Raw genomic sequence first — 72089 nt, 5'->3', positions numbered from 1 at the left:
TGGAGTATGGTTGAGCTAACTAGGCCAGATGCGACGCTTTGGAGGTGCCTTGTGGTCATGGATAGTTAGCCAACCCTCCATTCGTGACGCGTTGGAGGTGTCTTGGGTCAGATTACACTAACGGTTTGTTTGTTGAAACGGAATTGTTTCGGAAATGGGGAGTGACATATGCATAACATTGCACTTCATGGCATTTTAGTAAAACGGTGATTGGTTAACATTTGCTACATATTTATTGTTGTGGTTGAGAATATGTATTCCTCATGGTATGACTCCATTTCTTTTTACCTCTTCCTTATGTGAATTCACGGGGTCATAAAAAGTGTGTCTTAGACACTTCCTACTGAGTTTATGCTTACCCCATTATTTTTAACATCTTTCAGGACATGGAAAAGAGGTGGCGGATGACGATCCACTACGATTTTAGACGAGCACGGAGACCTATTTTATTTGTGCTATCTTTTGTATTAAAACTCTCTAATATCTTATAAATGTAATATTAACTACCTCGTAAAACTTTTGTTTAATTAGTATAATGTTGTAAGCTATGGACTTTTAATTTTAGCTACATTTTATGGACTGTAATTTGATGTAACTTAAGTGGGTTCCACGTTCGGATCAGATGGAGGAATAGGATTTTTGTATGTATGTAGTCATTTTAAAAATGTGATATAATATCTGTATTGTGCGTTGGGACACGATATGTCATTTTTGAGGCCCAGTGAGGCTATTGCATCTATTTATGTATTTCAACAGGTTGTAGAGGGACTTTTTCGGCGGAGGTCATACCGAAATTTTTATAGATTTTATTATTATTATTTTGGTATCTTTTCGGGTAGTTACAGAAGCCCACTATGAGTTCTTTTTTCTTGCTCCTATGTGAATTACTCCTCTTAAATTGTTGTAAAGCATTCTTGATTATGAATTAATTGTCTTGTGGATGATGTAGATGTTATATGAGAAGTTGTGATTAAATAGGCTATGTGAATTGTAGGTGAATGTGTTTATTTGGTTAATTTCTTGTCTAATAGTTGATATAACATGCCTATATTGTTGTAAAATTTGTTAGAAATGATATGTGATGGCATGTGTAATTTTTTCTCAATATTTGTAGAGTATGTTCAAATGTGAAATATAAAATCTCTTAATTCTAAGGCATTGTGAAAGCAAGACATACATGCATACCATGGGTCATGATTGGGAAGATTGTTTTGAAATGAAAAAGGGGGATTTTGGGAAAGTGTTTGATGAAAAGTGTTTTATGAAAACCCGGTTGCCGCGGTGGTACCAAAGGGCCGGAGTGTTAATATAGCCTAGAGGGAACTAGGGAGTCGCCCTAGCGTGGTTGAGCTAGCTGGGCCCCATAATGACGCCGCGAGGGTACCAAGGGTCAGGGACACTAGCCAATCCTTCTCTCGTGTCGTTGCGGGGTCACCAAAGGGCGGGTTATATTAACAGTTTAAAAGTGATGATTTTTTAGATGTGAAAATGGGGAGCGACATCGACATGCATTGCATTCCCATTACATTATATTGTTTATATTTGAGTTGATTGTTAAGTGATATGATCCCGGTATAGTATAACCCCCATTCCCATTGCTCTATTCTTTGGTTGAATTCACTGGGACACAAGAGACGTGTCTTAAGTGCTATCAACTAAGCTTTATGCTCACCCTATTATTTAATAAAAAAAATTCAAGAAACGGGAAAGAAATGGCGGATAACTTTCTACCACAGGCTTAATTTGGATTAGAAGACTTTTTTGCTATTTTTGTATTAAGACCCATATTTTTTGTAAAATCTTAGTTTGTTATATTTGGTATAGAGATTTGTGAACTCTTATTATTGTAATTATATTTATGGACATTTGATATTAATCTTGTATTTTGGGATTGTAATTATGGTATCTGGATAATATAGTATGTGGTTATACCACTATAGAATGAACTAAGCTAAAGCATGGTGAATGGATGAAAGGGATGTTGGAATGTATTATATGTTTTTTGTGCTGAGACAGGTTAAAAATGCATTTAAACAGGTTGTGGTAAAACCATTTTTAGGGGGGGTCATGCCGAATTTTTTTGTTAAAATGGTATTAGTTTAGGGTCGTTACACCTTTTTCAGAGTGAAGACAGTATATAGACGTCATATATATTTTAGGGTTAATTACAATGACATCCTTGAGATTTGTTGTATTGACAACCATATATAAGTTAGCCTATTTTTGAACAATAATACACCCTATAAGATTTGGCATCCAAACAAAACCTAAAAACTTGTAAAAAGTTTAATGGAATAATTTTACTTACCTCCCTTGAGGTTAGGCCTAATTACAGATAGTTACCTCAACGTTTCAAAAATTACACCAACCTCCTTCAAGGTTAGCTCTCTCGTAACACTTTACCTTTTTCGGTGACAGTCAACGCCGGTCAACAATGATATCAGCCATTTTTGAGTCTGAAATACCATATTTGCCCTCACTATAGTTGTAAAGACATTTTCACCCTTACTTTTGAACTGAAAATTACTCATGTAACCTTACAATCACACTTTATTTTTTTGCACGACACTCTATATTCATATATAGCCTATATATATATATATACATCCACTACAAATTGTCGCACCGATTTATTCATCGCCTTAAGAACAGCCTATCCGACCGCTTCGACGACTCCATCGAGCTCGTTGATCTCCGAAAAGAGCAAAACCAAGACAAAGCGACACCTTACTTGGTGGAACCTGATCTGGCTTGGCTTCTTGTAACGACCCGAACCCGTGGGTTTGAATCGTTAATTGGGTCCTTAACCGAACCCGAGGTTAACCGGACAACACCGCAATTTCCTACATTAATACGTGACATATGTAACGACCCAAAAGACACCAAAATAAATAAATAAAAAATCGGCATGACCTCCGCAGAAAATGTTCCTCTACAACCTGTTGAAATACATAAAAAAATGCAATAGCCTCACTGGGCCTTAAAAATAACAAATCATGTCTCAACGCATAATACAGATATTATATCACATTCCCAAGATGGTTATATACATATGAAATGTCCCCTTCCTCCATCTCATCCAAATAAGGTATACACTTTAGTTACATCAAGTTACAGTCCATAAAATGTAGCTAAAATTTAATAGTCCATAACTTACAACATTATACCAATTAAACTAAAGTTTCACAAGATAGTTAATATTACATTTCCAAAATATTAGAGTTCTAATACAAAAGATAGCAAAAATAAAATAGATCCCCAAGCTTGTCTAAACTTGTGGTGGATCGTCGTCCGCCACCTCTTTTCCGTATCCTGAAAAATGTTAAAAATAATGAGGTGAGCATAAACTCAGTAGGAAGTGTCTAAAACACACTTCTTATGTCTCCATGAATCCATACAATGAATAGATGAAAGGTGAATGGGATCATGCTATAGGGAAGCGCACATTCTCAACCATAATAACAAGTATGTAACAAATATCAACCAATCATAAGTTTACCACAATGTCTTGAAGTGCAATGTTATGCAAATGTCACTTCCCATTTTTGAAATAATTCCGTTTCAACAAATAAACCGTTAGTGTAATCTGACCCAAGGCACCTCCATAGCGTCACGAAAAGGAGGTTGGTTAACTATCCACGACCACAAGGCACCTCCAAGGCGTCGCATCTGGCCTAGTTAACTCAACTACATTCCCTTCTAGATTATACCAACATCACGGACCACTAGGCGTCTCCTAGGCGTCCAGTTTTTGCAAACACTTTTAGAAATACTTTCCCAAAAATTTATTTCCTTTGTTTTGAAAACATTTTTCCATTTTCTCTTCCCGATGGATGCATGAATGCTTCGTGCTTCTAATCATCAATTCAACTATAGGCTTTCACACATTCCATTTACATCATCATCACAATTTAATAAGAATTTCTAAATATTCATTTATTTTATTTATTTATTTATTTATAACCATAGCATCAATTTTTTTTTTTTCAAAGCAATAAATAAAAAAATAAATAATCATGGGGCATATAATATGTCAACACTAGGCATGCTCATCCACCGTAATGAATCTAGTTATATATATGAATTCAAATAACACATGGAACATACTTATCATTTTAATTAATCATACTTACAACAATCACAAACTAGGTAATCAAAATTAGCATGCTTATGATCAAATTTAAGGGGAAAATTCATATAAAAACCAAGAAGTTGTAGATTAGAACACCCCTACCTCAATGGAAGTGAAAACCCCCAAAATCCCCAAATCCAAGCCCTAATTTCGGAATCCCTAGGCTTGGCCAAATGATATTTGGTTCCTATCAAATTGAAGGCCTCGATGAGCTTTCCGACTTTGCTTCACAAGGTTCTACCAAAATCCAAAGGAGTAAAGCTAGATCAAGCTTTGAGATTGCAAAAAGAAAAAAAGAAAAGTGAGATGCCGAGAGGAGAAGGGATACAGCAGAGAGAGAAAAAACAATTGAGTGTGTAATAGCCTTATGGCCTTTTTGCGTGTTTAATATATTGGTGGGGCCCACCAACTTTTGAAAAACGAAATGTCTTTATAACTTTAATATATATATAATCATATCCATTACAACATATGAGTCAGTCCAAGTTCTAAAATAATCTAAGAACACAGTGTTAAAGAGTAAACAAGTGTATAGGTCCAAAAGGAAAGAGTCAGCCGGCTGATGGCCCTTGGTCAGCCGGCTGACGAGGCAATTTCGGTCGGCTGACCTACATGGTCGGCCAGCTGAAACAATTGTGAAAAATGGTTGCTCTCGGGATTTTCCAAAATAGCCTGTCGGTCGGCCAAACCTGGGGTTTCGGTCGGCTGATGGTGATGTTCAGCCGGCCGAAATGATAAGCGCCGAATATTATATATTCAAGCGCCCTAAATTGCATTAGTTAAGTCCATCTTTTGATTATTTATGTAGATTATCTCCATTTCCATGTTTTTATGCATTTTTAGGTTCATTGGCTAAAAAGAAGCAAGGTTGAAGTTTTGTTGTAATTTTGGATAAGAAAGGCACAATGCTGAAGCTTGGCAGCAGTGGAACCTGACTTTTGTCGCCATTTTCGACCTAGCAAACCCAAGAACTGGACTTCCATCATAACATGAAAGATTTAGATCTCTGAATCAGCTTTCCAAATCTTCAAGCAGTTTGTCATTCGGAGTTCGGAGCAGAGAGTTATGATCTTCTTATTAGAGGTGCTCAGAACTGCCTGGCAGCAATGAAAGTCTGCCTTGTTCTTCAATTTCGACCAACCGGACTTGAGAATTGGATCTCCTCCAAAACATAAAGTTTTTAGACCTCTGAATTAGGTTTCCAAATATTCAAACAGTTCATCATTTGGAGTTTGGAGTACAAAGTTATAGCCGTTTTACCAAAATAGGTCCGGGCGAATCAATGCAAGCATGGAGCAATCTGCTCCATTTTCGAGTGCTCGAGGCCCTATTTCGAGCACTCGAAATTGGGGCAGAATTGCCTTTGGGAATCCTCATTTTGGCAGCCACTTGTGCATTGGTTTCCTCATTTCTACTTACTTCTTTATGAGGTGGTTGGGGATGTTTTTGGAGGAGAGAGAGAGCTTTGTTGGAGGAGATAAGGCAAGGGAGGCCACACATTTACATTAACCTTCATTTTTACAAGATAGAGGAGAGAGAAGAGAGCAAAAAAAAAGGTGTGTTCTTGAAGCCTAAAGAAGGGAGCTCGAAAATGGCTTGTTTATCCATGCTTCTTCCTTCTTCTAGCTCACCAATGGGCAACTAAACCTCATCTAGGGAGGTGATGAAACCCCTCCTTTGTAAGCATGTGTTAGTATAGTTTATTTTTGGGGATTACAATGTATTTTTGATAGTCTTTCCATGATCAAGAGCCTCATTTTTGTTGTAATGAATGTTGAATGTTTATAAATAATTATTGTGAGTTATTCATCTTGTCTTGGATGGTTACTTTTCTTAATCATATTGCTTGCACTTCCATGGTGACAATGGAAGTTAGATCATGGAATGGTTTTAATGGCATGGAGTTGGAGAACCTAGATAGTTCATGGCTTAGGGTTTCCCTTTGATGGTCTATACTTGATTCTTAGCTTTATGTGCATTCACCATTTAAATTAGGGCTTGATAATCCTTGACTTAGTAAGCATGTTCTAAGCTACATTTTAGTTTAGGTAGTTGATCATGTGAACCTTTGATGGTTTATTCTTGCCTTCCTATTTAAATGAACTTCTTGAGGATATTATAGCAACCTAGTATTGTTATGTATCATGACTATCATATATGTTGTTTTTCCCTTAAATTAATCTTAACCTAGCATGTGTATAGGGATGGAGGTGGATTCATTTTCCTAGCCTTCTTTACTTGTACTTCACTCCCTTGAATTCTTGCAATTTATTGTTTTATGCACTTTTAATTTCCTAGCTTAAGTGACATCCAACAAAACCTTTATAAACCCTTCATCATTCTAAGAATGATTCTAGACATTTAGGTTGTATTAGACTAGCGCAGTCCCAGTGGTTCGACTTACCCGACCAATAGCCATATTTTACAATGATTCGTGCTATTGCGAAGGTTGATGTATAGTTGATCAACCGATCAATTTTTGGCGCCGTTGCCGGGGACTTGCAAACGGTTTAGCAACCAAAGTTTAGGGTTAAATTTAGTTTGATTGTGCATATTGTGTTTTGTGCAAATTTTTCGTGTGGTTTAACCATTTTCGTGTTGTAAGATTCTAGGGACTCGACTCTCGCCGTGGGAACGCTAGCAAAGTGTAAGTCTAGAGGACCCTAGGTAAGCTTCTTGACCTTTTAGTTTCGCATTGTTATATATTGTGCATGTGTTAAGCTTAGAAGTAGTTAATTTATTTGCAAGCCCTTGTTGAGGCTATATCATTGTTTTAATTTCATGTTCAAGCATCGGTCCTTGTCGTGGCCATTTATTTTCTGTCTTGATAATTGAGGAGAAAGGGAACATCGTATGTGGAGTTGTGGTTGATGAATTGCTTTATTGAGTATATGCTTTGTTGTTGATGTTCAGTCGTAGGTCACTTTCCTTACCCACAATCGATTCTCCCATTGATATTAACTCTCTTGAAAGAACTCTTAGACGGAACCCTAGGGAACCTACTCTTACACGGGATCTTGAAACTGAATTTAATACAATGGGGGATAATATAGGAAATCCGGGGAATGAAAGGGCTGAAATTCCTAATATCGAGCCAATGACTCTTAGAGATCATTTCATCCCTACCACCTATGCTTCTCCATCTTGCATAGTGATGCCAAACATCGATGCAGCTCAATATGAGATCAAATCTAGTACCATCCAAATGCTTCCATCTTTTCATGGTTTTGATAATGAAGATCCATATAAGCATCTCGATGAGTTCCTTGAAATCTGTTCGACCATCCGGTTGAGAGGATTTCCTGAAAATGCACTCCACTTACATCTTTTCCCATTCCCCCTAAAGGATAGGGCAAAATATTGGTTGAACTCCCTCGCTCCCAACTCTATTACTTCTTGGGCTCAATTGCAACAAGAATTTCTTAAGAAGTATTATCCGATGAGTAAAACCAACCAAATGAGGCGTTCCAGTCTAAGCTTTTCTCAAGTTGATGGAGAACAACTCCACGAGACTTGGGAAAGGTTACAAGATCTTCTTCGGAAGTGTCCTCATCATTTGATCCCAAAATGGCAATTAGTGCAAGCTTTCTATGCTAGCTTGACCGACACCCATAGATTCATGGTTGACTCTTCTTGTGGTGGGATGTTCATGTCCAAGAATGCGGATGAGGCTTGGACCTTACTTGAGAATTTGAGTGAAAATTCACTTCAACACAATTCTCGTAGGGCTCCGACCTCAACCACTCCAAAGAACACCAATCCTTGTCAACAAAAATCAATAAGGGAGGAATCATCTCAAGTGGATGCCATTGCTCATAAATTCTACCAATTGATGGCACCACATCTTCCCCCTTCATTGTCTCAAAATTCGGCAAGTTCGGTTTGTGCTTCATATACTAGTCCATTCCATCTCTCGGAAGATTGCCCTACACCGGAGCAATTTCCCAATCCCAACCAAGAACAAGCTAATGCCATGTTCTCAAGGCCCGGGTATAACCCGTATTCCAATACATATAATCCAGGTTGGAGGGACCATCCGAATTTTTCGTGGAGGCAACAAGCCCCACAAAATTCCCAACTTCAAAATCAAGGGCCTCAAAATCAGGCCTCTTCTCAATATCAAGGTAGGCCTTTCCAAGCCTCTTCAAGCTACCAACCTCCATACAATCCAAATGTCTCCACTCAACCTCTTGTGAATCCAATTGATGAGATAGTGGCTGCAAACAAGCAAATGATGGAATCATTAAATGTGCAAATGATGGAATCATTAACAAGCAAATCATGGATTCCAACAAGCATCTCTTGACATCCTTGCAACCTACTCTCCAAATGGTTCACTCCCATACTCAATCCATAGCTAGGCTCGAAAATCAAATGGGACAAATAGCTAACCAAGTGAACCAACTTCTTCAAAAAGACAAGGGTAAGCTTCCCGCTCAACCATTTGAAAATCCTAGAGGGATACATGCAATTGATGAAACCCCTCTTCCGAGTGGGCCAAGTCTTGAGCATGTTCAAGCTATCACCACCCTTCGGAGTGGTAAAGTGGTTGACAACAAGGTCGATGGAGACAAAAGTGAACAAAATCCTCCTTTGAAAAATCCAAATTCAAGCTCTTCCAATCCAAATCCAAGTTCTTCTTGTCCAAATACCATTCACGAAAATCCCACGCATGTCACCCCAAATGTGGAAACTACTTATGAGCCAAAAGCTCCGTTCCCTCAACGTCTTCAAGAGTCGACACATTCTGGGAATAAGAATTGCAAAATTCAAGACATGTGGGAGGTCTTTAGGCAAGTAAAGATCAATCTTCCTCTCTTGGATGCTATCAAGCAAGTTCCTCCCTATGCAAAATTCCTTAAGGATTTGTGCACTCAAAAGCGCACTTCCAGAAGTCATTTACCAAAGAAAGTGAGGTTAACCGAAAATGTTAGTGCGATCATTCAGCACAGCACTCCTCCGAAGTATAAGGATCCGGGTGCCCCCACAATCTCTTGTGTCATTGGTGACAACAAAATCGAGAGGGCCCTCCTTGACTTAGGAACTAGTGTGAATTTGATTCCATATCCGGTTTACCTACAACTTGGTTTGGGAGATCTTAAACAAACTCCGATAGTATTGCAACTTGCTGATAGATCTATTAAGCAACCACGGGGAATCATTGAAGATGTTATCATAAAGGTGGATAGGTTCCACTTCCCGGCAAACTTCGTGGTTCTTGATACGGAACCAGTCCACGACCCAAGAAAACACATTCCCATAATTCTCGGACGTCCTTTTCTAGCTACAGCTAATGCTTCTATTAACTGTAGAATCGGATTGATGGATATCTCTTTTGGGAATATGAATGTTAAGCTCAATATTTTCAATGCTGTGCATCTTTCTCTGGATGAGAGTGAGTGTTCTGCAATCACTATTGCTGATGAACTCATTGAAAATCTAATTCCACCTCCTTCAACGGAGGATCCCCTACAAGCTTGCTTGGTCCACTCTAATTTTGAGGATTTTGATGAGGAAAAATCCATTCGGAAAGTCAACTCCTTACTTGATATTCCATCACCATTTTCCTCTCCTTTATGGGTAGCACCAAACCCATCTCTATCTTGGGAATGTCCATCTCCTTCCATTTCTTCACCGGAGTTACCTTAACATTTTGAGGGTGAACCACCGGACAAAGGTAAGGAGAATGTTGACAAGTTGCTGGAAATTCTTCCAATCATTCCGGCCCAATCTAGAATCATTGTCCATGATACTCAACCTGTGAACAAACCATTTGAGTACAATGAGGTATATGACTTGGAGATTGCAAATATGAAAAGTCATGAACCTCCCATTGTTAGTCAAGACAATGACATTCAACGAGCCTCCATAATCTCGAACAAGCAACACCTTTGCTTAAATCTGAAAATAAAAGAAGTAAGATTAAAAGCGATGCTCAAATCCTCTAAGGCCAAACTTGTTTCTCTTCGGAAGGATCAATATCCCTCACCATTCATTGATCCAAGTTTGAGACCATATGAAGGAGGCAAGTTGCATACGGAGCGTTAAGGATCCATCTCTCCAATGGATCCCGATCCTGGTTCGTCTAGCTATTGACATTAAATTTAGCAAAGTAAGGGAAGAAATTCTTTCGATGTTCCAAGCTTCCCTACCTTCTCAAATTGCTCGTGCCTTGAAATTTTCTGGGAAATGGTTTAGAAAAGCCAAAAATTTGATTTTTTTTGGAATGCTCTTCAGTTGTGTTCCACAATTTTAGACCAGCTTCTTAGACCTTCTCAGCTCTAATTTTCATTCCCGAAAATTTCCATTGCTTTCTAGCAATTTCATAGGATCTTTGGCATGCAACTCATGTACACAACCTCTCCTTTTCAGTGCATTGTTGGATCATGGTTCCCCAAAATTTTCCATGCATTGGAGATGAAATGCAAAGTTTGACAATTTTTTATCCAGGCCTTAGAAATGTTGAGCAATTTGACATTTTTTTCCAAAAATATTCCATCCATGCATTACATTGGAATGAATTTACAAAGTTTTAAAATTTTTCTCCAGATATTTCATTCATCCATGCTATGTGTGATGTTGTGCAAGTTGGAAATTTTTCCATGCAATTGAAATTCATGCATGCATCATTAAAGAAAAAAATTTCCATGAAAAATTTTAATTTTTCCATCCATGCAACATTTCAACTTTCAAGCTAATGCATTCAGGCAAATTGCAAATTGCATCATGTATACACAGTCTATCTATGCATAGGAATTTTGCATGCATTCACAATGCATAAGAATAAAAAAATTCATGCATGCATCCATGATGAAAAATTTTGCATTCAATGCATAAGAATGGATTCATGCATGCATAAGAATGAAAATTTTTTGGATGCAACCATGCATCCATGTCGGATGAAGAATTCAACTTCCATGATGCTCAAAACCCCTCACCTTTATGTGCTCATTTCGAGCAATCCAAAGACCCTTTGGAGTGCTCGCAGCTGCATACCAATGTCAGCACATCATCCTGAGGCTACTGTCTCCATTTCGCGCACTCGAAGTCCATTTTCGAGTGCTCGAACACTTCATGCATCAGAACCCGAGACACTACCTTCAATTCGAGTGCTCGCAGGCTCAGTTCAAGCACTCGAATCTGCAACCCTCTCCTCTCGGCAAGCTCTCCATCCAAACCCTCCCTCACAAACCCAAATCATCCTCAACCATGCACCATGCCGAGTGCATCTCAGCATCTCTCATACCAACCAAACCAACTTCTCACCCCAAACTAACTCACCCCTAAACTCCATCTCTCTCGGCAACATACACCACCACCCATCAAACCATCCTGCATGCCATCCCTCACATTCTCTCCCTCTCGGCTCCAACACCCTAACCCTCCTTACCACCATCTCTCTCTCTTCAACCAAGCTCATCTCTCACCTCAAAACCAACCATCTCTCATCAACCCACAAACCACACCCAACCTAAACCACCACACCTCATCCTCACCCTTCCCTGCAAACCCACTTCCATGCAACCCAACTCGCCAATCCCTTCACCATCACCTCACCACCACCCCCCCCCCCCCCACACTCTCGGCCACCACTCAACTTCAGCATCACCAACCCAACACAAACCCAACGCCGAGCCCTCTGCCAAAGCTTCGCGCACTCGCCGAGCCCATTCGAGTGCTCGAAGCTAACCCATCTCCTTCACCTTCCTCTAGAACCTAAACCCATCTCTGCAACACCCCATGCACGACCAACCTCTCTCTCTCATTAACCCACAACCTTCCAACCATTTCTCCCTCTCGGCACCAGCCAAATACCTTGCATGCCAACCATGCAACCATTCACCACAACCTAAACCAACCAACCCAACTCTCGGCTTCTCCTTCTCCTTCAACCAACATCCCACCCCAAACCAACCTCTCATGCATACTATTTACAAAAAAAAAAAAAAAAAAAAAAAAAAACATAATACTATCTATATATATATATATAAATAATAATAATAATAATAATATTCCTATATATATATAGATATAATACTAATAATAATAATATTACATCAATAAATAAATACATAAATTTTTGGGTTTTGTTTAGATTTTTATCTTGCCATATAATTCCTGTGACTGTTTTTATTTCTGTTTTGATTTTTCTTAAAAGCCTATGCTTTTACTTGTGTATAGTAGTTATGTTCTGACAGGTCTTCCTGTCCAAGTTTGGGGGACACCTTTGCGCATTCACATCGATGGATATTTTTGCATTCGTCACTCCACTTGGTAATATTGTTCTTTTACCTTCTTTGCTCTTATTTTGTTTCACTTGTCTTCACACATTGAGGACAATGTGACATTCAAGTTTGGGGGTGCAATAGGACATTTTTGGTTTCACATTTTTGCTAAGCAATGATAGTATGATTTGAACTTGTCAGGGATGAAGCATATGTTTAATACCTTGTGTATAGAAGTTATTGACATTTTTGAAAATAAAGAAAAATTTGAGTTAAAATGATTATGTGAATTCAAATTAGTCTGTATAAATGTCTCAATTAGATTCTCGCTGGATTTGACACTCTTTTAAGCTTCACAATGCACATATGCACATTGGAAACTAAACTGTGAGGCATGCAACTTGATCGACCTTAACCTTGGCCTAGTTAATTTGATTTGATGAACCTGATAAATGAATATCTTTCGCATGATTTAAGTTGTCTAAAAAAAAAAAAAAAAACTGAGAAAGAAATAAAATAATGACCAGTTGACGTTCGTAGCCTTCCAACTCGAGCTATTAAGCCCTAGGAGTGTCTCTACACTTAGCACCCTAAAGCCGTCTGGTTTGGGAGTTGTTGGCCTAACGCTTGCTACAAGGGTTGGTTAGCAAGCTTAAAGGACTTAAACATTGCACGGTCATTCAAAAAATTTGTAATAAACATGGTTCGTTGGAGTTCGTAGCCTTTCCAACTTGAACTATTAAGCCCTTTGGAGTGTCTCTACACTTAACACCCTAAAGCCATCTGGTTTGGGAGTTGTTGGCCTAACGCTTGCTACATAGGTTGGTTAGAAAGCTTAAGAGACTTCAGCATTGCACAACCATCTTATGTTTCACTTCTGAGTTACAATAAATTGTCAACAAGCAACAAAAGTTGTCTTGTAAATAAAATCATGCCTTAGGGACCTCATGTAAAGGGGAATTCAATGATTTGAAAACTTATGCTTTGGAATTGGAAAAGAAAGTAAAAGCCGCATGTTGAGAATCCAATTCACTTTCACTGAAGTTAGAGTTGATTTCCATTCAAGAGATGATAATTGAGTTATTTATATAGTCTATGATGTTGATACATACATGTTGAAATGTGTTTAGTATCAATGCTTCATATATGCAAGGTAGTCTTCCCAATGACCCCATCTCCAGCTCTTCTTCTGTTTCAAGTTATTTTTGAGCTATATATATATATCTCATTTTACCATAGATGATATTGTTGTAGTAGCATGCCCATGGTTGTCTTTTCATTGAGTTTTTCATTGTAGTTTTGCTAAGAGACTAGCAAAATGTAAGTTTGGGGGTGTGATAAGCGCCGAATATTATATATTCAAGCGCCCTAAATTGCATTAGTTAAGTCCATCTTTTGATTATTTATGTAGATTATCTCCATTTCCATGTTTTTATGCATTTTTAGGTTCATTGGCCAAAAAGAAGCAAGGTTGAAGTTTTGTTGTAATTTTGGATAAGAAAGGCACAATGCTGAAGCTTGGCAGCAGTGGAACCTGACTTTTGTCGCCATTTTCGACCTAGCAAACCCAAGAACTGGACTTCCATCATAACATGAAAGATTTAGATCTCTGAATCAGCTTTCCAAATCTTCAAGCAGTTTGTCATTCGGAGTTCGGAGCAGAGAGTTATGATCTTCTTATTAGAGGTGCTCAGAACTGCCTGGCAGCAATGAAAGTCTGCCTTGTTCTTCAATTTCGACCAACCGGACTTGAGAATTGGATCTCCTCCAAAACATAAAGTTTTTAGACCTCTGAATTAGGTTTCCAAATATTCAAACAGTTCATCATTTGGAGTTTGGAGTACAAAGTTATAGCCGTTTTACCAAAATAGGTCCGGGCGAATCAATGCAAGCATGGAGCAATCTGCTCCATTTTCGAGTGCTCGAGGCCCTATTTCGAGCACTCGAAATTGGGGCAGAATTGCCTTCGGGAATCCTCATTTTGGCAGCCACTTGTGCATTGGTTTCCTCATTTCTACTTACTTCTTTATGAAGTGGTTGGGGATGTTTTTGGAGGAGAGAGAGAGCTTTGTTGGAGGAGATAAGGCAAGGGAGGCCACACATTTACATTAACCTTCATTTTTACAAGATAGAGGAGAGAGAAGAGAGCAAAAAAAAAAGGTATGTTCTTGAAGCCTAAAGAAGAGAGCTCGAAAATGGCTTGTTCATCCATGCTTCTTCCTTCTTCTAGCTCACCAATGGGCAACTAAACCTCATCTAGGGAGGTGATGAAACCCCTCCCTTGTAAGCATGTGTTAGTATAGTTTATTTTTGGGGATTACAATGTATTTTTGATAGTCTTTCCATGATCAAGAGCCTCATTTTTGTTGTAATGAATGCTGAATGTTTATAAATAATTATTGTGAGTTATTCATCTTGTCTTGGATGGTTACTTTTCTTAATCATATTGCTTGCACTTTCATGGTGACAATGGAAGTTAGATCATGGAATGGTTTTAATGGCATGGAGTTGGAGAACCTAGATAGTTCATGGCTTAGGGTTGCCCTTTGATGGTCTATACTTGATTCTTAGCTTTATGTGCATTCACCATTTAAATTAGGGCTTAATAATCCTTTGACTTAGTAAGCATGTTCTAAGCTACATTTTAGTTTAGGTAGTTGATCATGTGAACCTTTGATGGTTTATTCTTGCCTTCCTATTTAAATGAACTTCTTGAGGATATTATAGCAACCTAGTATTGTTATGTATCATGACTATCATATATATTGTTTTTCCCTTAAATTAATCTTAACCTAGCATGTGTATAGGGATGGAGGTGGATTCATTTTCCTAGCCTTCTTTACTTGTACTTCACTCCCTTGAATTCTTGCAATTTATTGTTTTATGCACTTTTAATTTCCTAGCTTAAGTGACATCCAACAAAACCTCTATAAACCCTTCATCATTCTAAGTATGATTCTAGACATTTAGGTTGTATTAGACTAGCGCAGTCCCAGTGGTTCGACTTACCCGACCAATAGCCATATTTTACAATGATTCGTGCTATTGCGAAGGTTGATGTATAGTTGATCAACCGATCACGAAACAAGGCTCCGCACTTGCTCGTTATGAACCAAACCTATGCTAGACCTGTTATGCAATCAAATTCCGAATTCACGGCAATAGAACATGATATAATATAGTTGAAAGGTATCTATAATTGGTCGGAATATAACTTCATTACCCATTCATCATGAAATAATTACATAGTCTCATTTTACTTCAGAATACCATCAAGTGTTATAGTTACAATACATGACTACGGTTCACAAAATGAATACATTTTTCTATGGATTAAGACGTACAAAAGAATGGAACCAAATATACAAAAGATAACAAAAAAAAAAAAAAAAAAAGGATTTCTAGTCCTTCTTAGCCTTATGAAGGGTCTGCATCTACTATTTCCTTTTTGAGCCCTGAAAAATGTTAAATATAAGGGGTGAGCAAAGTTTTCTCAGTAGGTGGTGCCTAAGACACACCTCTTGTGACCCCTTGAATCCAAACAATGATTAGAACAATAGGGAACGGGATCATGCTATGCCGAGAAAAGTACAAGATCCATTTCAAGTTCAAAACAAACAATATCGTGCCATAAATGCAACGCCATGTATGTCGCTCCTCATTTTCAAAACCATCCATCACTTCACAAACTGTTAATATAACCCGTCCATTGGTGACTCCGCAGCAACATGAAAGAAGGATTGGCTACTGTCCCTGACCCTTGGTACCTCCGCAGCGTCATTTGGGGCCCAGATAGCTCAACCACGCTAGGGTGATTCCCCTAGTTTCCTCTACGTTACATTAACACCACGGCCCTTTGGTGACTCCGTGGCGACCGGGTTTTTCATAAAATCACTTTAGTCAAAACTTTACCCCAAAAATTCTTTTTTCATTCACTTCAAATCATTTTGCCTTTTTTCCTAACCCAATGTTATAAATGCATGTCACATACTTTGACCTTACAATGAAAATAAAAGAATTTCTACTACACAATTTAACATGCTTCCACATAGTAATTTCTAGCTAGATAATTAACACCATGGCATGGGAATTAACATTTAGGCATGCTTTTCATACAATTTAATTAATACACATAATCATAGATTTCATCTACAACAATAATATCATTTTCAAGGCAATCAACTCCAATTAAGCATAATTGTCAACAAATATTAAAAGAAAATTCACAAAGGAACAAGAAATTAGGAATTAGAAACCCCTACCTCAAAATAAGCAAAAACCCCCAATTTTGTGCCCTAGATTTCAAATTTTCAAAATGCACTAAACGAAGAATTGCTCCGATCAAATCGTAGATCTTGATGAGCTCTTTAATTTACCGCAAATGGCATCTAAAAATTCCAAAAGGTGAGAAAGAAATTTGAGATTGAAGTTTGCTTCCAAAAAGAAAAGAAAAATGAGAGAGGGATAGAGTGCCAGGTGAGGGAGAAGAGAATGAGGTCAACCAATGCCTCTTGATCACTAAATATGGTAGTGGTGGGGTCTACCACTTTCTATAAAATTTTCCTTTTTCTTTTTTTTTTTATTAATTCTCACCACAAATATATATATATATATATGCACCAACTATAATATAGTCACATATAACACATTAAATAAAAAATGAAAATGATGCAAATGGACCCAACCATAACCCTCATACACAACAATTCCGGTAATGGGTCCCACCCGGAACCGTCCGGCCCAAAAAATCGAGAAATGCAAAAATGACAAACCTTGCATTTCAAAGAGTCATGAACTCAATAAAATGCCTCAATCAACTCTCAGACACAACCAGCACACTCCATAATGTCCGGTACACAAAACGGCAAAAAACGAAAATGCCCTTCCAACGATAAAAATTCCAGAAAAATGAAAAATGGTGAAAAAATGGAAACATCACACTTTTTCTCCATCGTCGGCTTTGGCATCTTTCCCCTAGCCAGAAAAGAAGCTCATAACGCTGCCAGACCCCTCCATCGTGCTCTCGTACGTCGCCTCTGCTATTTGTATTTTGCTACACAGAAGCCCCAAATGCCTAAATTGAGAAGATAAACCCTAGTTTTTGCCTATAATAAAGCAGTCCAAAATATTAGTGTTTGGCGTTGGCTGGCCGATGGTTGTGTTTCAATCGAGATCGATCATCCATTTTGAAGCCAAAGAAATGGACCAGAGAAGAGAAACACGAAATATATACACATATATAGCGTGTATATGTGTACACATATAATGAAATTACCATAAAAATTAAAAAAAAAATCATAAATACAATCTGCTGCCTTAAATATTTTGTTTTTGCTTTATTTTTTTTTAGTACTTGCAGCTTTAAGGATGATTTTCAAATCTTCAACTCAATGGCACTGATGAAATTGAAAGAATTTATGTTTGGTTGCCAAGAAAATGCAAGAAAAAGGAAATATACACACATGCAGACATATATGTATATAAGATATAGAAGGTTTTGGAAATCTGACCATCCGGTAATTATGGTTCACAAAAGGAAGAAGATAAGATGAAGATATGAAATGGAGTGAAAATATAATTGAATGTGGAAGGTAAAGGGTAAGAGTGTCTTTTGGAAAAAAAAATGGTATTAATATTATAATAGAGGATATATTAGTATTTTCGCAATGATTTCTATCAGAACTTAACATTGGTCAGGTTAGAGGGAGATCGGTGTAATTTTTGAAACGTAAAGGGTACCGCCCGTAATTACGCCTAACCTCAGGGGAGGTAAGTGAAATTATCTCAAGTTTAATTTACCCTTCATTATTTTATTAAATTTTTAATATAAAATATCATAACACTCGAATGACTAAGTTGCTCTTCTGCTATTCATCCACGTCTCTCTCCGTACACAAATCTCATTTATCTCTCTTCTCTAACCCTAACCATGTTTTCACCAGTCAGATTATCTTTCTAGTTAACCTTTGATCATGACAAACCCTCAGAAAATTTCACTGATGACGACGACGACCACCACCACCAACAATCGGCAGCGACAATCAAATCGGTTGCGATGATCTTGGTGTCTAGGCCGAAGAGTACATTTTTCTCACGCTATACTTGCCTTTGCTCCTTTATGTATCTGTATATACTATTACAATCAACATCAGTGTGCGGTTATATAGGCAAGGGTGGTCTCTGTAATTGCTGCGCTGCTAATCTTTGATAAGCGGGATACTTTTTGGAGATCCATCTTCGTCCTCACAGATTCATTCGTCTTCTCTTGTTTGTTCTACCACGAGGCCCCTTCAAAAGGGGATTCCGCATCCACAGAGATCGATTCCTCTTTTACCCCATATAACCTGATTGTTGTTAATCATCTCTATCAATGAAGTGAGAAGTAAGTTCATCCATTTTCTTTTCTCTGTTGATCGTGTAGACACGGTCATTTGGCTTCTTCTTTAGGAAATTAAAGATTAAGAGCCAGTGGTCCTTGGTTGGTGACTGATTCTTTGCTTAGTAGCTCATATATATATATATATATATATATATATATATATATATATATATATATATATATATTTGTATGTATGTATGTTTGTGTATACAATTGAATTGAAAAAAAGAGAGTTTCAATTCGTACTATGTGTGTGTGTGTGTGTGTGTGTGTGTACATATATACATGTAAATGCAATTAAAATTTTTTTTTCTTCCAAAAACTGACTAAGCAGACTCGTAAGTTGATTACAAGTGGATTGTGGGAGTATATAACACTGTAAGAGTAAAAGAATGGATAGGCAAAGAAGAAAGTAGTGATTTTCAAATCACCCCCTTCCCTTTTTCTTTGACCATTAAGAACAGAAATTTCACAAAAGTTGATTGGGCACATTCCATCAAGAATTAGGAAAAAAAACAGAGCTTCAATATTTATTGTGTGTGGTTACATGTGTGTGTGTGTATAGATATATATATATATATACAATTAAAATGAAAAAACAGAGAACCCCAATCGACGCTGCACAGGATGCTCGTGGCATGCGTGTAATGACCCGGTCATTTTCCTTTAATTCCTTTTTTCTGAAATTTCACGGATAAATTTTTTCCATTGAATTTTCTTTCCTGAGTTCGGTTACTCATTACTTAGTGTCGTCTTAAATGCTCGGAAATGAATTTTCTTTCCTGAGTTCGGTTACTCTTTACTTAGTGTCGTCTTAAATGCTCGGAAATGGTTTCCGAGACTTGTGACGACCCGAACCCGGAGGTCTGAACCGTCAGCCGGGTTTACTCGAACTCGAGGTCATCTACGTCACACTTATCATTTCAAGTGTCAAAACATCACCCTTATGAATATTCCTAAGTTATCACTAGGCTTTCACGAAGTTCAAAACAAATTCTTAAGGTTCGAGAGACGGATACATTGACGAGAAGAGCAAATTGGACCAAACAGACTCCCTTCGGTCGATCAAAGTAGAGCTTCGGTCGGCCGAAGCAAGCCCTTCCAAATTGGTCGACTGAAACCCTCCTTCGGTCGACCGAAGCAGAGATCCTGAGAGCATGGGAAAGGTTCGGTCGACCGAACCCTATTTTGGTCAACCGAAACAGGAGATCCCAAGAGTCAACAAAGGGGTTCGGTCGACCGATGCACCATTTCGGTCGACCGAAGTGGCTTCTTCGAGCCCTGAAGCTGGAACTGACATACTGGACTTTAGAAATGAAAGGAAAACTATGATGGGGACTTTAGAGTGATTCATACTTAAACTAAACCATCAAAATGAGATATTCTACGATCATGAACATGAGTATCATCATATAATTATCTTACAACATCACTTACTACGATTACATGAAGATATACACATTAATTACATTAGTTTATTTACACCAAATAAGGGATATAATTCATCATTTAAGTTACAAGGCCATGACTGCTAACTTAGTTACATTTCCAAAACAATAGACATACAAAAGAATGGTCTAAGTACAAAATAGCAAAATGGTCTTCTAACAACTCTCAAACTTGCGTTGGATTATCATCCGCCAATTCCTTTCCATGACCTGAAAAATGGTTAATATAGTGGGGTGAGCAAAAGCTCAGCAGGTGGCACTTAAGACACGCTTCTTGTGTCCCGATGAATCCAAACATAGAATAGAGCAATGGGAATGAGGATCATACAATGTTAGGACAATATCACATAACAATCAATCGCAAGTATACATAATATAATGTAATGGGAGTGCAGTGCATGTCGATGTTGCTCCCCATTTTTACATTCGAAATCATCGTTTTCAAACTGTTAATATAACCCGCCCTTTGGTAACCCCACAGCGACACGAAAGAAGGATTGGCTAGTGTCCTTGACCCTTGGTACCCCCGCGGCGTCATTTAGGCCCAGTTAGCTCAACCACACTAAGGTAATCTCCCTAGTTCCCTCTAGGCTATATTAACCTTCCGCCCTTTGGTAGCCCCGCGGTGACCGAGTTTGTATGAAACACTTTAATCAAACTTCTTCCCCAAAATCCCCTTTTATCCATATCAGAACAATATTTCCTTTTTTTTTCATGCCCAATGTTGATGCATGAATGCATTGATACCATGTCTATGCCCATCATTCTACAACCAACTCAAATTTAATTAACAAAGCATGGTTCATAAGGATTTCCAAAGAATTTACAACATATGGTCATACAATAAAAATCTAGCATGATCGACATATGAAAATCAACACTTAAACATGCTCTTCACATAGATCATTCAACACACATAATTACACAATTGACCAATATACACAACAACTAAGCAATTGACTAGATACTATACAAATTAAGCATGCTAAACAACCATTTATGAGAAGATAACTCACAAAAGCACAAGATTTCATGGATTAAGAACCCCTACCTCAAGTTGATACAAAACCCTTAAAATGGGTTTCCAAATTCGAAAACCCAATAAGGCACAAAATCTAAAATTGTTGCTACCCACGCGTAGAGCTCGTCGTGCTCTCCGTTTTGCCTCAAACGGCACTTAAAATCACCAAGTATTAAAGATAAAATCAAGGATCAAGGTTTTGGTTGATGAAGAGAAGAAAAATGAAATGAAAATAAATTGAGAGAAGGAGAAGATTACGGGGAAAGAGAAAATGTATGAATCAAATGTGGTCTCTAGACCACTTATGGGGTTAGTGGTGGGGCCCACAAATTTTCTTTTCTTTTCTCTTTTTCTTTATTTGCAATTCTACACCACATAATGCACCACCACACAATTACTACACGGCTCACATAATTTAAAATGAAGGAAATGCAAATGGACCCAACTAGAATTCTGCATGCAAGACGTGAAAAGACATAAATACCCTTGCATCCACGAAATTCTAGGAAAAAAATAAAAAATGTTGAAAATCAGAAATATCACAAGACTCTTTCCTTTGGATTGACAACTTCTTTTAAGGACCGAGTCATTTCTACATTTTCATTTTTTGGACACTATTCACTTTTCGTCCTTTTCCCATTTGTCACTTTATTGGCACAACCTCACTTTCCGTGTTCGGAGTTGAGTTTTGGCTTCACGAATTTTCATTCCAGTTGATTTCCTCGAAACACGTAACTTTACTTTTGGAGAAAAGCTCGCTAGTTGTTTCTTTCTCCCGCAGGGGCGTGGATGAAAGGATTTTTCAGAAATATTGATGTTTCTTGAGGTGTTTTTCATAAATATCTTTTAAAGATATTTATTTTAGGGATTTTTAAGAAAATATCTTTTTCATTCTGGGCAATTTTACAGTTATCCTTTCTTAGAGGGGTCATTGTGCAATTAACATAAGTTATTGCAAAGTGCCTCATTTTGAGCCTGGATCCTCATATGGGATTCATTTTTATATTTTATCGAGTTGGGAACTCTTAGATTTTCCTTTCGGTCGTTTTTCCCAGTTTTAGGGTTTTCGGCCCCGAACTGCCACCAAACTTGTTCGGGGCATATCTTCTTGCATGGGACTCGATTTTCGACACCGTTTCTTCCATTGTTCATTTTTTTTTCATTTAAGTTCTTTTTCATTTACGGTATTTTACCGTTTAAGCGCGTCTGCGCAAATTTCACTTTTTCGGACCCGTCGGGACACTTTTAGGGTTTTACTATAAATAGGGGGTTATAAAATTAAAACATGGGATTCTCCTTCTTCTCACACTGCTGCAAATCAGCCATGGCAGCCTTGCCACACATTTTCTCTCAAATTGACCTTCTTCCCCTCTGTAAAATGCCGTAGTGCCTTAACGTTTATCGTAGGCCTTAACGAGGCGATCCTTTCCCCCTTATTAGAAGCCAATTCCAACCATTTTTGAGTTCGGGTTTGGATTTTCATGGTGCCTCAAGGGTTAAAGTTGCTTCCCTCGTAGTCTCTGATATAACCTAGAAGTATCGTCGGATTCAGAACGATTTCGATCCGATGGGGATTTGAGATTTCATCTCAAAATGAGGTAAGGGATGTTTTAGGTTTATATAATTGTTGTATTGATTATTTTATAAGCTTATACAACATGTATGCATGCCTTTGTAATTAATTTAGAATTTAATTTAATTATTTTTTTGTATAAGATTTAATTCTCATGGTTGTATATAACTTGGAATTAAATTGTGGTATGCTATTAAATTAAGCATTGATATGTTCATTAACATATATTAAATTGGGAGGATCTGAATAAGTATTGTAACTTTTATTTAATCTTTCATTTGTATGAAAATTTAATTCACATTAGTGTAGCTAACATAGAATTAACTTGTAATGTGATATTAAATTAGGCCTTAGTCTGTTCTTTAACATATGTGAATTTGAGAATACTCGGAATTGTTTTAAAATCTAGAGAAAATTAATTAATTAGGTTAATTAATTTTATTTTAAGTGTTCTACTCACTTTATTTGATTTTTAACTTGATATTGTTGATAAGTTTGGCTTGTTTATCATATACATTAATTTGAGAATAATTGAATAGGTTTTGAGACTTTATTTAATTATTTTCTTTGTATGGAATTTAATTCACATGATTGTACCTAGCTTGGAATGAACTTACAATATGATATTAAATTAGGCCTTAATATGTTCGTTAACATATATGAAAATGAAAATATTTGAATGAGTGTGGAGGACTTTATTTAATTAGTTTCTTGTATGAAGTTTAATTTACCTAGTTGTGAGTTAGGTAGAAATAACTTGTAAAGTATCATTAAACTAAGTCTTGCCATGACCTTTAACTTGTATTAATTTTAGAATATTGGTATTACTATGTAATATTGAGAATTTAGTTATTTAATTTAATTAAATTCCATTATATGCTTCCATTGAAGTAGTTAGGTATTGAAGTTGTTTTCATACTTAACTTGTAGATTTAGAACTTGTTGTATGATTACATTATAGTATTCCATGAGTAGAAGTTATAGTTTAGCTTGATTATATACACGTTATTTATTTGACATGTTGTATGCCATTGTAGCTTGAAGACATAGGATGAATATTGTGTGTTTTACTTGACTTGTTTATGCATAGTAGTTGACTAATATATTGTGTATATGTATTATATCTTGATACATAATTTGATGATTTTAGGAAAGCTTACAAGGACATTGTAATATGTTACGGTTAGGGCATGGCTCTAGTACGGGGGATGAGAGCTCCCCCTACAACATATAGTGCGCACTGGATGGTTCCCTGAAGGCTAGTAACCCTAAAACACCAATATACGGTTTGATTCCTGGTTTAGTGCGCATTAGGTAGCACCTTGCGAGTTAGTAACTTGAGATCAGTTTGCTTAGTCATTGAGACCGTATGTTCTTGTCTTTCCGCCACTACTTGATTTCGTATTCAATTCCAAGTTGTTTCATATAAATCGATTTATAGCTTGTGATGTGATGTTTGACATTTTAATTAGGTGTAGTATACATGTGCTAAGTATACTTACATACCTTGCTTTTCAATACAAGTTAATATTTCAATATAAGTTAATAGCACTAAATTGTCATAACTTGTTGTTTCCGTATTTTAGATTTCAAATTGTTAACTTTGATAATCTATGCTTTGATGCGTTGTATTAGAAGTTCTATTGTTAGTTAAAATTGCATTGAAATTGTAATTTGTGTTTTAATTGTTCAATGTAGCCTAAAATAATTCCTTAGACTCTTTTGGAACATAGACGTTAGGGGGCATGAACCGTTTCGGTTGTTTTCCGTATTTTAGGTTCCAAGTTGATAACTTTGAATACCTATATGTCTTGTTGTGTTACACTATATGTTCATATGTTGTTAAATTGCATGAATGATATGATTTATACTATAAATGCTCTAAGGTAGCTCAGAATGCTCCCTGAGTCTCACCTTTGACATAGACGCTAGGTAGCCTGACCGTATGAATTGATTTATAGCAACTTAATAAGTTTGTAAAATGATAGGTCTATACATGCTCATCTCCTACGAGTAGCTCTATGTTACTCACCCACGTAGTGGGGACATTTTTAAGGTAGAGGATTCAAGATTTGGGGCTTTACATTTGTTTTGAGATGTCTTGTAGACTTGAAGTACTTATTTCATACAAATATTAGCATAAAATGCTATTTGTAGCTTTATATGTCAAAACTTGTATATTTGGTTCTAAATATGTAATATGTACCTGAGTACACCTTTTATGATGTATTTGACATGTATGAGATGTGGCCATAGGCCATGGACATTTATTTTTCATTCTAACTACTTTTACTTTCAAGGCTTTAACTCCATTACATTTGCATGGATGGTGAGAAGTGAGATTTAACACTTCCATAGGGTCTCTTCAATCTTGCATGAAGTTTGGCCAAGGGCCAAACGGTAATTTGAAACACTTTTGTATTTTCAAGTTTTAAATTTTTTTTTTGAAAGTCCATTTTTACGCATTTTTAGGTTCGGATAGGTCGTATTTTGCATTGGCCATTTTCGAGAGCCGCGGACCATTCCCGCGCACTCAAAATCACTAATTACGTTTGCGTGCATAATCGGTTTAGCACATAATGCCATTTAGGGTCAAATGAATTCTTGGTGCAAAGTTGCATTTTCCTCGTTTTTGGCCTAAACTGATCAGGGGTGTTCTGGGCATTACACAGTGCGTTTTAAATTTTTCATTTGACATGGTCGGGTAGAAAACGTGATTTTAAGAGGGGGTTTCTTCTTCGTATTTTTCTAAAAAATGTCATCTCGGACCTGAAAATCCCACATCAAATCTGTTTTTCTGGTGCGCGCATTTTTTTCCAGAAAAAGTATGGTTTAAGAGGCATTTTATTTATTTCACTTGAAGAATAAAAATTTCTCTTGACATGGTCATGTAGAAAACATGATTTTGGGGGGTTACTTCACAACTTTTTTCCAAAGAATGCCATATAGGCCTTCAAAATTGCATTTCAAACTCCAAAATCTGTGCAGGCTTATAACATGCCATGATGCCCATGAGGATGCTCGTGGGGACGCTCATTGGCGCGCGCGGTGTGCGCCGTGGGCGCCCATGGTGTCCCCGTCTCGACGTCCTGACGTCGATTTTTATTTTTGCTCGTTTTCCTTCTCCAAATGAGATTAAATTTTTTTTAAAATCTATTAATTTTTCTCTGTCTTTCCAACGATGTGCTCGATTGCACCCGGAACTTTCTGAAAAATTATCAGTTTGCCTTTTTATGCTTTATTTGTTCGTTTTTAGTCATTAGGCCATATATTCTTCGTTCGAAATCCGAATCAAGTGATTTTTGAGTCTAACTTGATTAATTTTTCGTTGTCAATCCATTGGTGTACTCAGTTACACTTGGATATTTCTAAAATATTACCAGTTTGCCCTTGGGCTAAACTTGTCCGGTTTTACTTTTTATATTGTTTCCGCTTGCTTTTTTTGGATTCCGTGACTTCCCAGATGAATCTTAGAAATGATATACATTTCTTGAGACGTTGCTTCCATGTAAAAAGGACCATTTTTCCCTTGGGGACTTCTTTTGGCCTTTTTCTGTTCTTTTATTCCGCGTCGGTTCTCGTGGAGTTCCATGGCCTCATGGAAGGTCACTTTGGCGTCCTAGGGATGTTGTATATCCCTAGATACCTTGTTTATGTTTTAGCTTCCACATTTCGGATCCGTTATCGGGTCAAACTTCGATTCATCACATGACATATTGGCTTGAAAAACTAGGGCCGTCACAACGCACATGGAGGAAGATGACGTCGTTGTCAAGGCAGAGGTAGTTCTTGACCACCCACTTGCGCTGTAGGGGCTCTCGTAGCTCAGATCAGCAATGATTGTAATCTTATGGGCATTAGTGGGGTCACTGATTATGCGAGTGGGAAGACTAGGATCACTGCCAATGGAGATAATTTTTTCAGTGATATATTCCAAAACATACGGCGATGATTTTTTGGTCTGCCGTATATTTTCAGTCCCAATATGCAGCAACGATTTTTTCAGTGATGCCATGATTTTTTTAACAATTTTTTCAATGATGCCATGGTTGTTCTAATGATTTTTTCCTCCCGCTGTGTAGATATATATATATATATATATATATATATATATATTTATATTTAACCTGGCAAACAAACTGCCAACATCCCATTACAAGAACCACCAACATCAACACATACAACAGTCATGAACCTTATAAGACCATATAAAAACCAAAAGCAAAACCACTCTAAAGAAACCTAAAACTAAGCTAAAACATGACCACTGTCAAGATGGAATATATTTATATCTATACATATATATATATATTGTCACGACCCAAAAATTTCACTAAAATTCTCGATTTATACAAATCCAAATACATTAATATACACCAAGATCATAAAAAAATGTCCTCTTTTATACAAAGTCAATTTCCTCAAATACACAAAAAAAAACTCCAAATAAATAAAATAAAATCCTGCAACGCCAACTATTCAGCTTAAGCCCGAATCTAGCAATCCCCATTCATCTTCGGTACCTGAAATTGGAGGGTGGTGAGACAAAAAATCCCAGTAGAAAAAACCATAACAAGAATTTTATGGAGGTTTAACAAAACAGCTTCACAAAATATATACATTCATATGAATATATAAACAAAATAAATATGTATTTAATCAAAACATTTGAAGCAAAACCACCCCATGCCATTCAAGGTATAGAGAACCCTACACTGAAAAAAGAGTAATTCTTCATTGGATCATCAGGTCCTGGCCTTCTCTACAACTCTCGGCTCACTCACTGTCTCTCAAAACTCTCTGTATCTTTAATTTTCCTTTTTCCTTTTGTATTTACTCACTGCACACGCTAAATTTATAGGCAAATGCACCGATTCCTCACACAAAAGCTCACCATAAAATAAGGCCACGTGAATAAAAATCAAGTCAAAAGAGTCTTGCCCAAGCCAAAGGATTTTGGCCACAAGGTCTCCTAATGGGCCCACATCAAATCATTACAATTTTTCTTTCTTCCCACTTTGGCCGACAAATCCCATTTCCTTTTCTTTATCACACTTTCTCCTTCACCCATCAAATGACACGCCACATAAATAAATCAAACTTCTGAAACAAGATATCTAATTGGCCCCGCCACCCATTTATTACATTTTTTTCCCTTCCTATCTTTTTCCTTCTTATCTTTCAATGTTGGCAACCCACCTTCCTTAACCATCTGATTACATAATATATATATATATATATATATATATATATATATATATAAACTACATATAAAATAACAAAACCAAACAACCCACAAGTGGGACCCGCGAAATCAACATCACCATTCTTTTTTTCTCTTTTCCTTCTCATTTCGCTACTTCACTTTAACCACCATATTATATATATATATATGATGGAGGTAGGAAATGGAAGGCAGCAGGTGGCGCAGGTGGCGAAATTGAGAGAGAAAATTGAGATGGTTGGTTTTTTATATTATATATATATATATATATATATAACAAAACTAAATTAAATTTTAAAACCCATTAACTTTAATAAATAATTAATTAATTTAAACAATCCAAAAATAATAAATTAATTAAATTAAAATCTAAAAAATTCGGGTCATCACATATATATATATATATATATATATATATATATATATATATATATCTTCTTGTTTCAAGGGTCTGGAGATGGCTTTCACACTGCCATTAATATTCTTCTCCAATGACTGGTGGATTTGGTAAACAGAGTTAGTTTTGTCCATTAAAAATTTAAAAAAGGTTAAAATAGTAATTTATTAATTAAAATAGGTTAATTTACAAGTCAAAGGGCAGTAGAGTCAATTTATCTCATGTCAGAAGGATCGGGGTGTCTTTGTCAATTTTATCAAACTTGAGGGGGTGTTATTGTTCGAAAATGTGCCAACTTGTATATCGTTATTGATAGGGCAAACCTCAAGGGATGTCATTGTAATTAATCATAATTTTTAACTGTTATATAAATTGTCCTATTAATTGAGGTTTGCATAGGTTTGCCCTATTAACAACCACATACAAGTTAGACCATTTTCGAATAATAACACCCCTCAAGTCTGATAAAGTTAACAAAGACAACCCAATCCCTCTGACACGAGATAAATTGACTCTATTGCCCTTTGACTTGTAAATTAACCTATTTCAATCATGAAATTACTATTTTAACCTTCTTTAAATCTTTTTAATGGACAAAACTAACCCTCATTGCCAAACCTACCAACCATTGAAGAAGAATAATAGCGGCAGTGTGAAAGCCATCTCCAAACCTTTAAAACAAGGAGATAAATTTATATAGATATATAGATATCCACACAGCGAGAGGAAAAAATCCTCAGAACAACCATCGCATCACTGAAAAAATGTAACAACCTAAAATGATACTAAAAAAAAAATTAGCATGGCATTTGCTAAAAAGTGGTCCTACAACAACTTGCTTAAATGTAAAAAAATGCAATAACCTCTCTTGGACCTTCAAGACTTATCCAACCTGTCCCAACACACAATATAAATATTATATTTCAACATCCCTTTCATCCATTCATTATGCCTCAACAAAGATCATCTCATGGTGGAACAACCACATACCATTTACATACCGTCTAATCCAAATATCGTAATTATAGTCCCAAAAATATATGGTTAAGATCAAAAGTCCATATCTTACAACGTTTAGACAACTTATATTAAAGTTACAGCCCATAAATATAATTACAACAATAAGAGTCCATAAGTCTCCGTACATAATATAATATTCTAAGTTTTACAAAATTAGTGAGACCTAAATACAAAAACAACAAAATAATCTTCTAATTCAAATTAGGCCTGTGGTGGAACATCATCAGCCACTTCTTTCCCATATCCTAAAAAATGTTAAATAATAGGGGTGAGCATATTTGTCACGACCAGACAATTCCAATAAAATTCTCGATTTATTAAAATCCAAATACATCAAAATACACCCAGGATCACAAATAAATGCCTTCTTTTATACAAAGTCAACTTCCTCAAATATACAAAAAAAATTCTCCAAATAAATAAAATAAATCCTGCAACGCCAACTCTTCATCCTAAGCCTGTCTCTAACAATCCCCGTTCATCTTCGATACCTGAAACTAGAGGGTGGTGAGACTGAAAGTTCCAGTAGGAAAAACCATAACAAGAATTTCATGGAGGTTTAATAAAACAGCTTCACAAAATAAACATATACAGGTGAGTATAAACAAAATACATATGCATTTAATAAAAACATTGAAGCAAAACATCCCTATGCCATTCAAGGTATAGAGTACCCTACACTGAAAAGAGATTAATTCTCCACTGGATCACCAAGTCTCTAAGCTTCCGCTGCGCCCTTTGCAACTTTTGGCTCCCTGTCTGTCTCTTTCTCTCTCTTTCCCTGTGAGCTCTCGGCTCACTTTCTCTCTTTTACTTTTTTATCTCTACATCTTTTTATCACTTACAAGACACTCACACTCAATATATAAGCATTTTACCGACCTAAAAAAACTCAGCCAACAAACCCCACACCACATAGTAAAGCCACATGATGGAAAACCAAAACAAGAAAAGTTGGCCAAAAATATCAATTGAGTCCCGTCATCATTTCTTCTTTTTTTATCCCACACTCTACTGCCTTCTCCAACTTTCCATTAATAAAGTAATAATTAATATTATCAAATCACACCATAAAACAAGTTAAAGTGGGACCCGCAATACATCATTCCATTTCCAATTCCTTACCCACTTCGGCTGAACTTGTCTTTCCTTTTTCCACTTCCCAGCCTATTCTATATATATATAGATATATATATATATATATATATGTATATATATATATATACATACATATATATATATATATATATAATATATAACTCCATACGACAAAACATATATGTATATATATAATATAACAAAATTAAATAAACATTCAAAACCATTAATATCTTTAAATGTGGGACCTGCCAAAACATTTTTCAATTTTTTTCTCTTTTCATTTCCAATTCGACACCTGCTTCCCAATCCATCAAATCTCACACACACACACACATATAAACTATAAAAAAATAACTATTACTAGACTCCACTGAACTGAACTAAAAAATTAAAATTATAAATAATAATAAATTAATAAATTAAAATCTAAAAAGAGAAAAATCCGGATTATCACAATATTGCTCAGTAGGAAGTGCCTAAGGCACACCTCTTGAGACCCCGTGAATACAAACAATGAATAGAAATAAAGCAATTGGGGTCATGCTATGTCGGGGAAAAATTAACCACAATATCACATTTATAAACCAAGTCATGAATGAATATGTTGTGCAATGGGTGCAATGTCATACAATGTTGCTCCCCATTTTTCTGTGACAACCCTGGTTTTTAGGCCAGCGTGCCCTGTGATGAACTGAAGATTGACCCGATAACGGATCCGATATGCGGAAGCAAAAACAGAAAATAAGACTCTAAGAAGTCAAAGTGACCTTCCATGAGGTCATGGAACTCAATGAGAACTGATGCGGAAGCAAAAGGTAAAAAATATGATAAATAAGCCCCCAGGGGCAAAATAGTCATTTTTGAAAGAATGGATTTCGGTGCCACCGAGCACACCACTGGAAAGACAACGAAAAACTAACCAAGATGGACTCAAGAGTCACATGATTCGGGGTCCGGTTGAAGAAGATATGAAACTCCAAAGTTTCATAAAATTAAACTTTTGGGTTTTTAAAACAAGTGCGGCAATGGTACTTTACAAGGGGTAAACTGGTCTTTTTAGACAAAACCAGATGCAACTGAGAATACCATTAGATAGAAAAGGAAAAACCAATAAATCTAGACTCAAGAATCTTTTGATTTGGAGTCCGGATGAAGAAGATATGAAACGTCAAAGTTACAAAAAAAATCAACTTATTTTCCGGGTAAGAAATCTGGGCAGGAATAGTGTTTTTACAGCAAGCAACAATTGATATTTTCCCAGAACTGAGGCTAAGAACGGACTATTAAACTAGTTTTTCTGGAAAAACACGAAAAAGAAACCCCCATTAAAATCACGTTTTATACCCGACATAATAGAAGAAACCAAAAAAAAACACGATGTAAAGTCCCTAAAATGCCCCTTGAACAGCATAGGTCAAGATGGACCCAAAAAACTGCTACATGAATTTTTTCAGAATCTGCCTACAACTGAGAGCGAAAACGGGCTACCAAACGAATTTTTCTGGAAAAATACAAAGAAGAAACCCCCCTCAAAATTGAGTTTTCTACGTGACTTACAAAAGAATTCAAAAAAAAAAAAAGCAATGTAGAATGCCCGAAATGGCCCTCCATAAAATATGGTCATGGAGGTCCAAAAAGCTGCTAAGAAAAAACATAAAGCTGAACTTTGCGATCGATTTCCGGCACCAAGACGACATTTTCTGGAAAAACACGAAAAAGAAACCCCCCCCCCCCCTAAAATCACGTTTTCTAAGCGACCATGTGAAGACCGGAATTTATTTCCCGAAGGAAAACCCCAAGATGCCCTAAAATCAGATTATGCAACAAAAGTACAAAATGAATCCATAAGAGGCTCATTTCACCAAAGGAGAAAGTTTGCCCGGAAACGACCATGCGCGCAAACATAACTTACCTATTAGGACGTGCTATAATAGTCTACGGCTTAAAAATACCACCGATGCAAAATTTGACCCCCCAACGGCCAAAAAGGCAAAAATGAACTAGAAATGAGAAATTTGAAAACTAAAATTAGGAAATGGTCTCAAATGACTGTTTGGTTCTTGGCCACACTTTATACAACATAAATAAGACCTAGTGGAGGTGCCGGAACACACTTTGCACCACCCGATTTGAAAATAAACCCTTAAAGGCTCGGATTCTACTATTTTAGACCAAAATGCAATATGTGAATTGAAATGCAAAAATGAAAACTAAATGGTGTTTGGCCCTTAGCCACACCTCACACATGGCAAATGAATGCTATAGGATGAATTACATACACAATGCACACACCAGTACGAAAATGACATATTGAAACCCAAGTTTTCTTGTTTTTCTCATTAAAGGCAAAATTCTACATTTTTTAGTATACATGGATTACAATGAAAAGAGTGTGCTTATGCACACTTTACATATATGGAATCAAAGAATACATGCTTTATCAAAATAAACGAAAGTAAACATGATATGCTAACATGTGCATATTCAATGTCATCAAAAATACTTCAAGACTTCTAGCATGTCTAAGAGAGTTGTGAATCCCACAGCAAAGTTTCTTTACCTGCAAAACACCCAGTAACTTCGGGGTGAATAAACAAGACTAACAAGTTTATTCGTAGGGGATGAGCATGCATCGACTCGATTTTTTTAGAGATTTTTAGGATTAACATGATATAATTCAAAAGGAATCATGCCACTAACGTCTATGTCAAAGTGAGACTCAGAGATCATCCTAAGCTACCATGGAGTATAAGCAACAAGAATCATGATATATATACATATATGAAACAAGTCAGAGTTGGGATAATCCAAGAACACGATAAGAAGGATGCTAGAATACAAGGATCACATTATCAAATGTAATTAACATGATTGGGAGTGATACATGAAATCAAGAATAAGGCATAATATCTATGTAATTAACAAGATTAGAGCATTCCAATTAACACGATAAAAGTAATACAATAAATCAATGGCAAGACATAGTATCTATGAAACTAAACAAGGATGGAACATTCCATGAAACACGAAAAGAATTATATCAAGAGCAAGGCATAATATTTATGCATTTAAACAAGGATAGAATCTTCCATACAACACGAAAAGAGTCTTAAATCTTCAAGGAATACAACACTTGAAATTTAAAGAGTTAAATCACGAATGAAGTATAAAATCTATGCAATGAGACAAGTTTGGAGCATTTCACATACACGACAAGTTTAAATCTTCAAGGAATAACAACTTGAAATTTAAATAGTGAAATCAACTAATGTGGAAACTCAGATATCGCCCGGATTAAAACCGTACTCTTGAGATCACTTTAGGGCTATTAACCCATGGATACCTTTCCCCTAGTACGCACTATAGTTTAGAGGGACAATCCCCCGTACTAGAACCAAGTCCTAGCCATGTCAATTCTTGATCGATATCCCAAGTTCCAAAATCAACAAGTTGTGCAAGTCAAGATTGTATCAAAATACAATAAATGCATTAACCACATATCATATACAACCAAGATTTTGGAACACACAAGTCATGCCCTAAGTTCTTAACTATGATGGCATATGAAATGTCAAGAAATCAATGTGTGCATTTATATAGACCACAACCAAGATAAATAGCACAAGAAATCCATCGAAGCAAATATACCATAAGTATAAGATACATGATTCAATTGTATATTAAACAATACATGTGTAAATAAACCATTCCGAAACAAATGAGCATGTTCATTAAGCACATTAATGAAACCAAGATACAAGAAATCTAGATACATGATATCAAGGCATGATTAACTAGAGGGAGATACAAAATGAAATTTAATCTACTTAAGGGATTAAATTATCAAGGTTACATGGCAAGTCCAAATGTTCTACGAACAGGTTATGTCAAGAATCATGTCAAGGCCAAGTTCAATGTCAAGTTTCAAGTTTATTTCATACACGACACAACCATGTGAGTCAAGTTTCATACAAGGGAAATAAATAAATGTAAGTTTCAAAACTTATCCGATTATGCTCAAGTAATACACGTGAAGGAACTTATCAAGAAAATCATGAATACAAGGTTAGAAACTTAATCAAGTGCATAGAACCATTAAATGGATTTTAATTATTTCATTTAATTAAAATCTCTAGATTTTGAAAGTCATCCAAATGACTTCAATTTAATATATGTTATACAACATATCATAACTTGATTTAAGAACACGGTACAAGTACATTTCATACAAGGTACGGCCACGAGTATTAAATTTTAATACTAGAAAAATAATAATTGAAAGGTTTCAAAACCTAATCAAATATTCTAAATTTAATATATGTGAAACTATATGACATGCATATCAAGAATTTCAAGTCGGAAATCCAACCGGATGAATAGTACACTTGGAGCAATTTAATTAATCTAATTAATTAAATATTATTAGATTTCAAAACTTCTCCGATTACTCTCAAATTAATCTATGTTGAAGAGCATGCTAAAGCCTAATATAATATGCTATCACATGTTGATTTAAAACTAGATAAGGCCACATGATTTAATATTTTATTCAAGATAAATATTAAATAAAATCTTCATTACTTGTCCAAATAATCTAGATTTAATATATGTCAATCTACATATCAAGGGGTAATATTCTATCATGCCACATGATTAAATAAAGTTATGGACAATCGAAAAAATTAAATCCTTCACAAGAAAAATAAATAATAAAATCTCTAGATTTTGTGATTCAAGCATGTAATCAAGTTGTATAAGTATCACAAGCATATAATATAGCAAGAAAGTAAATTATAACACCCCCTACCTCAATTTGAGATGAAAACCCCAAATCTCCACCAGAATAAAAGTGTTCCGAATCTGCCGAAATCGAAAGGTTTTGACGGGGACAACACGATCTACACGAATCCGAAGGAAGCCCAATGAAAATCACAATTTGACTTCAAATCCAAACTCAAGAAGTGGTCAGAAATGAATTCTAATAAGGGGGAATGGTAGAACACGTCGAGGGGAACAAAAACCGTGAAGGCTGAAGACTTTTCACTTAGGAAAAGTAAATCAAAGGAGGAAAGAGAAGGTGGCAGCTCCATGGGCATCCATGGTTGCTTCAGGTCGTGCAAGGAGAGTGGGGAAGATGAAAAAGAAAATATTTCACCCCCCTTTTAAAGAAATCTCAAAAAGTGCCTCGAACGGGCCCTGCCGGGTCCGGAAAAGTGGAATTTGAGCAAACACGCTCAAATGGTAAAACTTCATGAATGAGAAAGATTCAAAATGATAAAATATGAACAACAGAAGAAACGGCGTCAAAAACTGAATCCCGAGCAGAAAGTTATGCCCCGAACAAGTTCGGCCACAACCGGGTCCAGAAACTCTGAAACTGGAGAAAAATGACCAGAAGGAATTTCCAAGAGTCCATGACTCAACGAAATGTGAAAATGAATCCCGTACGAGAATCCAGGCTTCAGACGAGGCATTTTGCAATAACTTTCGTTAATTGCACAATGGCCCCTATAAAAATAATTAACTGCGAAACTGCCCCAGAATAAAAATATCTTCAAAAGATATTTATGAAAAATACCCCAAGAAATGAAAAAGATTCTGAAAAATTGTGCATCCATGCCCCTATAGGCACCGGGAGCAACTAGAGTATTTTCTTGCAAAAGTAAAGATACGTATTTCAAGGAAACCACTCACGATGAAGGCACGTGAAATCAAAAACCAACTCCGAGCATGAGAAGTGAGGTTGTGCCAACAATGTGACAAACGGAGAAAAGACATAATAGGGAAAAAGACGAAACAGGGAAAAGGACGAAAGGCGCATAGTGTCCGAAAAGTGAAAATGCGAAAATAACTCGGTCCTCAAAGGAAGTTGTCAATTCACATGAAAGAGTCTCAGAAACTAATTCCGAGCACTCGAGATTACACTAAACGATACGAAACAGAGCTCAAAAAAGAAAATTAAACGAAAAAAATTCATTAGTAAAATTTCAAGAAAAAGGAAAGTGAGGCAAATGACCGGGTCGTTACATTTTCCAAAACCATTTCCATCATCATTTCCAAACCGTTAGTGAAACCCGTCCCATGGTGACCCCACGGCGGCACGAGAGAAGGATTGGCTATTGTCCCTGATTTATGGTAACCCTGTGGCATCATTTAGGGCCAGGTAACTCAACCACGCTAAGGAAATCTCCCTAGTCCCCTCTAGGCCTCACTAACACCACGGCCCTTAGGTAACCCCTAGGCGACCGGGTTTTTTAAAAAAATCCTTTTCAAAACCTTCTTCCAAAAATCCATTTCATTTCTTTCAAATCAATTTTTCCCCTTTTCATGCCCAATGCTATGCATGAATATTACATGCTTTGCCAATACTATGAAAATGAAGAATTTATACTATACAAATTAACATGCTTTCTTATAGCAATTTTCAACAAGTTAATTAACACCATAGCCATAGAAATTTAATACTTAGACATGCTTTACAACATAAAAATTTCCAAAATTATATTTCATGCTTTTTAATCACTAAACTAGCACTAAAGGCACAAAGGCCTTGAATTAATCAACAATTTACATGCTTCATCATCATATATATCAAATAACACATAGTCACAACTTTGGCACAATATCTATATAATAAAGTATGAAATTTCTACAAATCAAGCATGTTAATTCACAATTTAAGGAGAATAATTCACAAATGGTCCAAAAAAATGTAAATTAGAAACCCCTACCTCTTAGGATGCTAAAACTCCCAAATGGGTCTAAAAATTCGAAATCCCTAGAGTTGGCTAAATAAGGAATTGCTTATATCAACGCATAGATCTCGTCGGACTCTTCGTTTTAACGGCACCCAAAAATTTCAAGAAATGAGAAAGTAATCAAAGGTTGCAATTGTAAAAGAAAAAGAAAAAAAAACAAGTAAGCAGCGGGAGAGAGGGAGAGAACTGGCCGAGAGAGAAGGTGAGGTCTGTTGAAAGTATTGGCTATAAAGCCATGGGTTATAATATCATGTGGGTCCCACCATTTAAAAAAAAAAAATCTTTAATTAACATTTTATATATATATATATATATCCAATTGAAACATTACAAAAAATTGTTGAAAAAATCATGGCATCACTGAAAAAATCGTTGCTGCACATTGGGACTGAAAATTTACGGCGGATCAAAAAATCATCGCCATATATTTTGGAATATATCACTGAAAAAATCATCTCTACCTGCAGCGATCCTAATCCTTCCACTCGCACAATCAGTGACCCCACTAAAGCCCACAAAATTACGATCACTGCTGATCTGAACTAAGAGAGCCCCTACAGCGTAAGTGGGCGGTCAAGAACCACCTCCGCCTCAACAACGACTTCATCTTCCTCCATGCGCATGCCACGAGATAGTCTAAAAATCTTGAAAAGGGTAAATGACTAATCAAAAACAATATGAATTACTAAATAGATTATTAATAAAATAAATCTAATTATATCTCACGATCATCTCAAAATCCGATCAATATTGCAATTAGTTCGCCGATATGGAGTATGATTTCCTGTCAAACTGAAATCATAGCTTGTTGTAGCAGGCATTGCGTGCCTTACTTCCGGCTATTGAAGTGCCCATTATTCACATTGGTAGCAACCCAAAGTTTCTGAACAAAGCAATCAGGTAATTAATTCAGGGATGACTTAGCAAGAGAGTTGACCAGTCCATTAAAGGAACTGATGTATGGAGAATCCCGGCTTATTGAAGTGGGTGAAGAGTGGTTGTGGAACAAAGACAAGTTGCTGGAGGTGCTGCTGCCTACAGCTTATTGCCATTCTACTTCTGGACCTAGACTAAAATGATCTTTGGAAGATGATCAATAGTTGGAAAGTCAAGTCGCAGCAGTTTCGGGGATTATGGGAAAAGATGTTAGTACTATCCAATTTTTTTTTTCCAATTCCAAACTGTCGTAAAAGGCATTAATTCTTCCTTAACATGTCCGATCCCTATGACCAATAACTGTATCAATGATACAGATTACAGACCTATCTCTTTATGTACCACACAATATACAATCGATTATCCTTCTGTTCGACTTTGACAGCAAATTCCGATGTTGGTGCCTGCAGATTGAAATTCAGCATCTGATACTATAGTATGGCTGCAAATGTGACCAATTCAATGTCTGAACTGGTAGGAGAAAGGAGTGGTTTTTATCAGTTTTACATGTACGAGGACATTATTTCAGACCAATACTTCTGTGTCTCTGAGGCAATGATGCATTCAATGATTTCAACATATCAGGTATATGTATTAATATTATAACAAAAACATGTGTATCATAATGATGATACATCCATCTAATGAAAAGACCTCCCGTTACTAAACAAGTGCTCTAACCAACTCAGCTATGAAAGCTTGTTGGCAAAGGGTTGTTCCTAAGAGAATGTAGTTCGGTCTGTTCTTTTAGTTTATCCTTTCTACTTCCATTTGTATTTAGTAAAAAGGTTTGGTTACTTCACATCAACTCCCTAAATAATTTTTCCCTCTACTTCAGTTGCAAAAGCTTGCAAATTATGCTTTTAAATATATTTATTTATTTTCTTTTTGGCAAGTACTAAGTGGTGATAAAGAAGCTTTCAACAAATGGAACCTTTACAATGAATTTTTCTGTAGTACTAACACATGGGCAAATAATTTTCAACACTAAGATTTATGACAAGCCACCCTTCAACATTTGTTTTTTCTATTTTATATATATAGGAGCATACATCAGTTCATTTGCATCACTTAAATCATTGATATCTTAGAATCCCATATATATATCCTTGTATTGTAGCGGTAAAAGCATGTAATAATTGGATGTAACCAAATCAATAGAGATACTAACAATTAGTTAGGATGAGAAATCATGTGTTTAGAATAGAAGAGACAAAATTCGAGTCATTAGATAAATAGGAACTCTACAATTTATGTATACCAAACAGGGAAGCCTCCCTACATCTTTTTTTAGCTACAAAACCAGCAAACAATTTGCACAGAGCTTAATTACATCATCCTACCCTTCAACAAAAAGGCAACAAATTTGCACTTCACCCTAACTAAACATAAATAAACATACTAAACCCATCAACAAGAATGAATTTCATATATAATCAACATATATTCTCTCATTCAGAAACAAGACTTTGCCTTCAGATATCTTCTCCTCTAATCAGTTCAACCACATATTTTCCAGGTTTACGGTACTGGAGAGTTGACAAATGTGGTTGGAAGGCCCTTGCAAGAGATTTATAAAGATCTGTATCGGCAACCTGCAAAGGAAAACCGAACACAGTTAATTATATTCTACAAACAAACATATATAACCAAATATTTGTATATGTCATCAAAGTGTAAGTTGCTAGTTTCCTTATGAAAAAAAAAAAAAAAAGCAAATAAGAAATGGTGACTCACCTTTGTGGTCTTTAAAGCTGTTTGGATCACATAATTACCAAATTGATCTCGAGCAAGTTCTAGAAGTTTGTTGCTCTTTATAAGCTCTTCAACCACATAACGCATCCCTTCTCTGGACAATCTTATGCATTTCTCAACTACGTGGCTGCCAGTTTGTGTCGTTGAGAGCTGTATATAGTTGCCTCGGAGACGAGTGCAAATATCAAGAGTAAGATCATGGTTATGGAGTCCTAGGACATGTTGCACCACAAAGTTCCTGGACAAATTAAGACCATCAACAACACAAATGAGTTTAGTTTACCTAAACAACACGATTACATAATTGCATGAAAATTAAGTGGTCTTGCTTCTAGGATATGAAATGTTGAGATTGATACGTACCCTGAAGGATCATACGAAAGGAAAACAGAGTTACTCGAGATAATGCTTAGGAGGTACTGTCTGTGATCACCTGTTATGCAATTAATGCAATCATTCAGGGATACACATCCCTCTGGGTGTGTAGCTAATGACATACAATTCCTTATCGCTTCTCCATATAATACCTGAGATCAAATGATTGTTATGAATTCATGATACTACGAGATCTTAAATAAAAGCTTAATTTTCAACTTCAATTGCATATTGTTTTGTGAATTTTGATTTGGTCAGTTTATAGTTAACTGCATATAGTGGAAAATAACCTCAGGGAAACACAGGAGAATAAAATTACCTCATTCGTCTTATAATCCAATCCAACCAAACACTGAGTAATAACACGCTTGCCTGTTTTATTGATCATCAATTCATAAAATCCGGTAGATAGGGCTGCTGTCAGCTTTAAGGCCGAGGGTGACTTCTTCAGCTGTCTGATGAGTTTCAGAATTGAATATGAGCTGTTAAACAAGTTATGCCATTAGTCAAGCTCAATATAATAAGAATGTTAAAATAAAACCAAGTTAACCAACTGTTTAGGATGTGAATACTCACCCATATTGATTTAATGCTGCCTCCTTAAGTGAATGGGGTCGTAAGATAATGTTTTCCACAATCAATTGCAACTGCATTTTGCCTGCGTATGATTCCACTAATTTGTCAAAGACATGATGTCCTTGTTGGTCCATCATCAGCTCAAACATAGAGTCTAGTACGCTCAAAAGTATGAGATCTGCATAATAAATGTCAGATTTCAAAAGATCCTGCAACTGTCTGGAGCATTCTTTATCTTTAGCCAACGTGACTATGTATCCAGTCGGTAACTCAGGTCTTGGTTCACACCAGTCTCCAACATAATTATTCTGATTCGTTGAACCATAATACCCGCCATTATTGAAATAACCAGTATCATAGCTTGTAGTAGCACCAAATTGATGCCGAGTAGCACTACTACTGGCAGACAAATTTTGATTTTCTGGATAAAAATACTGATTCCCACTCACCATATAATTATTTTCCCTCCCGAAGACAGTACCGGCTCCAACATTCAGAGCAGAATTCTGGTTCCAAAGCAGACCACCTTGTCCTAGAAATATAACCAACCAAGAAAATTAAACCCTTATATATAAATAGAAATATAAGCAACAAAGAAAATTGAACCCTAGTGCAAGAAACACCCTCCTTGGAGCAAGAAACACCCTCCTTTTGCAAAAAAATCCCTGCTGAATTTTTTGGTGCAAATTTCCCCCTAATGAGTCATTTTGACTAAATTGTTTTTTTATTAAAAAACCCAAAATGCCCTCCCTGCTTTCGCCCTCATGGCACTTCACTTTCCTTCCTCGAACGGTTACAACTCACGAATTTATTTCAACCAAGCTTCCAAGGATTGCCGACCCAATCAATCTAAACCCAATCTTTCGACTCCGCCGCCACAAATTGCCGATGCAATCAATCCGTTCCTCCGTGGTCACCGGAATCCATGGATCCCCATGGCCGCGGATGAGGTATGTGCGACGGGCAGCGATGAATAAGTGAGGTTTTGTTTTTTATTTTATTGTGGGTTCAACTATGGTGGTGGTTGTGGTGGGAGTGGGGAATGGCGATGGTGATGGTGGCCAAGGCCGTGGCGGTGGTGGTGACGAACTGACGATGGGGCTGAGTTGTGGCAGTGGTGGTGGCTATGGCTGTCGCAACGCTGTGGGGATGGTGGCTGTGATTTGGCAGTGGTGAATATGTGCGTTTTGCAGAGAGGATTCGAAGAGAGAGGGGACTAGACCCAGTACTGCTTGGGGTCCTTGATCCGCCACTGAGACGCTCTCTCTCTCTAACCTCTCTCTCTCTCTTTGCAAACAAAAATCTACAATCCTCTAGTAGCCTTAGAAACTTAGCGCTTTGATTTGATACAAATTTAAAGATAGATATATATTTATGTGCATGCGCATATGTATGTTATATATACAAATAATTAAACAGACATACAGTACAGACATTCGTGTGCAGCTCCAATCAACAATCAATCCGTTCCTCCGTGGTCGCCGGAATCCATAGATCCCCATAGTCGCCGATGAGGTTTGTGCGATGAATAAGTGAGGTTTTGTTTTTGATTTTATTGCGGGTAATGAGCTAATCATGCCGAAATACACGGGTGATTGTTGGGGTGGAGATGACAGCGGTACTTTGGCGGGTAGGGATGGTGGTGATTGCGGGGTGGGTATGTGGTGGTGTAACTGGGCCGACTTTAATGGGTTCAACTATGGTGGTGGTTGTGGTGGGAGTGGGGAATGGCGATGGTGATGGTTGGGGTGGGAGTGGCAGTGGTGGTGAAGATGGGGCTGTGTTGTGGCAGTGGTGGTGGCTATGGGTGTCGCGACTGCTGTGGGGATGGTGGTTGTGATGTGGCGGCGATGAAGATGTGGGTTTTGCACAGAGAATTTTTGCTTATATCAGCAGAGCAAGAGGGCATTTTAATTTGGGTTTTCTATAAAAAATAATTTGCTCAAAATGACTCATTAGGAGCCAAAAAAAAAAAAATTCAGCAGTTTTTGAACCTAAAAATTAATATGGTTTTTTTTGCACCTCCGGTGTTTCTTGCACTTAATCCTATTTAATATATTCAAATTCTTGCACAGATATAAAATATGTTACCAAATACTAAAGATATTGATATTAGGAATTACCATGTGCATTGCTAGGATGTTGATGATATCCCCAGATACTATCCTGAGCAGTTGACGGCAATGCAAAGAATTGTTGTCTGTCAGTATCTGAATTGGAAGACCAATTATCAGAGCTTCTTATGGAACGCGTATCCACTACTTCCCTTTGAATTTGATCTGCAGAGGTGTTAGAAGATGAGCCTCCTGCAGTGCCATTGAAGACAATATTGTTGCCCTCGTCAGAAATATTACTATTATTAATTACATGCTTGTTACACGCCCTAATTACTTCACCATCTTTCTCAAGGGCAAGATTGAGAAAAGAACTACTGAGAAGATCTTCTTCTTCTTCTTCTTCAAAGGAAGAAGTAATAAGGGTCATTGAATTGATTGGAGATTCACACCCCATGCTCTTAACTCTGATGGATCCAACTTTGCAAGAACAAGAAGAATAGGCCTACAAGCTAAAGTAGCAACAAACAAGAAGAGAATCGGAATACAGGGAAAGTTTTCTAACTAAGAATGTAATGGTATCATGTATTTATAGGAGAATGCAAAGTTGTTGGAAACCGACTAGGAGAGGAGTGGTTTTCAAGTTGAAAATTTGGAACCTTTTATTTCAGAATTTTATATTACATGGAATTAATAATTAGCAAATAAAAGAGGTTTTTTAAGCCTATCCTAAAGAAACAAGACTTGACTTGTTTCCCAAGTTCCATCTACAGGGAAGGTTTCCTTTTACAGAGTGAAGACCGTACGGAGTATATATGGGATTTCGCGCGTTTCCTTTGTTGTTATAAATAAGCTGGATACTTTTTAGTAAGTTTGATAACTTCGATTAGAAGTAAAAAGCATCGCGGCCCAGCCCATGTAATGATTTGCAGGTTATAATTGCGTCTCACTGTATCATATCATAGTAAACATTGTATGAAATAGTCTAAAAATCTTGAAAAGGGTAAATGACTAATCAAAAACAATATGAATTACAAAACAGATTATTAATAAAATAAATCTAATTATTTTTTCAAAAGTTATAAAATAAATCTAATTATATCTCACGATCATCTCAAAGATATGTTGCTGGAGGTGCTGCTGCCTATAGCTTATTGACATTCTTCTTCTGGAGTCGATCATTCCTGCACAAATCACAATGGGTCAAGACGTTTTCCAAGGTTCTTACGAGTGAATCTCTTGGATTCAGTCTTATAACATTAAATGCATCTAATGACATCTCAAATTGCAGAGATTTGTATACCTATGGCCTCGAGCTGCAAAGAAGCAAAAAATTACAAAAGAATAGAGAGGTCAGAACTTAAAACTGGGAGATATATCCAGAGTTGGCAAAGGAGCAGAGTATATCTGCTGATTGAAGAGTGCTCCTCGCTCCTTGCAGATACCTTTGGCAACTTCTTGGAATTCATCAAGCAGCTTTTAGCAAACAAATTGGTGGGAACTCATCAACCAATCCGAATTGACAAATAGAAGGAACATTCTTTATATGTTTCCCCGTCAGAATGAATTCTGAATAAAACCCGTTAACACATGAAAAACGAATAGAGTATGATTAATTAAATAATAGCATAGTTAACAAAACAGCCACAGCTTTCTGTGCACAATATTAAGGCAGTGGCATCAGAAAAAATGTAGAGATAAAAAGCTAATAAAATCTCTAATAACATCTACCCCAAAAGGCTGGTCACTGTACATCACAATGAACAAGTTCCAATGGTCTACACTCTACAATGACAGAAAACAAAATACTGATTGAGAAATAGTGTCTGTATTGCAAATGTAGTAAACAATGTACAACTGTATGACCAACCAACTGGATTTGGTATCAGCAGCACCCCAAAAACAGCCGAGAGTGAGAAATATAATAGAACAAATGACTCCAGAACTGAAAGATACAAAACTAAAGGAAATAAATAACACTATTAAACAAGTATTAAATTATCTAAATTGAAAAGCAATTTCTCTTGAGACGGATACAAACAAGCAGTGCAGTCTGGCATCTGCTTGATGCATATGAACAGGATGACAGAAACTAAATTTTTGCTTCAAACCATAAGAGCTTCATCTGAAGATGAAGAGATGGATAATTCGTGCGTTAAATCATTTGAGCGTGCTATTCAGATATTCACTGAATTTAAATCACACTCCAGTATGAAGCCCATTGCTGAGGAAGAAAGGAGCCATAAGGAAATTCGAACTCTTCCCACATCTCTTGTTTGTTCTGACAATGGAATTTTAAAAAATCACCATATGGATCAAGAAATGGTTTGCAGCCTTCTCCAAGGACTTCATTTGCCAATAATTTGAAAGGATGTCACACTCGAAACCAATATGAAAGAAGGGCAGCTGATTTTGGCGGCAAAAGTAAGGAAAACAGGATTAATATGGATGGAAGAGAAGTAGGTTCTACTGGCAAGAATGTGTTTGCTTCTCCACTTCCTGCTAGGGAAATTCCTAAAGTTTCATTTACACAGCCCAGATGTTCACGGTCATTCAGTAATGGAGATCAGAGGAGGGAATTGATGGGGATGATGCGGTTGGTGGCTGTAATTGTAAATTATCATTTGAGCAACTACTGAAAATGTACAATTACAGGCCAACCAAAATCTTGATAGACAATTACCAGGTTCCACAAATGGACTGTCGAAAGCAATATTGTAGAAGTTAAAACGTTGTTCATCATCTACTAGACAATTACCAGGTTCCACAAATGGACTGTCGATAGCAATATTGTAGAAGTTAAAACGTTGTTCATCATCTACTAGTCAAGATTGGAGAAATCGGGCAAAGGGAACTCATGCTGAAGGAACAATGGATCCATTCTACGGTCTATTGTTATTGGAGACTTGAAGATGAATTCATGGGAAACTGGTGGGCAGAAGAAATTGGCAATGAAATACAGTAACTTGCCGATGGAATCAGCAGTTGATGTTAATTATATGAGAGCAACGGAAGCTTCCTCTGATGGAGTTTGGGATCGGAGCTCCAAAATTACTATTGCAGGCAGTGTGGGGTTGAAAAACTCCAGAGCCTAAGCCAGCCTACTGCAGCAAACCTGGAACACCCCCAGGAATTCTCTACGTGTAAAAGTAAGAAGAGTTGGGCAGATATGGTTGAAGAAGATGAACAAGGGATGTTAGTTGGAAATTCTGATTTTCCAGAAAGTACATGGGTTCACCACCCATCTCAAGAATCATCATATTCTTTCCATACTCCAAGCAAGTGTTCTGATGATTGGAATGGTGGTGAAGAATTTAATAATGTAAATTTGAATTCCAACATAAGTAGTCAAACATATTGTCCACTGGATCAGATTGAGAATCTAAGCCAAAAGATTGAATCATTCAATATGGAAGATGGATATTTCAGCCAACCTTAGAATGATGCTTCATCAAGGAATCAAACAGTGCGATGTTCTCTATATTTTGATCAGAACAAGAAGCCAGACATAGCAGATAGCTACTTTTCGTCACCATTGCCAAAGAAGGTCTTGAATTTTGAAGGTCATAGCTCTTTGCTGATTTAATGAAAGGAAATGCACTTCGGGGAGTGGTATAAGATGGATGAGGAGAAACAGATTGCAGGTTTTCCAGGGAGATAACTCCGGAAAGTCCACGACCTTGAACTCAATGTTCTATTAGACAGAAAAAAAAGAAAATCAAAATTCTATACCAACTTCACTGGTTTTACCTGTTTTAGTTTGTTCTGATCCACTTGCCTTTATTCGGTGTTCATTGTGTGTTATGCTGCATGTTTTGTACATATTTGAGTAATACATATATTCATTTACTTTAATGAAGATTATCATTTTGAATTCTTACATTTCAAAAAAAAAAATGGAGTTGATTAGACAAGATTTTGTGAATCATTATCAGAATTTATTTAAGTGATCATCTGCAATCTAATTCTTCTCTTTCCATTGAACCTAGTCTAAAATGATCTTTGGAAGATGATCAATATTTGGAAAGTCAAGTTGCAGCAGTTTTGGGGGATTATGGGAAAAGATGTTAGTGCTGTCCAATTTCTCTTCTCCAATTCCAAACTGTCTTAAAAGGCATTAATTCTTCCTTTACATGTCTGATCCCTTTGACAAATAACTGTATCAATGATTCAGATTACAGACCTATCTCTTTATGTACCACAATATACAAGAGCATCACAAAGATTATGGCTACATGATTGAGTTCTGTTTGGGCAAGCTGGTGGGTTGTGAACTGTAACGACCCACTCCACCACATGATATGATATTGTCCGCTTTGGGCCTGAGCCCGCACGGTTTTGCTCTTGAGCTTCACCCCAAAAGGTGAAGTGCTTATATGTAAGTGTGTCATCTCCAATTGGTATGAGGCCTTTTGGGTGAAGCCCAAGAGCAAAACCGTGCGGGCTCAGGCCCAAATCGGACAATATCATACCATGTGGTGGAGTGGGTCGTTACATGAACAAACAGCTTTCATAAGGGGAAGAAGATTTCATGATAATATCATCATGGTGAATGAACTTTTGAGAGGTTTTGACTCTTCTAAGGTGAAACCTTCTATGGCCTTCAAAATAAATCTCAAAAAAGCATATGATTCAGTGGCCTGTTCCTTTTGTTTAAAGTCCTCAAGGCTGTTGGATTTGGGGCTAAATGGGTGGGTTGGGTCAGAGTGTAACGACCCTAACTGATGCCAAAATTTAAAAAAAATTCGGCATAACCTCCCCTAAAAATGGGCCTTCAACAACCTGTCCCAATACACAAAACACATAAAATCATCTAGCATCCCATTCATCCGTTCATTATACCTTAACATAGTTCCTTTCATGGTGGAACATCCACACACCAATTAATCTAAATTATCATAATTACAATCCCAAAATATAGTTACAATAACAAGGGTTCACGAATCTCTATACCAAATATAACAAACTAAGATTTTACAAAAATATGGGACTTAATACAAAAATAGCAAAAAGAAGTCTTCTAATTCAAATTAGGCCTGTGGTGGAAAGTCATCCGCCACTTCTTTCCCGTTTCCTGAAAAAAATTATTAAATAATAAGGTGAGCAAAAAGCTCAGTAAGTAGCACTTAAGACACGCATCTTGTGTCCTTGTGAATCCATACAAAGAATAGATCAATAGGAATGGGGATCATACAGTGTCGGGATAATACAACATTTCAACCAAACTCAAGTGCAAACAATGCAATGCCATGGAATGCAAATGCATGCAGATGTCGCTCCCCATTTTCACATTTCAAAACCATCACTTTCAAACTATTAATATAACCCGTCCTTTGGTGACCCCGCAGCGGCACAAGAGGAGGATTGGCTAGTGTCCCTGACCCTTGGTACCCCTGCGGCGTCATTATGGGGCCCAGCTAGCTCAACCACGCTAGGGCGACTCCCTAGTCCCCTCTAGGCTATATTAACACTCCGGCCCTTTGGCACCTCCGCGGCGACCGGGTTTTCATAAAACCATTTCGTAAAAACTCTTTTCCCAAAATTTCCCTTTTTGTTTCAAGCAAATTCTCCTATTTCATGCAAACCCAATGGTATGTACATGTATATATATCCCATGCTTTCAATATTATGGCATTTAGAATTTTACACCACATAATTAAGCATACATCATATTTAACATCTCCAAATGAATTATCAAAACATTAAACACAACAAGACAACCTCTAAGCATGCTTTTCTACTCATTCATAATCATGAATTTTTCTAAACATCATTTATATAATCATTGAAACAATTAACTTCCAAATTAAACATGCTTGTCACAACAAGAGAGATATAATTCACAATGGAGCAAGAAAAACATGGATTAAGAGCCCCTACCTCTAAATTGAACAAAACCCTTGAAATTGGGTCTCTAAACTCGAATGCACAAATGAGCACCAAAACTGAAATTGTTAGTACAACCGCGTAGAGCTCGTCGTGGGCTTCGTTTTGCCTCAAATGGCACTTAAAAACACAAAGAGATGAGGGACTAATCAAAAGTTGAAGGTTGTAAAAGAAAAAAAGAAAACAGGCATCGAGAGAGAGAACTGCCGAGAGAGAAAACTGGTTGAGGAAAAAAAGATGGGTCTGTAAATGCCGAATTTTTTTTAAATTTTGGCATCAGTTAGGGTCGTACCAAATTTGGTATCAGAGCGATGGTTCGAATACCATTAGGACGACGGGTAGAGGCTTGCCTAGGGTTGTCTGGGAAGTCATTTGCATTGTTATTTCCTTGTTTGGAAAAGTGTTTTGCTATGTGAAAAAGCATGCTTAACTGCTTACGTGCTTATGTGTTTATATACTTACATTAATGTGTTCATTGCATAGTATTACATGCTAAATGTGTGTACAGTATGTTTTTGCGTTGGGTTGTTCACGGTTGGACTTTAGTGTTATCGTTATTAAATTGTTTCCTTTGTTTTATAGAACGATGTCACGGCGTAAGGAAATCAGGGAAGTTGGCCCTAGACCGACTAGGGGTGATGTTGGCGAGAGCTCCAGCTCCAATCCGGAGGAGCTAAATGATGAGGACACACTTCTTAGGGACTTGATTCCCCCGAGAACTATCCCCACAAGGAGGGATAATGTTGAAGCACCCGTAGAAGTGGATGAAGGTTCTGTGGCACTGGAGTTTAATCGTTTGTTGCAAAATGTCGTGAGGGCAACAATTGCTGCTCAGTCGCAGTCGGCACCACAACCTACAGTTCAAGTTGAGGAGACGCCAGCTCGGAAGCGTCTCAAGATTATTAAGGGGTTTTCTCAGCTGATGCCGGTTATGTTTGAGGGCGGTGCGGATCCAATGATAGCAGATGACTACATGGAGCAAGTTGAAACTCAATTGACTTCTATGGATGTGACAGAGGATCATTTGAAGATCATCCTAGCTACTTATAAGTTTGCTAAGGATGCTAAATTATGGTGGAAGTCGGTTACGAGCCGATACAAGGTGGAAGAGATGAGTTGGGACAAGTTCAAGGAATTGTTTTATGAAAAGTACTTTCCGCTTTCCAAAAGATGGGAGTTACAAGACCAGTTTCATAACCTTATCCAAGGGAGCATGTCAGTGGCAGAATATGAAAACAAGTTCACTTCACTTTCTCGCTTTGCTCCAGAAATGGTGAGAGATGAAGTTAACAAGACTCGGAAGTTTGTTTCTGGTCTTAATGATCGGATAAGGCCGTTGATCACGGCACAGTTCATTAAGGTTTACTCTGAAGCAGTGGAAAGGGCTTTGATGCTGGAAGCTGATAATAAAGAGAATGATGCAAGAAGAGAGCAGTTGAAGCAAAAGAGGGGTGCAGGGCCATCTTCAGAAGGATCTTCTTGGAAAAGGAACAGGGGCGGTCCATCTCAGTTTCAGGGACAGCAGTCTGTACGATCTGCTCCTACCACTCCGTTGCCAGCTGGGTCTGATAGGAATGCAGTTGTTTGCTTTCAATGTCAGCAGCCTGGGCATTACAAGTCCAGTTGTCCTATGAGATTGACTTCAGTTTCTTCAGCTCCGAAGGCTTGTTATGGGTGTGGTCAGCAGGGCCATATGATTCGGGACTGTCCGAGTCAGGGAGCAGGCACCACTAGTGGCAGAGGGTCACGGCATAGGCCGTTACAGTCGGCTACGGTTCAATCAGGTTTCAGACCACCGCCGCCGCCGCCACCACAGCCTGCCTTATCTTCTCAGGGTTCACGACCAGCTAGGAGGGATACTCCTACTGTGTCGGCACAACAGTCTGGTGTTCAGATTAGTGGTTCACAGGCACAGGCACCGCAGGGGCGTGTCTTTGCCCTTGCATCATCGACTGATGCATCTCCTGGATCTTCAGTTCTCCGAGGTATATTTCCAGTGTTTGGTTCTTGGGCCCGTGTTTTGTTTGATTCTGGTGCATCTCACTCTTTCATTTCATCATCATTTGCACTTGCATCGGGATTAGAGGTCAGTTTTATGGATCGGGCGTTATGTGTTGATACGCCAGTTGGAGTTTCAGTGTCTTTAAGCCGAGTCGTGAGGGACTGTTCCATTGTTATAGCCAGGCGGACTTTTGTGTTTGACCTTATCCTCCTAGAAATGACTAGCTTTGATGTCATTCTCGGGATGGATTGGTTAGCTTCTTTTCATGCCACGATCGACTGTTTCAGAGGAAGGGTTACAGTTTGTACTCCAGAGGGAGACTGTTTCTTTTTCGTGGGAGATCGGAGTGATTCCCACATTTCATCGTTTTATGGAATTCGTAGACAGAGTCGTGGTGATTACTTTTTGGCTACCCTTATAGCCGAAGAGGATGATGTTGTGGAAGAATATTATCCTGCAGTTGTTCGTGATTTTCTGGATGTGTTTCCGAAGGATTTGACAGAGTTGCCTCCACACCGAGAAGTGGAGTTCTTTATTGAGTTAATGCCAGGTACCGCGCCGATTTCTATGGCACCATATCGTATGGCACCAGTTGAATTGGAGGAATTAAAAAGACAGCTTGATGATTTGAGGATGAAAGGTTTCATCCGACCGAGTGTGTCACCATGGGACGCACCGGTCTTGTTTGCTAAGAAGAAAGATGGTTCTTTAAGATTGTGCATCGATTATCGGAAGTTGAATCGCGCCACCATCAAGGACAAGTATCCTTTGCCAAGGATAGATGATTTATTTGATCAGTTGAGGGGAGCCAGTTGTTTCTCCAAGATTGACTTGAGGTCTGGTTATTATCAGTTGCGAGTTAGGGATGAGGATATCCCGAAGACAGCATTCCGTACACGGTATGGACACTATAAGTTCCTTATTATGCCTTTTGGCTTGACTAATGCTCCAGCGGCATTCATGGACTTAATGAACCGCGTCTTTCACGATTACTTGGACTAGTTTGTGGTAGTTTTCGTGGATGACATTCTTGTGTATTCACGATCTCGGGAGGAACACAAGATCCATTTAAGTATTGTTTTACAGATTTTGCGGGAGCACCGGCTGTATGACAAATATGAGAAATGTGAGTTTTGGCTACAAGAGGTGAAGTTTTTGGGACATGTTGTTTCAGAAGGCGGAGTGTCTGTTGATCCATCAAAGATTGAAGCTGTTTTGAATTGGGAGCAACCCAAGAATGTGTTTGAGATCCGTAATTTTCTTGGTCTAGCGGGTTACTACTGGAGATTTGTGAAAGATTTCTCCCGTTTGGCAGCGTCTATGACCCGTTTAACCCGGAAAGGGATTAAGTTTGCATGGAATGAAGCCTGTGAGTCATCTTTCCAGGAATTGAAGACAAGATTGACTACGGCTCCAGTGTTGGTGATACCTGAGCGTGGCTTGGGTTATGTGATCTATTGTGATGCTTCACGTGATGGTTTAGGGTGTGTGTTGATGCAGGATGGTAGAGTAGTGGCTTATGGGTCTCGACAGTTGAAGACTCACGAGTACAACTACCCTACTCATGATTTGGAGTTGGCGGCATTTGTGTTTGCTTTGAAGTGTTGGAGACACTACTTGTATGGTGAAAGATTCGAGGTGTACTCGGATCATAAAAGTCTCAAGTACCTTTTCTCCCAAAAGGACTTGAACAATAGACAGAGAAGATGGGTTGAATTCTTGGAAGATTATAACTTTGACTTGCAGTATCATCCGGGCAAGGCAAATGTGGTAGCAGATGCCTTAAGCCGAAAATCTCGTGGAACTTTGGCCTGTCTGGTTATTCGAAAGTGGAAGATGCTTAAGGATTTGACAAAGATGGGATTGTATTGTTTTGATGATGATGTTGACAGCGAGCCGGCATTCTTGTTTAGTCTTATAGCTCAGCCTACTCTTGTTGTACGAGTGATTGAGTCACAGAGACAGGACCCGGATTTAGATGCCATTCACGCTTTGATATCCAGTGGTGAGACAGTGAAAGATTGGGCTTTGTATACAGATGGGGGTCTACGGTTCAGGGGTTTATTGGTGGTTCCTACTGTTTGTCGTGAGGACGTCTTACGGGAGTTTCACACTTCCCGCTTTGCAGTTCATCCAGGTGGTACCAAGATGTATCACAATTTGAGACGTCAGCATTGGTGGAACGGGATGAAAAAAGATGTTGCACAGTTTGTGGCTAGATGCCTTACCTGTCAGCAGGTGAAGGCCGAGCATCAGAGACCAGCCGGTTTGTTGCAACCATTACCTGTAGCGCAATGGAAATGGGAGCATATTGCTATGGATTTTGTGACAGGTCTTCCAAGGTCACGAAGGGGCAATGAGTCCGTATGGGTCATCATTGACAGATTGACCAAGACGGCTCACTTTTTGCCTATTAAGGCAACAGATGATGCAGAGAAGCTTGGTGTTCTTTATGTGAAGGAGATTGTAAGGTTGCATGGAGTTCCAGTAACCATTGTTTCAGATAGGGATGCTAAGTTCACTTCGAAGTTCTGGGAAGGACTTCAAGCAGCGTTTGGCTCAACGTTGCACCTGAGTACGGCATTCCATCCACAAACTGACGGTCAGTCGGAGCGTACTATCCAGATTTTGGAGGATATGCTTCGGGCATGTGTGCTTGACTTGGTTGTAGTTGGGAGGATCACCTTCCACTTATTGAATGTACCTACAACAACAGTTATCAGGCAAGCATTCAGATGGCTCCATTTGAGGCGTTGTATGGTAGACCTTGTAAGTCTCCTGTTTATTGGACTGAGGTAGGCGAGACAGCCGCCTTAGGACCTGACATTGTACTCGAGACTACTGAGAAGATTAAGTTGATAAGACAGAGGTTACTTACAGCTCAGAGCCGACAGAAGAGTTATGCGGATAAGCGGAGACGGTCGTTATCCTTTGAGGTGGGAGACCACGTTTTTCTTCGGGTTTCTCCACAGAAAGGATTGATAAGATTCGGGAAAAGTGGCAAGCTGTCGCCACGATTCATTGGACCGTTTGAGATTTTGGACCGTGTAGGAGAGGTTGCCTACAGACTTGCTTTGCCACCACAGTTGGATAGGGTCCACAATGTTTTCCATGTATCGATGTTACGGAAGTACGAGCCGGATCCATCTCACATTTTGAGTTGGGTTGATGTAGACATTGATGAGAATGTTTCTTACGAGGAAGGACCAGTTCAAATTCTTGACACACAACAGAAGGTGTTGAGGAACAAGACGATACCAATGGTGAAAGTACTTTGGAGACACCACGGAGTCGAGGAGGCTACTTGGGAGCTTGAACAGGAGGTTCGTTCCAAGTATCCAGAATTGTTTTCTTCCTCAGGTATGTCTTGATTTCGGGGACGAAATCTTTTAAAGTTGGGGAGAATGTAACATTTATGGCATGTTATATATATATATATATATATATATAATGTTACATGCCATAAATGTTACACAGAGAGTGTCTTACCACATCATTTTTTTGTTTTGATAAATGATTCCCCTGCAAGATATTTTCAACCTAAAAGAGGGTTGAGACAAGGTTTCCCTTTGTCTCCCATCCTTTTCACTCTTGTTACTGAATATTTCTCTTCTACGATTGCAAATGAAGGGAATAATGGAGGCTTTTGCTATTGTAATGACGATGGGTTGGCTTTCTCTCACTGCTTTTATGCAGATGACCTATTCATTATCTCTAAAGCTAGTGTGAAATCAGCCAAGAATGTTATTTTCTAAATCTGTTATAAGGAAAAAGGTGCTGTGCAGAACTTTAAACATGAAATGTGGCTCTTTGCCCATGACATATCTTGGTCTGCCTATAATGAGTAGAGATTTGAAACATCAAGATTGTAAAGCTCTTCTTGATAAATTTGTTGTTAAGATGAATGGGTGGAGCTCTCTCAGTTTATCCTTAGCAGGTAGATTGGAATTAATTAGAGCCGTGACTTATGACTTATCAAGAAAAAAATTCGAGCTGTGATTTATGCAATCATCCATTATTGGAGTGCTGTCGCTGCTGTGTTTAAGTTACCTGCTGCAACTATCCATGCTATTGAAAAAATTAATAAAAAATTTCATTCGTGGCTGCTATATGAAATCCAAAAAACTCCATTCGCTACAGTGGAATAGAGTAGCTTGTCCAAAGGCTGAGGGGGTTTTTGGTATTAGGAGGGTGGTTGAGATGGACTGGGCTGCTAAGTGTTGTTTATTCTGGGATCTGATTCAAGATAAGGGCAGCATGTGGATTCCTTGGCTGAAAATCTTTATGTCAAATCTGGATCTATTTGGTCTTGTGTTGCTAGACAATCTCATTCCATGTTCCGGAAACATCTTCTTGAAGTCAGAGAATTCATGGCCGATACAGTTCACTTTCAGATTGGGGATGGTCAAAACTTGAAGTTATTCTTAAATCCTTGGTGGGAGGGTAAATATCTGTTGCAATTCTTTGGTTATAGGATCATCAGGCAGATGGATCTCAAGAAAGAAGCCTCTATTAGAAATGTTATCCAAAATGGCAGATGGTGTAAACCAAGGTTTATGGCTGAAGAAATAATTTGACATTTGGAATTTATTTGTTAATATTCCTATTAGACAAGGTTCAGATTTGATCAACTGGAAGCATGGGAATGCATCTTTCAAGTCTTTCTGGAAGTGTTATAGAATGACGCTCCTAGAAAGTATTGGGTTAAGTTAATTTGAAATGCGGAAAGACCAGCAGCTAGTGTGACTAAATGCTTGGCTTTGCAGAATTAACTTTCCACCTTATCAAACTTGTAGCACAGAGGTATCTGTGTCATTCCTATATGTCACAATTGTATGAGGGATGTTGATCTTGGGGAACATCTGTTTTTCAACTGCATGTTTGATAAAGAGACTTGGAAATGGATTGCTGATCTATTTAACTGGAATTTGGAACAATGTGCAGAGTTTTGATCACCTTGTAAAATGGTTCAACAATCAGTCATATATTAATTCACAAGGTAGTAAGATTCTGAGATTAACCTTTTTTTTTTCGAAGGGTAGATTCTGAGATTAACCTTTACATTCAACATTTGGCACCTAATGTGGTCTAGGAATCAAAAGAGTTCATCATGATATTCAATTTCTCCTTCTAAAGTTGCACGATAGGTCATTTGGAATATGGTTGACACTTTGGGGATGCGTTTACAGGATCTGGTGGGAATTTTCACGTGCTGATTATAGGGATTTTGATGATTGTTATTGTATTTAGAGATGGGCTGGGTGGTTGTGTTATAACTTATAAGAGTGGTTTGCTAATTCTTTTGCTGGCTTTTCCTTTCTTTTATTGCTGTTAGCTAACTTTTGGAAATGGGATTTTTTTTAATTCTTTTATGTTTCTAAAGAGGTATGCCTCTCTGTTATTTGTAAGTTTGGTTGTTTGTTAAACAAAGAAGCTTAGGAGAAATATATATATATACTAAAATTGCAAAAATTATGTAGTAAGTCAAGGCTGCATTGATATACAAATTTGAATGATAACAATTCCCAACAATGAAGTGAAAAGAAACTTCCAGTCTGTATTTGATTTATTTATCAACAACCAAAAAGCAACCATGTCGCCACGATAGGAACACCTGGAACAATTATTCATTCAGAAATATCTCCAATATGTGATGGTTTAAGACAATCAAAAGCTAAGAGACCCTATAGCTGAGTAAAAAATAAGCCCAAAAGGATTTAAATTTACTAATAAAGAAGGCTTAAAAAGGTATAATCAAATCAAAATCTAAGGAATATATCAATCAGAACAGTGGCTCAAGTCAACCCAACAAAGCTGTTACTCAACATAAATCAAAACTGTGGATGGGATCATCTACTTGGTTTCCTTCTGTGTGCAAGGCATAGCGCTCTTGAGTATTTATTAAAAATTATATAACAATCAGAAAACAGCATTTGAAAAAAAAAAAAAACAGTGACCATTTCTGGACTAGTGGATCAAATAGTCTAGAAAATCCAAGATATATATATGCAAACCAGAAGTTGTTGTACATAAATGTCAAACTTGAAATAGGAAGATGCACTGCCAAGTTGTACTTTGATGAAAATAAAGAAATAAATAGGTAAAATAATTGTAAGGCAAGTGCACAATGTGATTACCTCAATTCAGGGTCATAATAATGTCTCCATCCCATGTCCATAATATGGTAAGTGTTCTGCTCTGCTTTAACCATGATAAGCCATACATGAAGGATTCAAACCAGTTAGCCAGCACTATTCCCAGTATGCCAACATAGTATTCCATCTGATAAGTCTAGGTATGAACATTTCAGACAGGTGCACTGTAAAATACAACATATTGAAGTGCTTACTTTTTCCAATGAAAATCAGGCCCATTACCATCTCCAGATCACCAACAGTCCAGCTTCTCCAAGACTACATACATTCTTATACGAATAACTCCTGGCAACCAATGACCAGCCAAAGTGGCAACCAAATGTATCCATTGATGCAACTTTCTGATCAAAGTGAAGTTACTAAACTGAAGCTTAGGAAGTCTACCTCTCCTCATTACCCTCTTTAACAAAATTGCTGACCAATATATACCAAGTGACATCATTAGGTGTAAACCCATTGGCAACACCTCTATTTAGAAGTAAATAGGCATCATCAAACATGCCCACTTTACACTGCGAACTAATCAAAGTGTTATAAGTGACGGCATCAGGACAAATTCCTTCAATTTGTAATTTGTCAAAGAGGTTCAGAGCTTCTCGAACATGCCCCACCTTGCATAAACCATTTATCAGGCTGTTATAGGTGACTACATCTGGTGTCAATCCTCTATGAATCATATCTCGCAGAAACTCAAGTGCATTTTGCACTTTTCCAGTTCTGCAAAGGCCATTGATTAAAATATTGCAAGATATATTACTGGGATTAAGTCCCTTCCTCATCATTTCCTCAAAGAATCCTAATGCTTTCTCAACAGCTCCATCCTTGCAGAGTGCCTTTATTAGGCTATTATAAGTAATGTCATCCAGTGGGCATCCTCTAAATAGCATATCATTGACCAGCTTTGTTGCTTCTTGGGTTTCATCTTTCTTAAGAAAAGCATGAATTAATGTGTTGTAAGTGACAGTGTTGGCAATAACACCCTCCAATAGCATATCTCGAAAAAGTCCCAAGGCATCTTCCATCTTATCAACCTTGCAAAACCCAAATATCAATGAATTAAATGTGAATATGTCAGGCTTACAACCTTTGCTCGACATGTCGGCAAACATTTCCAGAGCCTCGTGGACATTCCCCTCCTTGCATAGAGCAGATATTAAACAATTGTATCCTACTGTATTTAGACTAAGTCCTTTCACTGACATTTCATCTACAACATCACCAGCTAGTTTTAGTTGGCCTTGCTTGCAAAACCCATCAATCAAAATTGTATAAGTGATCACATTTGGCTTGCAACCCATAAACACCATCTCTTTCACCAATTCACGGGCAGAAACTAAATGTCCCCTTTTACAGAGACCGCGTATTAGTATGTTATATGTATAAACATCCGGGTTGCAGCCAATATTAAACATGCTTTTATTCAGAATAGCCTTGGCTTCATCAAACCGTCCATTTGTCACAAATCCATTAATCAAGGTATTAAACAAGACAATATTCGGGTTAGGCACTTTGTCGAACAGTGCCTTTGCTTCATCAATTTGTCTTTTTTTGCATAATGCATACATCAAAAATCCATAAGTTATAGCATCAGGAGTGAAGCCCCGAAGAAGCATCCGATCAACCAACTTTGCAGCCTCGTGAATCCGATAAACCTTGCAAAGACCATGGATAACATCATTGAAGGTATTGACGTCTGGTTTGCAGCCCATCAATAACATTTCTTCCAAAAGTGTCAATGCTTCATTCACTCTATTAACCTTGGACAGCGAGTGAATCAGAGTCTGGTAAACCACTGAATTTGGCACACATCCATGTTTTGTCATATCTCTAAGGAGTGAGCATGCAGAGTCCAACTCATTTATGGAACAAAGAGCTTTCATTACCACGGCAAAAGTGTATACGGTGGGAGAGATGCCCTTATTCAACATTTCATAAAAAACATTTGGGGCAACTTTAGGACAATTTCCAGTTACCAGTATATCCAATACAACATTGTAAGACCTAAATGTTGGTTCACAATAGAAAAGACTCCTCATGTCCAAAAGCAACCTAGTTGCTTGCCCAGGCAAACCAGCTTTCCCGTAATATTTCATGATCAATATGAAAAGAGATTCTCTAAAAACAATCCCTTCTTCTTTCATCTGCAATAATAATCTATCTATGATCTTAAACTCTCCGACCGCCCCTAGTTTATCTATAAGAGTGTAACATACATCAAAAGAATGACAATAGCCCTTCTGTGTACCTGCCCACTGAAATAATTCCATTGATGTTGGCACATCAAGAGGGAGCGCGAGCAATTTACAAAGCTGATACGGGGTAATCCGATTAAGCGACTTTTGAAGCTTTTCAAGGTCAAAGGGTGCAAGTAATGTCTCCCATTCAGTCTCAGACTCTGACTTATGTTCATCAATGACAGAATCACCACAACTTGTGGTCTTGCCAGAAGAGCAAAATGTATGACTAGGGTTAATGCAAGAAAACTGCAAATTTCTGCATGCACGATTAGCAAGTTGTAATCTTTTAAGCATAACTTCAAACAGGTAGGTCAGAATAGAGCAAAATGGCCATTATCAGTACATAAACTGGAAATTTCTTAACTGATTCAACCCGTTTGGGCTGATTTGAGCTGCAAAATTACCATAGTGAAACAAAAATGAGTTATGTAGATACAAATATGCGTTAATATGCTATATATCATAAAAACAGCCAAATAGAAGAAAGAAGAAAGTATGAGAAGAAATGATATTTAAGACTTACCTCAATGGAAGAGGACTGTATATATAAAAACACGCGCAACATATCACCGTATCTGTGTGGATTTGAGAGAGAGACGAGAAGTGAGAGATGATATAATAGGAGTGTTTGGCTTTGACTGTACAGAGGGATCTCTTCCAGTTTGGATTTGGTTTAATCTTATTCCTTAACCAAGTCCTAGCCAGTGACGGAGTTATCGTAAACGGATCTGGTTCATGGAAATATATAAATTAGTATTCATATCTTTTCTTTTCTTTTTTCATTTTTTTTTTTTTCGTATTGTAATTTGTAAATCATTTATATCTTCCTCCCAAATGATGGATCTCACTTTTTAAATTAAATTTAACTACTTGCTTGAGGATAAAAATTTATATATACAGATATAGTGATACATGTTCTTTGTTCACGCGACATTAATAGAGTCTCAATGCGATTGTATCATGTACCATTTGTTCGGTCATAAAATGATTTTTTGAAGAAAAAAAACTCATTTTATCATTTTCTGATGTTCCCTTTTAAAATTTGTGAAATACTTTTTGGGTTAAAAATGAAATGTCACTTATGTGTTCCACTGTCACAAGTCACTTTGTAGATGAGCCTACCAGCAAGTTGGAAATGGAACAAGACGGAAGAGGGTGTGGAGTATAAACTAATGAGAATTTTGGATGGGGGACGTAACCACCCACTCCATTTATGTTACGAAATTATCATGATATTTTTTTATCAAAAAGAATATCATATTTGAGAATTTTTTTTATCAAATATAGCATATTTCAGTTTTTTATTATGTTAAGCTGAATTTTTTATTAAAAAAAATATAAAAAATTAAGTGAGACAGGGTGAAAACAGAGTAGAAAATTTTAAATGAGGGGATGGAAAATGCTATACTGATGGAAACAGAGATGGGGAACCCAAACTTACCCTATTGTCATTCTTACCCGACAACATAATCAATCACAAGTATATATATTTGACGCTAATATATAAGAAAGAGAAAAATGTATTTTACATGTAAAAAAAAATTTCTTCTGAAAATCAGTTAAAAGCATTAACATGAAAAATATTTGAGGGGGAAAAGGGTTTCACTTCAAAATAAAAGCAACAAATCAACCCACCGAAAGATAATACCACTGTTCTGCCTTACCATATGAACAATACAATCACCTTCTTCCATGAATTCAAGCGACATGTAAAGAATTGTATTCCATATAGTTAAGTAATATGACAAAAGAAGCAAGAAATTGGTTTCTCTAAAAGTTACTTGCAGAAGGTAGCACATCTCACAAACCTGCATACTTGCAAATAAAATGATTAATATATATATATATATATATGCAGTATTGTCTTCTGCAATGAAACCATCCAAACAAAACCTTAAGAGAAATTACTGCTGCCACTGATCATTTGAACCATATATATGCAGTATGGAGGACCAGCCACCTGCAATATTGGCCACACCCCTTTGAATCTGTTGAAGGAAGATCAATTCAACCTAAAGAAATTCCTAGAAAAGCCTACCACTTTGCCACTGACCTAACACAAGTATGCCCAGCATTTCTAGATCAAACCCTGCTTCAAAGTTATAGGCACCCTCGCCAGGGATGACACTGAGACCTTCATTATGTCCTTGTCAAAATTCAATATGCTGCTAAGTATTTCTTTCTTCTCATCCATCACTAGTATGAATAAACAACAGCAACACGGGGGCAAGAATACCATTGATTTTTTCTCCTGGAAGTACCCAGTACAAACAGATACAATAGAACCATGCTAATGTAAACAGATAAAATGCCCAACATAGAGAGTCTGATTTACTGATTGTGCTCATCCTTTTTAGTCTATCCAGATCAGTGTTAAACCACAAATGTTTTAAAATTTTACTTTTACGTCAATTTTTTTTCTTCCCAAAATGTATAAATAATTGTACATGGTTAAATAGGGGAAGAGAAAAATTAAAATTCTTAAACCAGCCAAAATCCAGTATCAACATCTTGAACAGAACTCAAAGCCAAGATGCAATATCAACTGGATTGTGTTAGGAAGAGCCAGATATCAGAAGAACAAGATAGGTGAAGCCACCGATATTAACCACACTGAACCTTCTGAGATTCTAAGACAATTCTTGCAGCCTCTGCGACAACCTGTCCACCAACATAGTGCTTCCGACAAACAGGCATGTATACATCAGCTCCACCGATCAGTTCTGTCTGTGTCTGCTCCGTCTTCCTTAAGGTAAAAAAAGCACGCTTTCCACATAGCTCACATCGAGCAGTCAACTTATTTACTGAATCAGCAAGCGGAATGATATCAAGTACAGAACCAAAGCTCCTTCTGCCAACAATAATAGAGTTCACTATCAAAGAGTAGTAGACAAAATTTTTGAAAAAGAGAAGGTACTGATAATGAAATGAAAGGACGTAGAATTCCCGATGAATGATACGTGGGATGTCATATCCAAGAATAAATCAAGTACCGAGCAAAACTTTGCTCCACCAAAGCAACTATCAAGCATAATCATTTGATAGTATCAACATATATTGAATAATACCTCAAATAGTCACCATCAAGTCCAGCAACTATAACAGTTTTGCCATCATGGTCAGCAGCTTTACGGCAGAAATCATACAAGTCATCAAAGAATTGAGCTTCATCAATACCAATCACATCTAGCTGCCAGTCAAAATTACAGAACACAGGAGAGATAAGGAAGACTTACAGCAAAAATGCCAAGAATGACAGCGCAAATACAAATAAGACTAAAGAAGAAAAAAAATATTAACAGCCCTTTTTTTATAAGAATATGAATTTCCCCTTTAATTTACAGATGCAAATTACACAGTTGATATACCATACATACACACACACCAAAAAATAATAATAATAAGCCATTACCAACTTTCAAGTAAACAAATATAACAACTAACAAATGCATACCGATATCTCCGTATAGAGTATGACTTACATATCACCAAATTTAGGCATTGAAATACCTTATCATAAGCATCAGGACCAAACTTTTGTCTGAAAGATGACAAATCTGACAACGGCCAACATGGAAATTTGACTCCATCATGCGTCACAATGGAATCCAATCCATATCTTGTATCCTTGTTTGATTTTATTATTGCTACACTTCTGCATAAGATAAGCACAGAAAAAGTAAGCTAAAATAACAGGATAAATTTTTAATGATGTTTAATTTTGTTTCCAAACAATTAATTCTATTTTAACTACAGTTCTCCAGTTTCTCCAACGAAACTGAATATTTGGTGCTGGTATCATGCAATTATTGGTAATTGGCTTAAAACAAATGTTTCACACAATAAAGGATACATGTAAACAAGATATGGATATCATTCTGTCTAACAAAAGCAGCACCTATTTGAAAAAGAAAAAAAAGGTTCCCAGAAAAAGCAGTAAAAGGATAGTTAAATCTTGGAGCCAGGTTAAACCCACCTTCCCCCACTCCCAAAAAAAGGGAACTTAAATCAAGACCAAACCTAATTCTGAGACAAAATTTGATAATAGAGCAGTAATTGCCAACAAAAGCTCCAACCCTGCATGCTTCTAGACCTGATGTGGTAAGGGATCCAATCCGGTACCCTTTAAATGGATGGAAAATCATAATTACAATAATGATTGAGCCACAAACATTAACTTGACTAGGTGGCTGGAAGTGTCCTCCTTAACAGATGTAGTCGTAGCCCAAATATTCTAATTGGAGAACAATTTTTACCTTTCTTGGTATTAAACTACTTACCCCAAAAATAATTAAATAAATAAATTCCTCCAAAGCTCCACCGAGTATGTCCCTCATGCAAGTGTACCAATGCCAAGAAGATTCTGCCAAACAATTATTTTGGATAACATAAAAAAATGTTCTAGGAGAGGTTGTGCATGCCCAGACTTTCTCTTTGTCACCTTCATCATACCTGGTACAAGAAATATCAGAAAGACCCTCTAATCCACTTGTAATATTTGATATTTGAGAACTCTGAAGTCAAACGTCAGGAGGACACGCAATTACCAATTTCCGGGCAACTTTCTTCTATGAATAAGAATTTATTTCCTCATTGAAAAAGAACCAGTATCCCTGTTGTGAACAGAGGTAGCCAAGTAGATATTCACAATTTGTATCCGCCAAACTTTATTATTATAAGTTGTCAAAGGATATAATAAATATAAATTTTTTGGGAGATAATCACCCCAATGGATGAGTAGGTCCATAACACAATGTGCCTGATGTGCTATAACTATAAGAGCTCTTGCCATACAACATTAGAAATAAAGGTGGGTCTCCTGAAGCTCCCAAGAAACCAGTACCCTTTTGCTAAAAGGAAGAATCAAGCCGCATTCTACAAGTTAAATTAATAGCCATGAGAAACTTTTCTTCTCTCATCATCAACCACTTAAATCATGAACATAGCCAGCATCTTTTAAAATGCAAATCATATCTTTGATCAACTCATATATCTGCTCCGTTTGTTTGTGAGAATTATGCCCCATGAAAAAGAAGTGGACCTCTCTTTGGACCTCAATGATGCTATAACCAGTATCCTTTTTCATCCCTGATTCCTTCATCGCCCTTCTAATCTCTGCAACATTGTCCCACAAACCAGAAGCGGCATAAGCATTACATAAAACAACATACTTCCCAACATTTCCTGGTTCCAGTTCAAAGAATTTCCTTGCGGCAAGCTTTAACATTTCCATGTTTCCATGAATCCTACAAGCCCCAAGCAGAGCACCCCATACCACTGAGTGTTCCACACAAGGTGAGTTTTGAGCAAACTCATATGCTTCTTCTAACCTCCCAGCACGCCCAAAAAGATCAACCATAGCTGCATAATGTTTTCCTCTTGGCTGAATACCATAATCTCTCGTCATTGATGAGAAATATTCCCAGCCCTCATTGACCAAACCTCGATGGCTACAAGCAGAAAGAACTGCAAGAAAAGTAACGTAGTTTGGTGTGAAACCTTCGCTAACCATCCTGTGAAACAATTCTAAAACCTCAACTACTCTTCCATTCTGGCCATAACCAGATATCAAAGCTGTCCATGTAATCACATTCCTATCCAAAGATTTATCAAAAACTAGATGCCCATCACAGGGACTGCTGCATTTAAAGTACATATCCATGAGGGCACTATTAACTACAACATTTTCACTAAGCTGGCCCTTTATCATGACGCCATGGGCTTGCTTCCCTTGCTCTAGTGTTGCTAAAGTGGCGCAGGCTCTAAAGACAGATGCAAAGCTGTACTGATCTGGTGTTAAACCATTCTGTCTCATCTTGTAATAAAGACTCAAGCCCACTTCTGCAAGCCCCTTTTGCACATATCCTGCAATCATTGCATTCCACGAAATCAAGGTTTTCTTCAGCAATTTCTCAAACAGAACGTGTGCAGTTTCTAGATCCCCTGCTTTTGCATACAAAATCAATAATTTGATCTTCAAATATTCATTTGGAACAAAACCAACACTAATCATTTGTGCATGAATTCTTCTGCCCTTCTTATAATCTTTCACAGATATGCATTCTTGCAAAAGAAGAGAATATGTCTCTGGGTACACTTGAAATCCTGTACAGCACAATATCCGAATTGCTTCCGTCAATCTACCCCGAAAACAAAGACTTTTTAATGTTTCATCCAAATGGACAAAGTTCTTGGAGACCTTGGCCTGTAAACTGGTAAAATCTCACCAATGATGATTGTATTCAAACGATGGAATAGAAATACAGGGGAATTTAGTCCGTTAAATAGAGAAGAAATTTAAAACTGATAAGTTGAAATAGTGGGATATGAACTAATAAGAATGATATTGCAAGCATATGTGTTGCACGGGGACAACTACAATGAATAAGAAAATTTCAATATAAACACAAGAAAAGTAGTTAATGAAGTTATATTTCTTTCGTCCTATGGACCAACAACGCACCCAACAAAATAATGGGTGATATTTGAAACTCTCAAATTATCACTCAAACATCATACAAACCAAAGCCCTAAGTCAGCTAAGAAACAATGAAAGTTGATCTGAAACAAAATTGTGTACCCACATCAAGTATATTGAATTCTCAATTCTATTATCACAAATGAATCTGATATAATTAGCATTTTGGCACAAAATAATACTTCTGCATCCATAAAACAGCATTAATTACAAGCGAAACGCCTGAAATTAATTCTGACCAAACATAAAAAAAAATAATAATAAATAAATAAATAATCAAGAAAAAAGGACAAACCTGCCAGCAGTACACTCGGATTTGACCCGGCGGAGGAGAGTGGTGGTTTTGCCGGCAAACATGGGGCCAACGATCACGTGAATTTCGCCGGAACGTGACTGAGACGCTTCCGTTTGTAGAGTGCGACCTCCAGTGGGGTTTGAGGAAGCGGAGGAATTGAGCGAAGACATTACAGGTTTTATATGAAGAAAATTAAGGGTTTTGGAGGCCCGAAAATTCCATCGAATGGACTGAGCAGCGTTTTGAAAATAGGGAGACAAAGGTGGGGTTTTGGAGAACTTTGGAGCATAGGTTGAGAGAGTTGGAGAGAGAAGTGATTTCATTCTTGAAATAGATAACATGTATTTTGGGGTTTGCTTACTGTTTTCAGGGTTTGGTTTGGAGAGAGAGAGAAGGAGGGAGGGGGGGCGTGTGACGGCTGTGGTTTGGCGTGGAGGGAAAGTTGGAACACAATGAAACAAGCGCCAAAGTGGGCACTAGTTTAGGGAAGAGGAGTAAATTTGTAAATCTCCATCATTCTTGTGATTTTGTTTTCAATTGTTTATTTGACTCTTGAATTATTATTAGTCTAAGCTTCACCTTACCGCAAATGTTGTTGTTCGAGTTGTTAGGTTTATCTCGGTTGATCTCGAGCCTTGTACCTTTTTTTTGCTTTTATCATTAGCCCTTAATATTTTTATTTTAAGAAATGATATTTTTTAATAGATTCAACTTTTTAAAATCATAATTGAATAGATGACTAGTTACAATGACTACATTACAAATATGACCGTATTTAAATAGTATGTGAATAAAAGAGTTAATAAAATAAACTAATTACCGATCCGATAAATGTATTGCTTTTGTCCAAAATGCCCTCTCAAACCTTTTAAAAGCCTCCAATTATCTCTCATTGTGATCTCCCTACCACTACCACCACCACCACCACCACCATGCTCCACCGTCACCCTCTGTCACTCCAACCGCCCACCAGTATCACCATTACCCATTACCCACTTGTCGTCGCCATTTCAACCAACTACCACCCCCACCACACACCACAACCACACTAACCACCAACCACCACCATTGCCACATCACCACTCCTCAACCACCACTCACCCGCTATTGAGCGGTGCCAGAACTAGTGATCATCGGTGTCCATGGTGTTTGTGTTGGTGTTGATGTTAACATGAAGTTCGACAGTGATGGTTGTAATATCCCTAATTTTCGGAGCCTTTATTTTATTCAATTTAATTGTTTTAATTGATTTATGTGACCTTATTTGTTATTTTAATTATGGGTCTTGATTAAATTGCTTAATTGTTATTTGTGTGAGTAATTGTTTAATTGATTTAATTGGTTGATTGTTTGTTTATTTTATTTTATATATATATATATATATATATATATATATATATATATATATATATATATATTGTGTGTGTGTGTGTGTGTGTTATTATTATTATTATTATCATCATTGTTATTGTTATTATTATTAGTTTAATTCTTTTTAGTTATCCTAATGTAAGAAGGGTTAGGGTTATAGTTTTGGGTAGCTTATATATATGTATGTTAGTTACAATATAGGGGTTTTGTTGATACGTGAGTTTTGAGAGAAGAATAAAAGGGGTTGTGGCACAAGGAGAGAAAGAAAGAAGAAGACAACCGAAAATGTACGTTGCCGGAATTTGAGAAAAAGACCAGAGTTGGTATAGTTGGTTTTTTTATCCAAAAACCCTAAGGCAAGTTATTTATTCTACTCCTCCCCTTAGTTCTTATAAATTCTGCACCCTTTGCTAGACTTTATGGATTAAGAAAGATGAATTTAATCCAATTAATTGATGTGATTAATTTGGCCTGAAATTGTTATATATATGTATATACGTATAGGTGTATATATAATGTTTGATCTTGCAATTCAATGTGTTAAATTATGTTTTTAATTGTTTAGAATGTGTATTTATGATGCATATAAATTATGGAAATCAATTTGGGATTTAGATGCATGATTTAGGACCAATAAGATGGATTTTCATACTTGAAACAGACATACCGAGTTGGTTTTACGAACTAGTGCTCGAGTACTATCAAATCCGTGAAACAGTGCACTATTGGACAATGCTCATGCATAGTAAGGTTGTGCTTGAGCACTGTACACCTGATTTGCCCCAAAAGTGTTCTAAATGGCCCCAAATTGATTTATAAAGGTCCCGAACATATTTTTAAAGTATCAGGAAAAGTGTTATATGATTTAAATTGCATATAATACAATTATGCTTTTATGATTCGATATTTGAATAACTATTAAGTTATAGATTGATCTTTTGAGACATTAAATTTTTTGTAATTAAATGTATTAGCATGATTTATGATTTTAATCATATTACTTGCTGAAATTGTGATCTATAAGTATGATCCATGGTTATATTTTATGGTTTACCATTGTTTGATATAGTTTGATGCATTTAGCGTATATTTATAACGAGATCATTGAGATAGCTAATAAGTTAGACTCGTTATATTTTGCATCATTGTTAGATATGGTCTGATGATTTGATGAATAGGTGGGCTCGCTAATAAGTCAATACATTCTACATTGTGTCATTGTTACATATGGCTTATTTGATGTATTATTATATATTCATATGTGAGCTATGATACGAGTTTGAGGTTTCGAGATCAGCGGTTAGGATTAAGGCGTATATTACCGAAGATGGTAGTTGGATATAGAAGATGTATGGGCCCTGGAATAGGGGGACTCTTGACCATCTTATATGCGATTTTTTATGAGATACCCATTATCCGGTTGAGACTGCCCTATAGTTCAGTGAGAGTTTTAGTGTGTATATATAGATGTATCAAATATATAGATATTGCATGAGTTGAATAGGGGTGTGTCGTTTATCAATTCTTTGATTGTGTTGTAGTAGAAATAACGTGTTTGTAGGTTTGACCCACACTTTTATTTTCAGGTTTACGTCAATTCCAGACTTAGATATTGTTCGTACTTCGTGCTAATCAGAGAGAATCCATATTCATTCTTCCAGAGTCATTAACGTAGGACATCATCTTTATTTATTTATTTAGTTGACATAGACATTATGATTTCAGTTATGAGATTTTTAGTAGGGGTCCATGATAAACGGATTCCCGAGTTGTATTATGGAGATTCATTTATTATTGGATTTGTTAGAGTTTTGGTATTAAGGGAGTTAATGACTATTAATTATTATTTTAATTTTTTCTTTTAGCGTTATTATTTATTTTATTATTTATCCTCTTGTATTCTGTACTTATTTTAAATATTAATTGTTTGATATCTCCTGGTCTTCGGGTGAGGACCTGATTAACCCGTGGCTGGAAATTGGGGAGTGCACAATGGTGGTGGCGAAAGAAGGGAAAAGGGAAGAGGGAAGAAGAAACGTAACAGAGGAGCTATTCCATGGTTTTCACCTTTTGTGGTGGATCTTCTTTCCTGAAGAAAACGGCGGAAAGAAAAGATAACGAGTTATGGATAGTGAGTTAACTCATGGAAACTTGACTAAGTTGATGAAATTGGGAACAATTGATCTCTATCTACAGATCTAAAGAACCTAACCCATCACCCTCCATGCCCACCTACTTCAATCTCACCTCATATTCAGACGCCCATTACCCTTCTCAACAAACCCACTAATAACAAAGCTTAGAAACAAACACATCACTTTCCAATTTTGACAAGGCAAGGATTGGGGTGTGGTGTTTTGTATGATTGTAGTGTCTTTTTTATTTTATTGATTAGTATTGTGGCATTTGTGATTGTAATGTTTTTTTCCAATTCATACACTATATATGATATTTTAAATAAATATTACTTATATTGTTTACTACCTGTAAGTGACCATAAACCCACCAGATTTGATTTAGGATTATCTTCAGGCAGTTGTATATAAATTGTCTTTTTGTGATGGTGGTGGGTTGATGTTATATATATATATATATATGATGGGATTTGTTGTGTCTATATTAGAGAGAGAAAGTGAGTAAGGAGTGGCGGTGGTTCGCCAGAGATGATAGTTGTGGATGGTGGTGGTGGTTCATGATTTTAAGGAAGAGGTAATTAAAATTATAAATGAGGGGTAATTTGGACCCCAAATGTATATGTGTTTGTCAAATAAGAGATTATTAGTGTAAAGTTGTCATATTTGTAATACACTTTGTTAAAGTGACATTATTCATCCATTTTTTTTTAGACATGGTTGTACTTGTAATACCACAAAAATAAGTTGTCATTTATTAAATTATTCCTATATTTTTTTAATTAACTCATTTTATGTTATAAATTTATATTGAAAATTATGTAAGTGTTTTGTATAAGTGTCATCCACACATCATTAACCATGTTCATGTCGTGTCCAACTAAAAAGAGATATTTAAAACTCCTAAGACCATGTCATTTAGGAGATGTTTTGTACCGACCCGGATTTCTCAACCCAGTGCGTTAGTAATGAACCGAAAGTTGACCTGATAACATACCCAAAATGCGGAAGTGAAAGAAACCAAATGACCTCAAGAGATGTACATCATCCCTAAGGCCCAAAAATGACTCTCCATGAAGCCACGGAACTCAAATGAGCCAAGCAAATGAAGCAAGAATCCCTAACCTGAAAAGAGATGAACTAAGGGTAAAATGGTCATTTCTCACTGAAAAGGGTGCCACCGTGCACACCATTGGAAGGACAACGAAAAATGAACAAAATTAGACTCAAGAATCGTCTGATTCTGAATCCGGGCATAAAAGATATGAAATTCCAACACCCGATGGAAAGTTATGAAGCAATGACTTAACATTTTCCAATATTTTCATAATAAACTTTGAAAACAAAAGTGCATAGAAAACGAGATACATGTCATTGGCCACCGGCCTCATCTCATACATGTTAAATACATTGAAAATAGTGCACTTACGTACACTTTACATATACGAATCAACGAATACAAGTTTAAACAAATAGGGCTACAAAGAGGCATCTTATGCTAACACTTGCATAAAATAGAAACTGTAAGCCATCCAAGGAGCAATGGAATCTTCAAATCCTGAGTCATGTACCTGAAATATGCCCCAATATCGTAGGGGTGAGTAACATAAAGCTACTCATAGAGATGACCATGCATCGACCTAGCATTTTACAATTTTATCACCTTATGGTGAAACATGTTAAAAGGGCTCATGCCACCTAACGTCTATGTCAAGATGAGACCTAGGGAGCATCTTAAGCTACCTAGATCATTTATATCATAATCAAATTGTTCATGCAATTGAAACAATATGGAAACATGTTATACAAGGCAACAAGATATAAATTCTCAAAGTCTTCAACTTGAAATCCAAAATACGAAAACAACAAGTGTGGGTCATGCCACCTAATGTCTATGTTCAAAATGAATCTATAAGGTCATTCCTAAACTACATTTGAACATCAAAACACAAATTATGATATCGATGCAATTTAACCAACAATGGAACTTCCAATACAACGCATGAAGCATGCTTTCAAAAAGCTACATCTTAAGCTCAAAATAGAAAATCAAATAAGGAACAACAAGTTACGATATCATCTAGTTATCAATTTGAAATGAAATACGAAATCAAACAAAGTGGATACTCGGACGTCACGCCGGATCAGACCGACAACATAGTTACTTTAGGGTTACTAGCCCATGGGTAACCTCCCTATGTGCGCACTAGACTGTATAGAAGGACAATCCCCCGTACTAGAACCAAGTCCTAACCGTAGCCAAACAACGACATCCCAAAGTTTCCAAAATCAACAAATTGTGCAACAACGTATATATATCAACATGTATATACAAGATATCAACTATTTACCAAGTACAATCCAAATTTTGGAAACTTATACAATACATGCTCAAAATTCACAAGTTCTATGGCATGTAAGATGTCAAATACAAAGTATGCAATTCCTTACACATAGCAACAATATATTCAATAAGGAAAAACATATTCTCATGAATATAAAAGTAACAACTATGTTATCCAATGCTCAAAAGTAATCAAGTGAACATACATCAAATCC

At 37.0% G+C, this 72089-nt stretch overlaps 4 protein-coding genes across 9 annotated transcripts; all 4 read right to left on the bottom strand.

Annotated features, from left to right (window-relative positions):
- Window positions 1-39410: 39410 nt before the first annotated feature.
- On the bottom strand, window positions 39411-41430 carry LOC132267816 (pumilio homolog 12-like). The gene is made up of 6 exons (XM_059768824.1): window positions 41370-41430; window positions 40921-41002; window positions 40664-40826; window positions 40333-40496; window positions 39952-40207; window positions 39411-39809 (listed from the first exon to the last, which is right to left on the bottom strand). The coding sequence occupies exons 2-6, from the start codon at window positions 40995-40997 to the stop codon at window positions 39690-39692; spliced, it is 780 nt and encodes a 259-aa protein (XP_059624807.1). The 5' UTR covers window positions 40998-41002; window positions 41370-41430; the 3' UTR covers window positions 39411-39689.
- A 1662-nt stretch (window positions 41431-43092) lies between these two features.
- LOC132267734 (pentatricopeptide repeat-containing protein At5g64320, mitochondrial) lies at window positions 43093-60182 on the bottom strand. Of its 6 annotated transcripts, none has more exons than XM_059768819.1 (5): window positions 59778-60182; window positions 57000-59646; window positions 44278-44543; window positions 44082-44158; window positions 43093-43199 (listed from the first exon to the last, which is right to left on the bottom strand). In XM_059768819.1, exon 2 carries the CDS (start codon window positions 59546-59548, stop codon window positions 57398-57400), a length of 2151 nt encoding a protein of 716 aa, XP_059624802.1. In that variant the 5' UTR covers window positions 59549-59646; window positions 59778-60182; the 3' UTR covers window positions 43093-43199; window positions 44082-44158; window positions 44278-44543; window positions 57000-57397. The 6 variants fall into 6 exon arrangements, with proteins under 6 accessions (XP_059624802.1, XP_059624804.1, XP_059624800.1 ...); XM_059768821.1 differs by lacking the exon at window positions 43093-43199 and having other exon boundaries at window positions 43444-44158; window positions 57000-57060; window positions 57212-59646; XM_059768817.1 differs by lacking the exon at window positions 43093-43199 and having other exon boundaries at window positions 43444-44158.
- Window positions 60183-61454: 1272 nt separating this feature from the next.
- Window positions 61455-66526, bottom strand: LOC132267800 (thymidine kinase a-like). The gene is made up of 4 exons (XM_059768823.1): window positions 66028-66526; window positions 62765-62909; window positions 62323-62444; window positions 61455-62105 (listed from the first exon to the last, which is right to left on the bottom strand). Exons 1-4 carry the CDS (start codon window positions 66366-66368, stop codon window positions 61859-61861), a joined length of 855 nt encoding a protein of 284 aa, XP_059624806.1. The 5' UTR covers window positions 66369-66526; the 3' UTR covers window positions 61455-61858.
- Window positions 62801-65936, bottom strand: LOC132274505 (pentatricopeptide repeat-containing protein At4g16470). Its single transcript, XM_059775820.1, has 3 exons — window positions 65915-65936; window positions 63535-65476; window positions 62801-62909 (listed from the first exon to the last, which is right to left on the bottom strand). The coding sequence occupies exons 1-2, from the start codon at window positions 65934-65936 to the stop codon at window positions 64176-64178; spliced, it is 1323 nt and encodes a 440-aa protein (XP_059631803.1). The 3' UTR covers window positions 62801-62909; window positions 63535-64175.
- Window positions 66527-72089: the final 5563 nt, after the last annotated feature.

Source organism: Cornus florida, unplaced genomic scaffold (genome assembly GCF_030987335.1).
Source record: "Cornus florida cultivar Cherokee Brave unplaced genomic scaffold, ASM3098733v1 CherokeeBrave_3.0.0_Hap2_Chr01, whole genome shotgun sequence".
In the NCBI taxonomy this organism is placed as follows: Eukaryota; Viridiplantae; Streptophyta; class Magnoliopsida; order Cornales; family Cornaceae; genus Cornus; species Cornus florida.
This window is presented reverse-complemented; position numbering and strand designations above follow the sequence as displayed.

Coding starts and splice junctions, on each gene's coding strand:
- LOC132267734 (XM_059768819.1), bottom strand. CDS start 59,548: ATGCTTAAAAGATTACAACTTGCTAATCGTGCATGCAGAAATTTGCAG.
- LOC132274505 (XM_059775820.1), bottom strand. CDS start 65,936: ATGCTGTTTTATGGATGCAGAA. Junction 65,477..65,914: donor GCTGTTTTATGGATGCAGAA/GTATTATTTTGT, acceptor ATCATTGGTGAG/ATTTTACCAGTTTACAGGCC.
- LOC132267816 (XM_059768824.1), bottom strand. CDS start 40,997: ATGCAGTTGCAATTGATTGTGGAAAACATTATCTTACGACCCCATTCA. Junction 40,827..40,920: donor GCAGCATTAAATCAATATGG/GTGAGTATTCAC, acceptor CTTGTTTAACAG/CTCATATTCAATTCTGAAAC. Junction 40,497..40,663: donor TGGATTATAAGACGAATGAG/GTAATTTTATTC, acceptor ATTTGATCTCAG/GTATTATATGGAGAAGCGAT.
- LOC132267800 (XM_059768823.1), bottom strand. CDS start 66,368: ATGTTATCTATTTCAAGAATGAAATCACTTCTCTCTCCAACTCTCTCA. Junction 62,910..66,027: donor TCCGAGTGTACTGCTGGCAG/GTTTGTCCTTTT, acceptor TATCTTATGCAG/AAGTGTAGCAATAATAAAAT. Junction 62,106..62,322: donor CTTGATGGTGACTATTTGAG/GTATTATTCAAT, acceptor TATTGTTGGCAG/AAGGAGCTTTGGTTCTGTAC.